The sequence below is a fragment of the Ipomoea nil genome, unplaced genomic scaffold (genome assembly GCF_001879475.1).
Source record: "Ipomoea nil cultivar Tokyo-kokei standard unplaced genomic scaffold, Asagao_1.1 scaffold3030, whole genome shotgun sequence".
In the NCBI taxonomy this organism is placed as follows: domain Eukaryota; kingdom Viridiplantae; phylum Streptophyta; class Magnoliopsida; order Solanales; family Convolvulaceae; genus Ipomoea; species Ipomoea nil.
In genome coordinates, this window is record NW_017619458.1 from 4,528,428 (window position 1) to 4,594,397 (window position 65,970).

At 39.1% G+C, this 65,970-nt stretch overlaps 3 protein-coding genes and 1 long non-coding RNA gene across 4 annotated transcripts; 1 reads left to right on the plus strand and 3 right to left on the minus strand.

Moving 5' to 3' along the window:
• Nucleotides 1–25,545: 25,545 nt before the first annotated feature.
• On the plus strand, nucleotides 25,546–26,403 carry LOC109163571. The gene is made up of 2 exons (XM_019312320.1): nucleotides 25,546–25,868; nucleotides 25,977–26,403. Exons 1-2 carry the CDS (start codon nucleotides 25,546–25,548, stop codon nucleotides 26,401–26,403), a joined length of 750 nt encoding a protein of 249 aa, XP_019167865.1.
• A 10,108-nt stretch (nucleotides 26,404–36,511) lies between these two features.
• LOC109163490 lies at nucleotides 36,512–43,490 on the minus strand. The gene is made up of 3 exons (XR_002051282.1): nucleotides 43,318–43,490; nucleotides 37,993–37,997; nucleotides 36,512–36,521 (listed from the first exon to the last, which is right to left on the minus strand). It is a non-coding gene; the product is annotated as an uncharacterized LOC109163490 (long non-coding RNA).
• An 8,275-nt stretch (nucleotides 43,491–51,765) lies between these two features.
• LOC109163572 (uncharacterized mitochondrial protein AtMg00810-like) lies at nucleotides 51,766–53,049 on the minus strand. Its single transcript, XM_019312321.1, has one exon. It carries the CDS (start codon nucleotides 53,047–53,049, stop codon nucleotides 51,766–51,768), a length of 1,284 nt encoding a protein of 427 aa, XP_019167866.1.
• A 1,327-nt stretch (nucleotides 53,050–54,376) lies between these two features.
• LOC109163573 lies at nucleotides 54,377–55,660 on the minus strand. Its single transcript, XM_019312322.1, has one exon. It carries the CDS (start codon nucleotides 55,658–55,660, stop codon nucleotides 54,377–54,379), a length of 1,284 nt encoding a protein of 427 aa, XP_019167867.1.
• Nucleotides 55,661–65,970: the final 10,310 nt, after the last annotated feature.

Sequence of the window (65,970 nt, forward strand, 5' to 3'; positions counted from 1 at the left end):
GTTATGACCGAAACGTAGCGAATAAACTACGGTCTTCGGATATTGACGAAGCATTACGACCAACCGAGGAGTTGCAAGGTTAAAAATTGTGCCACGCTCCATTAGTGCTCGAGCTCACCTGATTGAAGCTATGACCGAGAAGATCAAAATTCTTATTAACTTGTAAATTGTTAGCGTAGTTTTAAATTGTAAATTGTATAGGCTAGATTATAATTTGTATAAGTTATAGGCTTATACTTAGAAAATTGTAATAGTAGTATCTTTGTACCAAAAGCCCGGTCAGGTCGGCCCTGCCACCACCGGTGTAACACCCTGTGTTACGATCTTCAAATCCGAATTAATTATTAAATTAATCCCGCTAATTAAAATAATTAAGAGGGATTTAATCCAATTATAATTCTCCTAATTAACCCGGATGGTCCACAATGAATCGTGAACCTTTACCTGAACTACGAACCTTAAGCCCATAGGGAATAAGGAAAGCGGGCCTTATTATTCAGACTTTGAATAGGTTTCCTTTAAAAGTATAAATAGGGGATTAGAAAGCAGATAGAACCTTCCCTCTCCTCTCCCTCACTCGAAAATAATCTCAGGTGATCCAGCCAGGGAAATCCCCCACCATGAAGCCTAGGAAGATCTATTGGTAGAAGAATCTTAGAGAAGAACCTTAGTAGCCAGGGATTTCGATTAGGGCTAAAAGGTAACCCGTGTCTTACAAAACCTATTTTCCTTGCTATATCTTATTTATTGGATCCTTTGATAATTGTATGGATGATTCTGTGATTGAGTCTTAATAGAGCCCTTGCCTAGGATTTATATTGTGTTTATTTGATAATCTTGATGATCTTTGATGTTGTGGATTGATTATATGTGTAATCTTGTATTTTAATTATGTCTAGAGCTTGTCCCTAGGGTTTATATCGTGAATCTCGTTGTTGCGATGTTCTTGGTATATTTGGGTGGGTTTATGCATGATTGGGTATTGAGTCTAGCCTAGGACTTGTATTTAGGGCTTTGCATATAGATTTCTTGATGTTCTCGAGGTTCCGGATGCTCCTGAATCGTTATGTGATTAATGTTGAGCCTTGGCATGTTTAGGAATCGTGTTAGAACGTATTTGGTGTGATTCTTGATTTAATTCCGTTAATTGAATCCATGGTGTTGTCGTTATGTGTTTGAACGTGTCTGGACATGGTTTTGGGTTCCACGAGAGATCCCGAGACTGAGAAGTTGCCTGAGCATCAGTGGGGGGTAGGTGGGGGCACGGGTACCTGCCACCTACCCGCTGCCTGGGAACACTGTTCCAGCGGGCAGCCGACGGGCGGTGGTCTGCCCACCGGCCACCCGATGGAATAGTGGCTGGCAGCCGGCAGGTGGCTGGCGGGTGGTCCTCCACCCGCCACCCACCCGCTGGAGATTGTGGGTAGGCCGTGATGATTTTTCCCGTTTGATGTTTCCACGTGTTCTGTTGTGTCCTGTTGTACCCCGTTTGTCGTGTATGAGCCTCGTTTGATGTTTCGAATACCGTTCTAGGAATTTATGTGTAGTACGTGTCGTTGTTGTTATGTCTTGATTGTTATTGATTGATTATGTGTTGATTGATTGAATGATAATGAGTATCGTGGTCATTGCGCAATGGCCGGTGTGACAAATGATAATGATTTGAGATTGTGATTGGTGGAAATGAATTGTTGGCGGTTGGCACTACGAGTGCCGGTCATTTTACTAAAGGTACATGCCTAGGACTTGTCTTTAAGGCTTTGCATATAGATTTCTTGATGTTCTCAAGGTTCCGGATGCTCCTGAACCATTATGTGATTAATGTTGAGCCTTGACATGTTTAGGAATTGTGATAGAATGTATTTGGTGTGATTCTTGATTTAATTCCGTTTGAATCCGTGGTGTTGTCATTATGTGTTTGAACGTGTCTGGACATGGTTTTGGATTCCACGAGAGATCCCGGGACCGAGAAGTTGCCTGAGCATCAGTGGGGGTTAGGTGGGGGCACGGGTACCTGCCACCTACCCGCTGCCCGGGAACACTGTTCCAGCGGGCAGTTGGCGGGCGGTGGTCCACCCACCGGCCACCCGCTGGAGTAGTGGCTGGCCGGCGGCGGGTGGTCCTCTACTCTCCACCCACCCGCTGGAGATTGTGGGTAGGCCATGATGATTTTCCCCGTTTGATGTTTCCCCGTGTTCCGTTGTGTCCTGTTGTACCCCGTTTGTCGTGTATGAGTCTCGTTTGATGTTTCAAATACCGTTTTAGAAATTTATGTGTAGTACGTGTCGTTGTTGTTATGTCTTGATTGTTATTGATTGATTGAATGTTGATGAGTATCGTGGTCATTGTGCAATGGCCGGTATGACAAATGATAATGATGTTGAGATTGTGATTGGTGGAAATGAATTGTTGGCGGTTGGCACTACGAGTGCCAGGTCATTGTACTAAAGGTACAAGCCTAGTGGTTACTGTGCTAAAGGCACAAACCCACCCTCGACTAGCTTGTCGTTGAGCATGGGTCAGGTTATAAGTGCTGCGGTGCCATATCGGGGCTATATGCGCTGACCCCTTGATATTGGCACTAGAGGTGCGGATCATGCGAATGGCACTGCGGCGCTATCTTGATATGTTGGTGGCTGAAAGGTGGTTTGACGGTGGGGGCATGTAGTTGCCCGGAGGAATAAGGGAGGCGATAATAAGGGTGGCCTAGAGGTATAGGTTGGAACTGATATAAGGACAGAGCGGAGCTACAAGGTTGGAACTTGGTATAAGGTTGGAAGATGGATTGTGCGCCTTGATGTTTACCTGCTAATTGACTGTCTTGAATTCCTTTGTTGTCTCTATTTGCTATTTATATGTTTATCTGTCTATTATGTCTTGTATCGTGTTCTTAGGACGCATGTTAGTCTTTATGATTGTTCTCTAATATCGAGTCTGTCGTTGTGTCTTGAGTCTTGATCTTGGATTTAAATTAGAGTCTCGTAAGTATATATGTATTCCAGTTTCAAAATGATTTCTTATATCTACCTATATTGTACTTAACGCGTTGGAGTGGGTTACCAGCATTATTCGCTGACGGTTGTTACACCGTATGTTTTTCCAGGTACAGATCAGTAGCTTTGGAGCGCGTTATATGGACTCGTGGATTTAGCTTAGTATTAGTTAGATGGCCCGTGAGCCTTGAATTGTATTCTGGATATTAGTTATAGTTCACGCGTTGTTTGGTTAGCTTAGCCTGTGCATCTAGGTTATCAAACCTAGATGTGGCATAGCACCCTGACTATTATGTTTCGTTTATGCTCTGTTTGGGATTTAATATTAGATTCGCCTTTATTTTATAAGTTTTAAATATTTTAAAATTTAGGGGTGTTACAACCGACATTATTAAGCCCGCGTCCGTCCCGGCATGGTCGGTAGGCCAAGAAGCCCTACGAGGGTAGACATAATCCCGGGTCTGTCCTGGCATGGTCGGTAGGCCAAAAAGCTCTACGAGGGTAGGCATAAGCCCGAGTCCGTCCCGACATGGTCGGTAGGCCAAGAAGCCCTACGAGGGTAGGCATAAGCCCGAGTCCGTCCTGACATGGTTGGTTGGCTAAGAAGCCCTACGAGGGTAGGCATAAGCCCGGGTCCGGCCCGGCATGGTCGGTAGGCCAAAAGCCCTACGAACGAAGGCATAAGCCCGGGTCCGTCCTGACATGGTCGGTAGGCCAAGAAGCCCTACCAGTTAGGCATAAGTCCGGGTCCGTCCCGGCATGGTCGGTAGGCCAAGAAGCCCTACAAGTTAGGCATAAGCCCGGGTCCATCCCGGCATGGTCGGTAGGCCAAGAAGCCCTACAAGCGTAGGCATAAGCCCGAGAACCGGCTCGACACGGTCAGTAGGTCACTTCAACCAAGCGAAGTGCAATTTTTTAGAATTTGTAACTTATAGTTTATGTTGCTTGTAAGTTGTACCGCGATCAAGTGTGTAAATTGGTCGTGTGGTAAGCCCGGTCAGGTCGGCATTACCACCACCGACACTCTAAGTCCGGTTAGGTCGGCATCGCCACCACCTGCGCTCTATGCCCGGTTAAGTCGGTATCGCCACCACAGGCCCGGTTAGCCCGAGACTACATCTCGGCCTTAAGCCCTAGAAGGTAGGCATTTGGGCCCGCGAGGTCGGATCTCTCACCTCGGGCAAAACCAATCTCATGATTGGTAAATATTGATCACCCGATCATTTTTTTTAAAAAAAATCTGATCGCTTGATCGGTAGCATGTAAATCCTCTATCGTGTTAGAGGTCCGGTCTATTGATCGGTCAGTGTAGACTTCGCAAATTTCCAAAGTCCTACAAGTTAGGCAAATCGACCATCTACGCTATAAGATCCGGCTGTAACACCCCCTTTTTCTTAACCTTGATTAACAAACTAAACCATCATAGATAAACTAAGCAGCGGAAATAAACTTAATTAACATCTTAAAGGAGTGTCACCACCACAATCACCCTCCATGGTGATTGCACAGGCTAAGGGTAAAAACTAAAACATTTAAGTCAAACTAACAACCGATAAACTAGGGGAATGAAACCGCGGTGTCCAGCACCAACAAAAGGGATAGTCTACTACATCCATAAGAGAAAAGATAGTTTAGACTACAAGTTATCTAGCTAAACTAGTCTAACTCGTGCTCTCGTTTCTACGAACTGGGCCCACCTGAAAGGGGTTAACAAACAACAAGTAGCAAACAAAACCCGTTAGCACGAAGCTAAGTATAACGCCACTCAACCTTGTAAAGAGATACATTATATACTTTGGAAAACAAAAGTTTCCCATTCTTAGCTCAAACAAGTTTATTCACTTAAACATACTTTGGCATTAACTTCTAGATGCTTGCAACCTAGTACTCATATAGGCATACTTATCCAATAAACAACTCATCTTAATCTCATCTTAAGAACAATCTAAAGCTTCTCAAATATTCAATAATCTCATGCTTTCTCATATACTTCAAATAAGCAATCTTATGCTATCATATACTTATCATGCATTCTCGTGCAAGACATATAACTCATAAACAAGCTCATACTACTAATCATGCAATCTAGTGCAAGGCATATTACTCATAAGCTACTCATGCTATCATATATTACTCATGCAATCTCGTGCAAGACATATCTCATAAGCAATCTCATACTACTGATCATGCAATCTAGTGTAAGGTATATAACTCATAAGCAAACTAAGGCTATCATATATTACTCATGAAATCTCGTGCAAGATATATAACTCATAAGCAACTCATACTACTAATCATGCAATCTTGTGCAAGATATATAAGCAATCTTATGCTACTACTCATGCAATCTAGTGCAAGATATATATATATATATATATATATATATATATATATATATATATATAAGCAATCTCATGCTACTACTCATGCAATCTGGTGCAAGATATATAACTCATAAGATGACTATATCAAGTATAGATATACATACACACTCTTTCAAAAAGAATACTTTTTCTGTGGAGGTTCCTTGTTGTCATAAATGACTTGCTTTGCTTTCTTTTCTTTGAGTCTCGATGACTCGCTTTCTTTCTCTTGAGTCTCTTGACTCGCTTTCTTTCTTTCGAGTCTCTTTACTCGCTTTTTCTTTACTCGTGGGCGAGGCCGGGCTTCACCATAATGTGAATGAACCCATTGGGCACGGCGTCTAGCCGGCCAATCTCTCATCCCGCCCACAGAACCAATATCGTGGTTCCAATACTCATACTCTGTGGAATCAGGTATCAACTATCAGTGTGCACACCCCCTGACCAGGATTCCAAGCCTGGCGGGCAGTTTCCAACCTCGTAACGTGGGAATACACCGCGTTACATGATATTGGATCGCAATGTCCGTTGCTTTCTCTTTTACTCCGAAAGGACATAGTCCAAACGGGCCCTCCAAAAATACTGTTTTCCTCACAATAGATATATATAGATAGATAGATATCACTCATGTAACTCAAATCATGCAACACTTTTCTTATGCAAAGATTCACATAACTTCTCAGTTCGATCTCAAATGGCAAGACAATGACTCTCCAAAGGGGTAATGAGATTTTATAAAATAATACTTAGGCTCACGTTGGCCACTTATGCACTTTTAAAACATGGAATGCTCAAAGATGCCATTTACTGTAAAACATGCTTCTAACTTCCGTTCACTGTGAAACTCAACAATTTCGTAAATCATGCTTGAAACTCACAACTTAACAAATCTTCTCAATAACACTTAGCAATTAGTTGACATGCTATTGGAACTCAAAATACTCTAGGGAATTTATTGACTGCAAATTAACTTTCAAGATAGGCAAACTTGCACATTTCATGGTAATAATATCTTGGCAATAAACTTAGTAATTCCCAATATACACTTTAGGCATGCTCTTATACTAAGCTCGATAAATAATGCTCATGCTTTTCTACTAAACAAAGGGATAATAGCATGCTCAACAGGTAGAAAGTCTAAGTCTGATGCTTCACTTCTCTATTTACTGTAAACAACCTCTGCATTAACTTCTTCCACAAAAACTAGCACAAATAGCTCAAAACTTAACCAAATTCAACGAAATCAAAGCCAAAACGTGTGTCAAGACGGCCCCGAGGTACCGAGCCACAAGGGCCCGCGATACCTCGTCCGAAACGACACGTAGCTGAGCCACAAGGGCCTGGCCACTGCACAGAGAAAACTCAACGGGGCTAGGGCGGAGCTCAACTAGGCCTGCCGCATCAAACCGCCTAAAACGCGGATCTAGGCAACGGCCCTCTCCAGGGCCGTCCCCTAGGGCCGGTCTGCCACGGTGCTAGCTAACGATCTCCTTGGTGAGCCGTCGGCTAGGGCCGTTAGACTTACTGGTGCACACTGTCTGTGCACCAGAGGTTTTCTTCTCATCTGCAAAACATCTCAGGCAAATTCTAACTCATCCAAACCATCAACAACACATCATACCCTAACAATAAATCACTTAATAGCTTAAATATTTCAAATATCTAGCATTTCTACTCATTTCTACATCAACAAAAGACTTCACAGTGTAACACCCCCTAAAAACATGCTATTTTTAAGCCTTAAACATGCAGATAACTAATCCAAACAGCAAACACAGCGGAAGACTGAAAGATAGATAGATATAAATAAACTGGAATACGGGGTGCTATGCCACGTTCACCAAAGGGATGAACGCACAGGCAACATCTGCAATGTTTAAATCTAAACCAAATGTCTCATTGTTCTACATCTAAGCTGGCTCACAGGCCACAAAACGTAAGGGAGAAGCTATACTAGCAAGCACTAGACCGCGCACTCGTCTAGACATCACCTGAAAGAACACAATAAACATGGGACGACGCCCGGTCAGCGAATAATGCTAGTAACCCATCAATACATGTGAAATAACATACATAGGTAAGATATAAGTTTGTAAAGCCATTTTCGAAACGGAATACATACATATATATATATATATATATATATATATATATATATATATATATATATATATATATATATATATATATATATATAAGTGCAAAACCAAGAGTAATAGTCAACACAAGACTCAACACTCTCAACAAGAACACGGGAACACATCCCAAGACTACAAAGAACAACAATGACTCGCAAGAAGTTTCAAGGTATGGTCTATCATCACACAATAGACCAACACCCGACATGCATAACTCAAAGGAATAAGACACAACACACGGCAACACATGCCAAGGCAACACATGCCTTTGTGACTACACACGTCACAAGAAGAGAACTCACAACAATGGCTACACAAGCCCTCGTGACATCACCCATCACGAGTTGATATGCCTTCCTTATGCCCGGTTCCAACCTTATGGCTACCCCTAACCTTATATCTAGTTCCAACCTTTACCTCCAGGACCCTTGTACACCAAGTCCAACCTTATTCCCCCGGGGAACCGTTGTTCCCCCTCCAACAGTCCTCCAACAGAACCACCGATTTCATAGTACACGAGGATACCGATCACACATGGCAACACATGCCCTGGATAACACATGTTATCCCAGAAATAAACACGTGAACCTTACACAAAGGCCCCAGCTCCATAATCACGTCATGGCCACCACGAGGACCACAGCAATACCTTGGTGACTAGTGTCTCATACCACTAATCGTGCAATCTAGGTAAAGCCACACACACATCACACCTCAACAGGAATCAATCAACGGATCACAACGAAGATATGAAACCATACTCAATCAAGGAATGGGTCACAACCCAACAACAACAACGATGAATAACACAAGTTATCATCAACCAATAGAAAGGTACAAACAACACACACGTTAGCATTTAAACACCGAACTAGCATGCTTATCAAACGGGTAAACCAAACGTAGTTCCGAGGAACACACAAGACTCATCACGGTTCAACGAATCACAATGTTGAACACTTAGCACGATTCAAGACACCAAAACCCACATGGATTCATACCATATAGTTCTAGACATACGAAACATCAGGAAGACACTCAAATAGTTCCACAAAAGAACATCGGGAAGTCAAAAGACCAAATACCGAGTCAAAAGGATAACGGGGAACAAATCCCCCAACAACCACAATACGTACCCCGCGAGTGGGCCAACGAGTAGGCCCCTACCCGTGGTCCTGCCCGCGGGTACAAGCCCTTCCACAATATGTACCCCGCGGGTGGGCGGTGGGTTTGACCCCTACCCGCCGTTCCGCCCGCGGGTACACTCCTGTACCACAATAAATCCCTTCGCGGATTTTCATCTCCAAACTCAAATTCAAGTCCAAAACATGCCAAATCTCACCAAATACAACAAAATGACTTGAATCAAAGGAATGGCCAAGCAATGGCACACAAGAACCCTAAACACAAGCTCTAGATATGCATTTTCACAAGACAATGCATAAACACTCACATTTCATAGCAAAACACATGTAGAATCCAAGAAATATTCACATTGGTAAGCAAAATAGATTTTGTAGAGCATGGGTTACCTCTTGTAGACCAAAAACCTTCACTTAACACCACACCAAGCTCCTATCAAAGCTCACCTTCCAAACCCACTTCAAGAACACACCAAAAGATCATAAAGATCCTATCTTTAAGAAAAGACACATAAGAGAACACTAAAAACACAAGATGTACATGGATCTTACCCTCCTAGATGCCCAAATGTATGAAAGGTAGAATCTTGGAGACAACTCTTGAAGTCTTGACAAGGCTTCAACTTGGCTTGGAAGAAAAGCTACCCACCTTTTTAGAGAGAAGATGGAGCTAGGATTTTGGAAAGTGTAAGGATAGAAATGAGGTGTTCTCACTAGGTTAGGTTACAATACTAACACAAGGTGAAAGGTCAAGAATACCCTTACTAATCATGGAAAGGTGTAAGGAACAAGGGAACTCCTTACAAGGCTCAAGGTACAACTTTGACTATGGGGTTGACTAGTCAATTACTAGTCCCCGACTATTAAATTTCAGGAATTTAAGGAATTAAATTACAAATTGAAATAGGATTAATTACTTAATTAATCCCGTAACCGAATTTGGATTTCGGGGTGTCACATCACAGAGTCTTGAAAATAGTGCACAAGGGGAAAAACTATCTCTTATACTTAGGGTTTCAGGGTAAAAATGTAAAGATACAATTTTAGGGTTCACCTTGTATCATGGACCAAGGGCTAGAATTCAAGATTTAAAATAGTTTGGGGTTAACATGAATTTCCCAAAAAAATGATTCTTAGATAAACACTTCATTTAGGCTTCTCAGATTTCTTTCGGTTTCACTCAGATTGACTTTTGGGTCAAAAACTTGGTACGCACTGTACCTGAAAATCTAGGATTTTAGATTTAAAATAAATCCCGGTGTTGAATTTACTTAAAAGTGGCTCAAAATAATTTATTCAAACACCGATTTCATCGCAAAAATTTTTATAGAGTGAAAAATTGCTATTTTTGGAATTTCTTAAAACCGAATTTATAAAATTAAATTTTGGGTTGTCACATCCTACCCCCCTTAAAGGAAGTTTCGTCCCGAAACTTAGGACAAACGAATGATTAACTTGGTAAGAAAACTTTCAGAATGATACTAAGAGTATCAAGATTTGGTTTAAGGATTTCTTATAGAATACTTTGAAGGATTAGAAATCTCTGAGTTCCAAACAAGCACCCAAACAACTAAGGCGCTAAGCTTAAACTAATTACTAGAACTTACTAACTCAAAGTTTCCTAGTTACTCCTTTTATTCTTATCGTTCTTACCACTTCTTCAATCTCAACACTTTGAACTTCTACGCTTCTTGCGTGATTTTTTTTTTCTCTTTTAGAGTGTTTCACAAACACCTTTCTTCTTACTAAATAGTATCTTGCTATTCTTCTCTAAGGTTCGATACCCACAATTTGATCTAATACAGATCATAACATCTCTTGCTTAAAGTGTTACGCATTTCCTTACTGACAATTTACCTTCCTCACTCATCACTGGTACGATTCATGTATCAAGATTCAATTCTTATGACACTGTCATTAAAGTGATCACTTTCTCATTAATAACCCCAATCTTTATTATCTCAAAATCTCGTCTTTCTTAATATACATGATAACGCATCTTAGAGGTAGGTCACTACATTGGTCCACTTAGTGTGGTCTAACTCAATCTTAATTCTCTTTTACTATAGGTTAACCATGGTAACTTTCTTTCAATATGAACTGATGTATCCTTTTACCATTTCCTTACTAATTCTATGAACATAACTTAACCAATTAACAAGCACTTTATCCAAAGATTCTTGATAATACAAACTATCATTTACTTCACTCGTCAAGTGATTCATGATACTGTGTCGTGCCTCCATTAACGTAAGGTCTTAACTATCCTTGCTACTTTACCAATCATTGCTTAACTCTTAATAGCTTTGTTTACTTTCTCTACTTAAAAGTGGCTCAAAATAATTTATTCAAACACCGATTTCATTGCAAAAATTTTTATAGAGTGAAAAATGACTATTTTGGAATTTCTTAAAACCGAATTTATAAAATTAAATTTTGGGTTGTCACACCGGCGCATTGGCATCTTGAGCTCGATCGGGGTCACTACCCGATCGCAATCAAAGTTAAAAGGCAAACTCGGGAAGCTATTGTATCTACTCCCTCATGTTGACAATTCTCGCAACACAGGGAGTGGGGGGCTGCTGATAGGACTTGGCTTACGAAGATCACTAGAGCCCTTCCCGAGCAAAGTGACCTTCCCGGTCTCCCAATCGTTAGACCTTCGAGTCTCCTAGCGATAAGTTACCTTCTTGGTCTCAACATTCTCGCCCTCCTCCTTCCCGACATCTTCTTCGCTTTGGTCTCCTAGCACCAAAGTGCTTCCCAAGAAAAGTGACCTTCCCGGCCTCATCATCGTTTCCCGAGTAGACCGATCTTCCCAGTCTCGACATCACTTCCCGATCAAAAGAGTAGATCAACCTCCCTGGTCTCGTCATCGATTCCCGATCAAAACGACCTTCCCGGTCTCATTTTCGTTAGACATTTGGGTTTCCTGCTAGCGCCTAGCGCATCACGAGCAAAATGACCTCCCCGGTCACACTATCATTAGACCATCGGGTCTCAAAGTGTCCCTCCGCCTGGGACTTTCAATTCGTAAACCGAGCGCATCTCGCTATCGTTAGACCATCGGGTTTGCAAGTGTCCCTCTGCTTGGGACTTTCAATTCGTAAACCGAGCGCATCTTGCTATCGTTCGAACATCGGGTCTCCTAGTGTTAGATCGTAGAAAGTTCGATCCCTAAATCTCAAATTAATCCAACCTCCCGGTTGTAGCTAGCAATTTGGTCGCTAGATCGGTAAAAATCGGGCTCTTAAGTCGTGCCGCAAATCCAATCCCATGATTGGTAAAGTTAGATCTCCCGATTGCAATTAATCCGACCTCCCAATTGTACCCAGCAACCCGGTCGGTAGACAGGTAAAGAATACCTCTAGGTCGCAGCTAACCCGATCTCCCGATCTTAGTTAGCTTCCCGATCGCTAGATCGGTAGATTTCGACCTCTCAAATCGCGTTGCAAATCGGATCACTTGATCGGTAGAGCTTAACCGACCCCTTGTAGTCCGAAAGACTGTGTTTAGGGTTGTACTCTTTTTCCCTTAGCTAGAATTTTTTTCCACTAGGTTTTTTCCTAGTCTAAGGTTTTTTAACGAGGCAACCGGCGCATGTCACGGACCGTGCAGTGAGTTTTCCAGCCCGAACCCTTCCTCATTAACTCATCGTTAGGGCACGGACTGGGGGGGCTTCTTGATGTGGAATATACTCCGGGTTTAGGTTCCCCGTACACTCCGTGCTCCTGTTTGGGTCGGGGTCAAATGGTTCGGGTCCTGGTCCACGAGTCAAAGTCAAACCCGCCCACGCTTGGGCCTATGAAAGGGGCATTGACCCTCCATTTTAGGGGTTCCTCTTCTTTCCTCCCTACACTCCCTCTCCCTCAATGAGAACTCTCTCCCTTCTCTCTAAAATATGTACTAGACAACATATAAGAACACTCATGAATAAAAGGCCTTCTTGAGCTGCATTTATGTCTTCTTTCCTACTTTATACATACGGTATACACTCCGGGTAATTATCCACATCAATAATTTTTATACTGTAAATTCATAATTTCTATACTATAGATTCATAATTTCTATACTGTAGATTCATAATTTCTATATTGTAGATTCATAATATCAGTACATCGAAGACGAAACAATGCGATTGCGAAGAGAGAAACGTTGTTAACAACAAATGAAAAATAAAATTATGAATCTACAACATAAAAATTATGAATTTACCCCGTGTTCACCATGCGGTCGCATGGTGAACACGTTTCCACAACATAATTTGCTTCATAATAATGCTTAGTTAATAATTTAAGTTTTGAATCGAACAAGCTTGTAGCCCAATTCTTTGGTATGATTTAAGCATTATTTTAAGTCCATTAGTTGTTTGGCCCAATTCTTACCATAAAGATAAAAGAAATAAAACATTAACATTTATGTTGTTTCTTCACTACGTACAGAACATACGGCGTAGCAGCAACGTAAATACTTCGTCGACAATTGCAACATAGATTCTGGCGGCAAGATCGAACGATGTTCTAGGAAGACTTCGTTGGTCAGCAATGGCAACGGGTTGATGCACGGACTCCGGTGAATCAGACGTTGGAGGACAGTTTCATCCATTTAGGTCTATTTTGAGAGGTGGAAATTGATTTTTGAATGAATTGTTTTCCTCAATTTTATATTTTATATTTCTACAAAATTAAGTTTTCAGTTCATGGCCCTGTGAGGCTAATTCTTTAAACTTGGTCAAGTCTACATGAATCTAGGGGTGTCAAAATGGGCCGAAGCTCGAGGATTGGCCCGCACCCGCCCCACAATGGGGCAGGTTAGGACCGTAGAAAAACTGGCCCATGAAACTGCGGGCCTAACAGGCCTGGCCCCAGAGGGCCATAGCCCGCACAGGTTGCGGGCCCGCCCTCGGGCCAGGCCTTAAGTTGAGGGACGGACTGTGACACCCCGTAAATCCAAACACTAATCAAGGATTAATTGAAGAATTAATCCAAGTCTCTTTGCTAATCTATTCCTAAAAATCCTGAAATTTAATAGTCGAGGGACTAAATTTTAACTAGTCACTTAAGTCAAAGGGTTGTACCTTGTGCTTTTGAGTTGTGCCCTTGTTCCCTTATCTTTCCAACATTAGTAAGGGTAGGAATGTCTTTCTACCTAAGGTTTGTGATTCAAGCTAACCTAGCAATATTCTTTCATTTCATTCACCCTTCAATCTAAACACAAAAACCTCTAGCTTCTCTATAAAATGGTTTAGCTTCTTCTCCAAGCTAGAATTTGAGCATCCAAGTCTTGCAAGTTTGTCTCCCAAGATTCCTACTTTCTTCATCTTGAGCATAGGGGAGGGTAAGATCCCTGGTCTTTTGGTGTTTTTAACCTTCTTTTAGGTGTCTTTTTCTAAAGATAGGATCTTTGTTGTGTTTTGGTTTGTGTATGAAGTTGGTGTGGAAGAGGAGCTCTAGGAAAGACTTTCTAAAGGTGAAAAGAGGAAGTTATTAGGCTACAAAGGTAACCCATGCTTTACAAAACCTATTTTCTTACTTATATGATGATTCTTGGCTTCTACTTGTGATTCTTGTGTTGATTTGTGAGATTTGATGCATTGTCTTGTGGTGATGCATGCTTAGAGCTTGTTCTTAGGGTTCTTGAATGTCAGTGCTTGGCTATTTCTTGAGTTCAAGTCATATTGTTGTTGTGTGTGAGATTTTGGGTGTTTTGGACTTGAATTTGGACTTGTTGTTGAAAATCCCCGAAGGGATGTTTTGGAGTGCAGGTGTTACCCACGGGCGAAACGGCGGGTAGGGCCCTACTCGCCGCCCCACCCGCGGGGTACGTGGTTCTCGTGGGTGAGTACCCGCGGGCGGAACATGGTTGTCCACCCGTGGCCCCACCCGCAGGGTACACATTGGTGTTTTGCCGGGGATTTGTTCCCCGTGATTCTTTTGATTCGGTATTGATGTTTTGACCTCCCGATGTTGTTTTGTTGGGCTATTTGTGAGTCTTCTTGATGTTTCGTATGTCTAGAACGGTATGTTAGGAATCCACGTAGGATTTGGTGTCTTGAATCGTGCTAAGGGTCCAACCTTGTGATTCGTTGGGCTAATTGTGAGTCTTGAATGTTCTTTGGAACTACTTTCGGTTTACCCGTTTGATAAACATGCTAGTTTGATGTTGATATGCTAGTATGTGTGGTTTGTTCCTTTGTAATGAGATTGCCAACTTGTGTTGACAATCATTTGGTGTTGGATTGTAATCCTTTGTTGATTTAGTATGGGCTCATGTCTTTATTGTGATCTTTTGATTGATTCCTATGATATGTACGTATGTAAATCGTTGCACCTTCGTTGATACTTGATTAAGACTACTGTTGAGTCTTAGTCTTCTTGGTAATGATGATGATCTTGTGTGACTATGATTTGAATGTGGGTGGTTGTTACTTGAGCTTTTCTCACATGTAGGTGGTTGTGCGAATGAAATGAGTAGTACCCTTGTGTACTGAAATGTAGGTGGAATGTGGGTGGATGTAGGTGGGGGACGACGGTTCCCGGAGGCATAAGGTTGGACTCAGAAGTACAGGGGTTACTTGGAGGCAATGGTTGGAACTGAAATAAGACCGGGGGTAGCTATAAGGTTGGAACAGGGCATAAGGTTGGAACTATGATACTTGTGACATGTAGTTGCCACTGTGTGAATGTGTATTCCTTGCTTATGAGCATGTCTTGATGTATTCTAATTTGTGATCAGTAGAATGCATCCTGAGTTGTTTGTCTTTCCTGTTTGTTGTCTTGTTGTCGTTGTTCGGATGGTGATCCATTTCTTTTGAGAGTGTTGAATGAGTCATTGAGTTGATTTCTCTCCTTGGTTTTGAAATGATATATACTGTATTCCGTTTCAAAATGGTTTTGACTTATACTTATCTATATATGTTATTTAATGCGTATTGATGGGTTACCAGCAATATTCGCTGATCGGGTGGTATCCCTATGTTTATTCCCTTGTTCTATAGGTTTTGAGTAGATGTCTGAGAGCGCTAGACGTGGATCGCTAGATAGATTAGTTGTCCTGTGTAGACATTATGTTTTGTTGGCCTGTGAGCCTAGTTAGCAGCCTGTGTGCCTTGACACTTTATGATTTGTTTGAATTGATTAGTTTTCCCGCCTGTGCACCTATGTTTGAGATAGGTGTGGCATAACTCGTCCCGATTTTATATAGCTTCCGTTTGCCTTATGTCTTGATGATTAGATGTTTTCCTGTGTATTTAAGTTTTGAAAATGTGGTAAAAATCGGGGATGTTACACGGACGAAGCAAGTCAAGTAACACAGCCATTCCCGCCAAAGCTAACCTTAGTATGCCTGTGTCTTTGTCTAGTTCTCTCTACACTCTCTGTTCGTCTATCACCCACCACCGGCACCAGCCCACGACTGCCACGAGTTCATCACTATCGCCGCCGGCAGCCCAACCCCTGCAGTCCGTACACAAGCCTCTACGCGAGTCGCAATCTTCGTTTTCCTCTACTTCAGGTCGCTGCCTCCGGTAGTCCGGTCTCCTCTTCTGTTCTAGCCTGCCGCCCGGCGCCACTGTCACGCGATCTAGCCTCCAACCCTCCAGGTTTGATATTTTCATTTAAATATTTTATCGATAAATTTTGGAAAAGTTAATGTTGTTTAGTTGTTAATTCTAATTTGAAATATGATGTCTCGAACTTGGAATAGATTAAAGTAGAGTATGTCTTGCCAGTCTTGTAGTTTGTTATTTCAAACTTTCATTGTTTCATTTAAAAATTTTAGATTTTTAGACATAAACCTTGGTTTATGGACTGTTAGTGAACAATGGACAATAACTATATAACAGTGATTCAGTGAATAGTTTACTTGATATAAATATATTATTTATATTTTGTTAATAGTTTAAACAAATATATTATGTATATTTTGTTAATAGTTTAAACTTAATATATTTTGTTATTTTTAATTTTTAATGGAAGGGAGATGGATACATCTCAATAGCAAAGTTCTCCAAACACTAATATTAATGTTGGTTGTGAAGTTGATATGCCAGAGGACAGACCAGTTTCACCTGAACCTTCAGAACAAACTGAAAATTTAGAATCACAAAAAAGAGGTACGAAAAGACGTCTTACTTAAGATGTGCGGAATCATTTTGATATAATTCAAAATAGTGGTAAACAAAGGGCTAAATGCAAATATTGTCATAAAGATTATGTGATCGGGTCACACAAATATATATGGAACATCAACTTTATCCCGTTATTATCTTCTTGCAAAGTAAAGCCGGGATATAATGATGTGGGTTTTATGTTAATTGATCGTGAAGGAAAATATTTGTGTGCAAAAAAATTGATCATAATGTGGTTCGTGAGATGATAAGCATGAGCATCATTGAACATGATTTGCCGTATTGTTTTGTTGAATATAAGAAAATTAGAGATTTGCACAAGTATTTTAATTCTGATTACAAATTCATAAATCCGCAATCATAAAAATCCAACCGCCAACATACTAAAATATTGATATTAACTTCACAAATCCACAATCATAAAAATAGATGGATTCTGTCCCTCGGCATATCAACTTCACAACCAACATTGATATTAGTGTGGAAGAACTTTGCTGTTGAGAATCCATCTCCCTGCCATTACAAAAAAAAAAAAAAATCAATGTTGCAAAACACGCTAGGCGCCCCCTAGGCGCCGATTTTTTATTTTTTATTTTTATTTATTTTTATTTTTTTAATTAAAAATAAAATTAAAAATTAAAAATTTTTAAAATTTAGTAATAAAACATAAGGTTTCTATAGTTATTTCTTATAAATTATTTACGAAAGTGGTTGTAAAAGTTTTCAAAAGATTGTTTAAACCATCTAAATACATAAAAAACTAAAATTAAGAGCTAAAGAAGCATTTTTTTGAGAAATTAGTGGACCAAACCGCCTTCGGCATTTTGCGGTGGATAGATCTCGAAAAAATACACGATTTGAAAAAAAAAATTGTCCAAATCGGACAACCGAGTCAAAAGTTATGCCTTCCGAAACTTTTCCGACATTTAAAAAAAAAAAAAAAAAAAAAAAAAAACCGCCGAACCGCCGAACCGGCCGGTTAGGCGGTCTAGGCGGCCGGCCGCGGAGGAGGCCGCGGAGGCCGTTCCTCGCGGCGGCGCAATGGCGCCTAGCGCCTAGGCGCGATTTTTGCAACATTGAAAATAATTAAAAAAAAAATTAAAGAACTTTGTCTATTTAATTAATATTTGTTACAAGCTACTGAAGCCAGTAATAAAATCAAAATACTAAAATACTAAATGCATAATTGCAGAGACTAAAATATGCAGAATTGCTAATTGCTAGTCAATGCATCCTGCTTTTACTCTTATCATTTGCAGAATTGTTAATTGCTAGTCTATGCTCATTGCTCATTGCTAATTGCTAATTGCTAATTGTTAATTGCTAATTGCTTATCAATCAAAATCAAATTTGATATGCAGAATTGCAGAGACTAAAATACTAAATAGGCTCTTTCAAAAAAATACTAAATAGGCAACACTTATCATTTGCTAATTGCTAGTCAATGCATACTGCTATACTTCATACTATCCAAATCTCAATTTGTTGAACAATCTATGCACTGAAATAATTATCTAATATAAAAACATAATAAGTGTGAATTAAAGTTATACGCCTTAATTATGTCTGTTTTTTCCGTTAAATTTTTTTGTACATTATGCTATAAAATTTGTACATTAAAATATTTTGGACAAACATACCCCTACCGTTATAACTTCCGTTATCTTTTCCACTATTGTTACCATGCACATGCATCCACCATATATTTTCTTATCTTCTTCATTAATAATAATATATACACATTATATATTTGAGTTATATGTTAATTATTACCTAAAATATAAATATCAAATTTATAAAAATGATTTACATTATTATTATTATTATTATTATTATTATTATTATTATTATTATTATTATTATTATTATTATTATTATTATTTAGAATAATTTAAATATCTAAAATCTAAATAAATTTAAAATTTTAATATAATGTATTAATATTGGGCACCTATTTTTTGCGCATCACGCATAAAAAATACTAGTAAATATAATAACTACCACTTCAATTAAGCAACAAGGCTAAAATAATCATGAAATTCTAGAACAGTGAGCATATATACGATATAATCAGGGACGGAGCTACATTATGGGGTAGGGGGGTCCTGGACCCCTCACCCCATCCCCACCCTACCCCTGTCCTCACCTTAAATTTTTTAGTAAATATGTATGTATATATTGGTAGCAAAAAACATTCATTGAAAAGGTAGGCATAGATTGTGCCACACTCTTCAACAAAATTTCCTTACTAGCCTGCGATAGTAACTTCTTGTTTCAGGATCCAATTCTCTGCCTGATTTTATCCTCAATATACGAGAAAGCTGCTTTCTTATTTCTCCCAACAAAAGAGGGGAGCCCCAAATATTTTTCAAAATTAGGAGCCTGGACTACCCCTAATATTTGCGCCACTCCATCCCTGTCATCGTGACTTGTATTTTTATTGTAATATATGCTAGATTTGTGATAGTTCACCACTTGTCTAGATAAGTTCTCATACACAGACAAACAATTTTTAATCTCACTAGCATCCTGAGCATTGACCTTAAAAATATAAAAGGCTAGGGGGAGCACCTCTGGCGAGTCTACAACCATGAATAGAAACATTATTTTGAGGTTGTTGCAATAACAAGGAAAGCCCTTCTGCACAGATAATGAAAAGATATGTGGATAACGGATCACCCTGCCGCAGGCCACGGGTTGGCATCACAGGGCTACTGCGAGAGCCATTTACCAAGAAATTATAAGATACAGTTGTTACACATAGCATAATAAGTTCTACCCATCTATTATCAAAACCAAGAGCCAGGAGCATGTTACGAAGAAAAGACCACTCCATGCGGTTATAGGCTTTAGCCATATCCAATTTGAGAGCACCCCAACCAACAGCCCCATACTATTTTCTATTCAAAAAATGGCCAACCTCCGCAGCTAATAGGATATTATTTGTAATTAATCTGTCAGGTATAAAAGCACTCTATGAATCGCATATGATTTCCTCATGAGCGGTTTCATCCTATTAGTTATCATCTTTGTCATAACCCTATAAACCACATTACTCAAGGCAATATGTCTAAGATTAGATACTAACTCAGGGACATTTTTCTTATGGATCAAAACAACATCTGTATCATTCAAACTAGGAGGGAAGGAACGAGAATTCAGAGAATCGACTACAAATTTTGAAACATCCGCACCCACCACATCCCAAAAATGCAGATAGAACCCTGAATTCATCCCATCAGGCCCAGGTACTTTATCAGGGAACATTGAAAACAGTGCTGCTTTAACCTCATCCACCTCAAAAGGGCGAAGCAGGGATTCATTATGCGTCTGTGTGACTCGTGGGGTAACTCCGTCAAAGAAACTAACCCCATTCTCGGGGTGGTTGGTGCAGAAAATATTTTCAAAATAATCCAGAATCACATTCGTCATGGCATCCCCTTCCACCCAATCCCCACAATCATTCATAAGTTTAGAGAGGGTATTCTTTTTCTTACGATGAGAAGCATACCTGTGGAAAATTTTTGTATTCGCATCAGCATCCTTAAGCCAGTGTTGCTTGGCTCCCTGCCTCCAATAAACATCCTCTTGTGTTTCAAGCTAGCTCAGGTGTTCTTCCAGGCATTGATATTCAGCTAGGGAATCCAGATTCGTGCGCCCTCTTAACAGTAACTGCTCCTTCCGAAGATTCATAATCTGCTCACCAAACTTGTGGAACCGATCACCACCCCAACGCGACAAACGGTCTCCACATAATACAATGCAATCTGCAGTCCGCTACCTCTCCCTTCGTCCCACGACTTCTCCACCACACTCCTACACCCCTCATCATGCAACCAGGCCATCTCAAACCGAAAACCCCTCCTTCCCCGAGGATCCATAATCCCAAGGAAAAGAGTAGAATGACCAGAGGTGTGGGTCAAAAGATTGTGAACATTAGCTCCAACTACCCCTTCACGCCACCTTTCAGTGGCTAACACCTTATCCAACCGTTCCTCCATCTAAGCAACCATCCATTTCCCTTTTTCCCATGTGTACGGATAACCCTTCATTGGCATCTAAGACAAACCAAAATCCTCAATAGCATCCTCAAAGCCGCATAGGAGGCCATCAGGATGAGGATTTCCGCCCCGCTTCTCGTGTTGAAAGAAGAGATCGTTAAAATCCCCAATAACAACCCAAGGGAGAACATACCTTTGAGCTAGTGATTTAATTAACTCCCAGGACTCACCTCATCTTCTTCGTTCAGGAAAGCCATAAAAACTTGTCATTCGCCACTTTGCAAAACCAGGAACACTCACCTCCACGTCCACATGATTTTTACTGAAACTTAGCAATCTGGCCGTATTATTTGTCTTCCACAACAAGGCTAGACCACCACTCAAACCAGTACTGTCAACATAGAAAAGAACATCAAAACCAAGTTTAACACGGAAGCGCTCAGCATGAATCCTCCCCACCTTGGTTTCCAGTAAGAACACAAACTCGGGGTTCTTACAGGACACCATGGCCACAATCTCGCAAACTGTACGTGGATTGCCCAAGCCACGACAGTTCCAACTGAGGGTACTCATTGTGTTGGGCGGGTCTGTGACACAGGTCCCGCCGTAAACAAGTTTTTTGAAACATCAGACATAGCAACATCACTTCCCCCGCTCATAAGACGACGTCCACCTCCGGCAGCCGCCTCCCTTGGCCGTTTCGAGGCTGCCACCACTGCCACCTCCGCAACCCTCACTGTATCCGAACCCGTGACCCCACCTCTTCCCCCATTTACCATCGACTGCACTGTTTTGTTCCTCCCCTTCGGCTTGCCGCCTAATGGCACCAACCACGGCTCCCCCACCGGCCTACAACCTCAGTTTCCACCTGCCCGAAGTTCAGCACTGTATGGAAAATGCTCAACGGGTACCAATGTTCCTCTAGCCTTCAGATAGAACTTGTACGAGTGCCCCAACATCCTGCAGAAAAAGCAAAACGTATGGAGTGTCTCGTACCTAAAATTAACCTAGTATTTTGTCTAATCTCGCTTTAGCATCTTCATTCTTCGTTTTAGCCGTCGTGAAACCGGGATGGAGACACATATGCGGTAAAACGAAAGACACTGTGCACCCGAGAACCTGTCATCATGTTTAACAAACGTGCCAATGAAGTTGCTTATCTGTTCTTGAATAACCGCAGATGTATATCCCAATGGTAAATCGTGAAGCTGCACCCAGATATCCAGTGTGTCAAGCTCGACCTCCATCGGTAGGGAACCTCAACATGTTGGCGGAAAACTAGGGTTTGATTCTCAAATGACCACGACCCTTCATTCATAACATAGAGCATATCCGTTTCATTGAAGAAAACGAACATGAACCGGTTGGGTTGTACTTCAGATATCTGGACGCCCTGCACTGGTTGCCAGACCGACGTTAGGGTTTGCTGCATGTATTCAAGCTTCACCGTCCTTCCCGTCAAGAAGCGCCCGATCAGTATAGTACCCAGGTTTTGTCAGTGTCATCACCAGCCTCGCCGGCTGCCTTGGACACCCGCTTAAACACCCCCTCCTCCTCGTCTAAAGCCCAATCCGCCCAACGGGTCGAAAGCTGGCCAACTTCCTCCTCCTCCCTCGCTGTCGCCATGCACGTCGTTGAGAAAGAAACACCGTTGATCGGCCAGTAAGCCGTCAGAATAGTAGAAGAAAATCGAAGAAGATCCGGGGAAAATTGTTTACATTATTAATAAACAAAATATAAATTTTGTTCATCTCTATAGTTTTCAAATACGATGATTAAAATTTACTACTTTAAGCAATTGCGAAATATAATTTGAACTATAACTTGTAGTAATTTGCATTTATCAATTTTTTATTGTTGGGCAGGTGTTTTAATAATTCTTATTTTTCAAATATTAATTATGCAGATGGATGATTCTTCATCTTGTCATCAATAAAACACTTCAAGTGACACTCCAAGTGAGCCAACTGAACAATCGGTCAGGAAACGTTCAAATAGTGGACTTCCACCAAAATCAAAATCAATTTTTTTTAAATAGAATCGAAACGAAACCCGAAATAACACTGTGACACCCCGAAAATCCTATCCTTTAAATAGGATTAATTGAGTAATTTATCCTAAGTTATCCTTGTTAATTTCCTAATAAATTTCCTATATTGATAGACGGAGGACCTAAATTGACCAACTCCTTGGTCAATTGATTTAAGTCAAAAAGGTGTACCATTAGCTTTGATGTTTGTACCTAATTCTCTGGAGTCTTCCTAAGCCTTACTAGGAAAAGTAAGGGTAAGATGGTCGTTTCTCCTTACTTGGTCTTGAAGCCTTACCCTACCCAAACCTAAAGTTCATTCCCTCACTATAGCAAGACAACTTTTCTCTCCGTTCTCTATAAGAAACTTGGCTTCTTCCCGAAGCCAAGAAAGACATCACCCAATCTTGCAAAGATTCATCCCAAGATCCCACCTTTCTATCTTCCAAGCATAGGAAAGGGTAAGATCTAAAGTTATTTAGTGTTTTTGGTTAGCTTTAAGGTGTCTTTATCTAAATTTGGTGTTTTCTTGTGGTTTGGCTTGTGAAAGAAGGTTGTGAGGAAGAAGAGTTTCCAAGTAGGGCTTAGGAGGGTTGGAAGGAAGAAGGTTTTGGTCTACAAAGGTAACCCATGCTATACAAAACCTATTTTCTACTTGTTATTGATGTTTCTTGACTTCTATTGATGATTCTTGGTGTAAATGTGAGATTTGATGCATGATCTTGTGATAATGCATTTTTAGAGCTTGTATCTAGGTTTCTTGAATGCTATTCTTTGATTTATTCTTGGGTTCAAGTCATTTCCTTGTGGTATGTGAGATTTGGGGTGTTTTGGACTTGAACTTGGCCTTGTTGATGAATTTCCCCGAAGGGAAAAATTGGTGTCTCGGTTGTTCCCCGCGGGCGGAACGGCGGGCGGATGTCCACCCGCCGCCCCACCCGCGGGTGGTGGCTTTGTACCCGGCGGGTAGAGCCACGGGTAGGGACCCACCCGTGATTCCACCCGCGGGGTACAACCTCGGTGGACGGTTGGATGTTGTTTTTCCATGGTTCCATCCTTTGGTATGTGATGTTTTGACCCCCTTTTATTGGATTGTTGAGCTTTTGGGTGTCTCCATGATGTTTCGTATGTCTAGAATGATGTCCTAAGTATCTACGTTAGGATTTGGTGTCTTGAACCGTGCTTATGGTCCAACTTTGTGATTCGTTGGATTTATGTGTCTTTGAGATTCGTTGGAATCATTTTGGTTTACCCGTTTGATGTGCATGTTAGTTATGTTGTATTTGATGCTAGTATGTGTTGTTTGTCCATTCCTTTGAGGATTGGCAACTTGTGTTGCCAATCATGTTGATATTGGATTGAAGTCCATTGTTGTTGTTGAGTATTGTTTCATGTCTATCATTGAAACCTCTTGTTTGATTTCTATGATGTGATATTGTACATTTGTTGTACCCGTTGTTGATGCTTGATTAGGCTATTGATGTGCCTCAATCCTCTTGATGATGACTATGTATGATTGTGAATGAGATTGACTGTATTCTTATTTGAGCTTTGCTCTTGAGATCGGTGGTATGTTACTATGATATTCAATGGTACCCTGGAGTACTGAGAGATCGACGGTATTGATTGGCGGCAGATTGGTGGGAGACGACGGTCCCAGGAGGGATAAGGTTGGACTCAGAGGTACAGGGTGGCACTCGGAGGTACAGGTTGGAACTGAGATAAGGCCGGGGGTAGTCATAAGGGTGGTAGTAAGGTAAAAGGTTGGAACGTGAAACTCGTCATTATGTGATTTGTTGTGTTTATTGCTTATGAGTATGTCTATCGAGAACTCAACCATTAAGATGGTAGGTTGTGTCTATTGTTGAGTATGTTGCTTGTTGTTCTTGTTGATTTGTGTATTGTGGTTGATGGTCGGTCTTTTGTTGAGAGCGTGACGTTGTTTCCTTTGATGTTTCCCTCTCTTGGTTTTGAAATGATATATACCGTATTCCTTTGTTTCAAATGGTTTTGCTTATATCTATACATTATGTTATTTAACGCGTATTGGTGGGTTACCAGCATCTCTTGCTGACGGGTGTTATCCCTATGTTTTTCAGGTTATGAGTAACTTGGAGAGCGCGCTAGTGGATCTAGATTGCGTAGTTCTTGCCTTCCCTTTCGATTAGACTGTTGGCATGTGTGCCTTAGATTGTTGGCCTCTGTGCCTTAGACTGTTGATATGTTATGATGATTCTGTTAGACTTAGCATGTGCACCCGTAGATTTATGGGTGTGGCATAGCACTTTCCCGATTAAGAGTTTTGCTTCCGCTCGTTTATGATTAATGATTAGACTGTTTATCTCTTATTTAAGCTTTTAAATATTGGTAAAATCGGGGGTGTTACAGTTGGTATCAGAGCCTAGGTTTGAGCCTAGGATGTTAAGAGTTGAACTTTAAGAAGTTAAGTTAAGTTTGAGACTCTAAGTTGACCCCTAATTGGCTAAGTGTTAGGACTTAAGACTCTTAGGACGTGCGGTGAGATGTGAGTTTCCTTTATCGTTTGTTGTGTTTGCTTTGCTTACTCTTGCTTAGTCTTAGTTTTTTCTTGCCTTAAGCATTGGGTAAGGATGCAAGTCTCTTCGTTTCCTTGCCGTAACCGTGTTGTTTCTGTAGAATCTTGTGATGGCACCTCCTCGTTATCGTGCCCGGACCCCAGATACGCTTACGAATGAGTAGCTCGCCCAGAACCTTCAGCACCTCATGCAGACTATGCAGACGTTGAGCAACGCCCTTCTGCACAATAACAACAACCCTCCGCCACCGCCAGCTAGAAACCACGATGTTTGCCGGCAAGTCTCGAGTCACCGACCTCCCGTGTTCACCGGGGAAGAAGACCCTGTTCTGTTAGAAGAGTGGATCCGTGCCTTGGACAAAATCTTCGCAGTGGTTGGTTGTCCTGAAGACCGTCATGTGGAGTTAGCGACGCTCTACTTCAGCCACGAGGCGGACCTATGGTGGGTCCTTGAGGGTCTAGCATGTCTTGAGGAACCGACGTTTTATTGGTCAGCTTTGAAGGACAAGCTCCAACAGAGGTTCTATCCGGCGCATGTGAGAGCGACTATGTAAGAGGAGTTCCTCCACTTGAAGCAAGGGACTCTGTCCGTAGTGGAGTACCATAAGCGTTTTCTTGAGTTGGCCAGTTTCGCGCGCGTGTTGGTTCCCGCCGAGGTTGCCGAGGTGGACAAGTTTGTAGCGGGGCTGAACTATGAGGCAAGGAAGGCCTTGACGGTGAGCAAACCAAGGACTTTCAATGAGGCTTATTTGAGTGCCGCGGATTTGTATCGAGTTCAGCAGTTGCAAAGAGGGGAAAGAGGGTCTTTTGACTCGGTCAGGAGAAGGGGTGAAGTTAGCGGCCAACAGAGCTTCAAGAGACCGAGACAGAGCTTTAGGAGTGGACCATCCTCCCTACTGACTCAAGGATCGACCAAAGTGGACAACGGCGAGAAGGGAAAGCCTTTCGAATGCCGGAGATGTGGTAGGCACATCGGGAAGGACTGCCAAGGAAATCCGTTGCTTTGCTACAAGTGTGAGAAGAGAGGTCACAAAGCCTTCGAGTGCCACCTCTAGTCGGGTCAAGGAGCTCCATAGTCCAGTGCAAGGCATGCACCGTCGGGGTAAACAGGAAATGGATTCAATCGTGGCTCCGGGAATATCACCTCGGGATGAGCGAGACCGCAAGGCAAGTTGTACATGATGAGCCGATCGCAGGCCAAGGCTGAGGGTTTGACTGAGGATGAGGCTACAAGTACGGTTCTCAACCCAACCGTTTTGTCTTTGAAGTTGTACCTTTTTCGTTTCTCTTCCTTGCATCTTTCTTTTTGGGTAGAAATCAATTAGGGGATGTTAGATATAAACAGTTATAGAAGATGGAAAGGCATAGAATTAAATAGACTAGGAAGTGAAGAGTTGTAAAACAGTCCATTGTGGTAGTATATATATCTAAGTGTAGCAGTGAAGAAGAACACACAGAAAATAGAACAAACACATTACGTTGATGTCCCTTCTTTCTAGCAACATGGTATCAGAACCGGCGAGAGTGAAGTAGTGGGCCTTGATCGGAAGGAGGAGGCGACGCCAGGTCTCAAGCCGCGCCGCCATAAGAGTTTCCACACGCCACCGTCGTCCAGCTGCTCCGACGCCACGCGCCGGCGCGTGAGGCGTTCTCCAGCCACCATCGACGACGACGATTACTCCGGGGAACTCGCCGTGAGGAGTAGGCTCTGCCCAGGTATGTTGTGTGGAGTTTTAGTTTGTGGATGATTGCACTTAGGGTTTCCGAACCTAGGTTGAACGTGAATAAGCAGTTCATTGTTGCTTTAAGTTTTTGGGCTGTTGAATCACTGCTTCCAGAAGTCTTCAAATAGTGGTCTATCTATTAATTTGTAACAGCATCAACGTGAATAGGCAGTCATGGCAGAAGGAAGTAATAAGAATATTACTGTTGTATCTACTCCATCTAAATTAATTGATGTAGTGTTGGCTGCTGATGGGTCTAATTTTGTTGAATGGAAATTCTTGGTTAAAATTAATTTAGATGGAATGGGTAAAGGTGACCATTTAGATAAAGATTGCCCTGCAGATAATAAAGAATGGTAAATAGATGATAAAGCTTTATTATCACGGGTAATTAATTGTATTGATAGAAAGGTGATTTTATCAATGCAACATTGTACCACGGCTAAAGCAGTGTGGGAGTTAGTATCTGAATGGTTCAGTGGGACAAGTAATTTGAGAAAATTATATCAGTTGTCTCAAGATGTCTATAGACCTAATCAAAAAGGTCGAGATCTGAGAGACTACTATTATGATTTTAAAAGCTTAAGTGAAGCTTTATGCACTGCAATGCCTATTACAACTGATGTGAAAACAATGAAAGAACAACGTGATCAGTTAATTGCTTTTAGTTGGATTTCTGGGCTTGACAAAGAATATGAGATTCTTAGGTCACAATTATTGGGAAACAAGGAATTAGGGTCGTTGGACCAAGTATTTTCTCAGATACAAAATGCAGCAGTAACTGTTGACAATAATGAACCTGTTGAGAAGAGTGTTTTTATGTCACAAGGGAGCAATAGTGATGGAAGTGTGTTTGTATCTCAAGGAAATTATACTAATGAAGGGTATAATAGTCGAAGTGGAGGTGGTCGCCAACGAGGACGTGGTGGAAGAGGCCGTGGAGGAGGTCGTGGAGGACCAAGGGTATGTTTCAATTGTGGAGAACCGGGCCATTTCAAAAATCAATGTCCTAAATTACCCAGGCAACAAAGGTTTGCTAACACAACCTCCGGATCTGAAGGACATATGGTAATTATGACAGATGAGGAGTTAGCAGCGTTCAATCAACTGAAAATGTCTTCTCCTATGCAGTCTCCATCTCAGTTTCAATCTAGTCAACCGTCTTCTTCTGCAACCTTTGTCCAAACAGGTAATCCTGTTGCGTGTGTGTCTTCTTCGTCTACACAGTGGGTCATTGACTCTGGAGCTAGTGACCATATGACAGGTAATTCTAAGGTTTTTTCCACATATTCTCCATCTAATCCTGGGGTTATGGTTACTCTAGCAGATGGGTCATCCATTCCAGTTTTGGGAAGAGGTAGTGCTGGTGCAGCCTCATCATTACCCTTGTCATCTATATTATATCTTCCAAAGTTTCCCTTTAATTTGCTCTCTGTTAGCCAGATCACACGGTCTTTGAATTGTTCTGTCTCATTTTTTCCGGGTTATTGTTTCTTTCAAGATCTTTTGACGAAGAAGATTATTGGTAAGGGGAAGGAAGTCGGAGGACTGTATGTGTTAGAACAATCTATATCTCCATCCAAGGCCATGTTGAGTGATACCTCTCCTTTCCAGCTACATTGTTGATATGGTCACCCATCACTGTCAGTCCTAAAGAAACTCTTCCCTAGCTTAGAATCACTGTCTACTTTGCAGTGTGAGTCGTGTGAGTTTGCTAAGCATTGTCGGGTTTCCTACCCTCCTCGTGTCAATAAAAGAGTACGATCTTTATTTGAACTTGTTCATTCTGATGTCTGGGGTCCTTGTCATGTCACAGGGAAGAATGGGTTTATATATTTCGTAACCTTTGTGGACGACTTCTCTAGGTGTACATGGTTATATCTTATGAAATCTAGAGATGAGTTGCTTACAATTTTTTGTAGTTTTTGTGCTGAGATCAAAACCCAGTTTAATAAAACTATTAAGTGTGTGCGAAGTGACAATGCACAAGAATATTTCTCTAAACCCTTTTCCACTTATATGGGCCAACATGGGATAGTTCATCAATCCTCGTGTGCGTATACACCTCAGCAGAATGGAGTGGCAGAAAGGAAAAATCGTCATTTGTTAGAAATAGCTCGGGCAATTTTGTTTCAAATGAAAGTGTCTAAAGTCTTTTGGTCTGATGCTGTTCATACAGCATGTTTCCTGATCAATCGGATGCCTTCTTCAGTCTTTCAAGGTCAAATTCCTTATTCTTTAGTGTATCCGACTGAACCTCTTTTTCATCTCCCACCCAAAATATTTGGATGTACTTGTTTTGTCCAGGATGTCGTCCACAACGCCGAAAACTTGATCCAAAATCTCTTAAGTGTATATTCCTGGGATACTCGCGTACTCAGAAGGGTTATAGATGCTATTCACTTGACTTGGGGAGGTATTTAGTGTCAGCTGATGTTACTTTCTTTGAAAACATGGTGTTCACTGGGGGTGTTGGGTCGTTTGGGTATGGATCTACTCAAGACAATGACTTTCTTACATATACTGTTACCATACCGGTCGAGTCTGTTTCTAGACCTCCCATTACACAGGTGTATACTCGGCGGCCGAGAGATGAAGTGGCACCACCTGAACCACAAGTGAATACTTCTTCCTTACCAGAATCTTCGTCAAATGATCTGGATCTTCCCATTGCCCTTCGTAAAGGTAAACGACGTTGTCAAAATCCTATTTCATCTTTTGTGTCTTATGATCATTTACCATTATCATCTCGCACCTTTCTATCACGTTTAGATTCCGTGTCAGTTCCAAACACTTTGAGTCAGGCTTTAGCACATGATGGGTGGAGACATGCAATGGAGGATGAGATGACTGCTCTTGAGGAAAACCATACTTGGGATTTGGTACCCCTCCCGGTCGGTAAGACTGCAGTTGGTTGCAAGTGGGTTTATGTTGTGAAAATGAACCCTGATGGGTCTGTGGCCAGACTTAAAGCTAGTCTAGTAGCAAAGGGATATACACAGACTCATGGTGTTGATTATACAGAAACTTTCTCCCCGGTAGCTAAGATAGCTTCAGTTCGTATTTTTATTTCCTTAGCTGCATCTAACCACTGGCCTCTGTATCAGCTAGATGTCAAAAATGCCTTTTTATATGGTGATTTGGTTGAGGAAGTCTACATGGAGCAACCTCCTGGGTTTGTTGCTCAGGGGGAGTCTGGAAGGGTGTGTAAATTGAAAAAGCCTCTATATGGCCTGAAGCAATCTCCACGAGCTTGGTTTGGGAGGTTTAGTAGTGTGATTATGGAGTTTGGTATGCAAAGGAGTCAGTGTGATCATACTGTCTTTTTCAAGCATACTAATGTTGGGTGCATTCTCTTGATTGTTTATGTTGATGATATAGTAATCACAGGTAATGATGCAGTAGGTATTGAAGCTCTTAAATCTTTCCTCAAAGAAAAGTTTCATACGAAAGATTTGGGAGTGTTGAAGTATTTTTTAGGGATTGAAGTTGCTCGCTCTCGGAAAGGAATATTTCTCTCCCAAAGGAAATATGTGTTAGATCTGCTTGATGATACTGGGTTGTTGGGATCAAAACCATGTGAGACCCCTATGGAGCAGGGTGTGAGACTTGTGGCTGGTGAGGGGGAGGCCTTTGATTCTCCAGAAAGATATAGGAAGTTGGTGGGAAAGTTAAATTATCTCACCATTACGCGTCCTGATATTGCTTTTCCAGTCAGTGTGGTAAGTCAGTTCATGCAAGCACCCATGCGAACTCATTGGGAGGCAGCAGTTCGAATTGTAAAGTATCTCAAGAATGCACCAGGTAAAGGCATTCTATATGCTGATCATGGACATGCCAGAGTTGAGGCATTTTCGGATGCTGATTGGGCAGGTTCGTTAAGTGACAGGAAGTCCACAACAGTGTATTGTGTGTTCGTAGGAGGTAATTTGGTTTCTTGGAAAAGCAAGAAACAGACTGTTGTGGCTCGGTCCAGTGTAGAATCTGAGTATAGGGCGATGGCTCATGTGACGTGTGAAATAACTTGGGTGCACAATATGTTGAAGGAGGTTGGTGTGGAAGTGATGAAGCCCATACGTTTATGGTGTGATAATCAAGCAGCGATACATATTTCAAACAATCCAGTGTTCCATGAGCGTACCAAACATATTGAGGTAGATTGCCATTTTGTGCGTGGAAAGATTCAACAAGGCCTCATTTCCATGGCTCATGTTCGTAGCGGCGATCAACTAGCTGATGTGTTCACCAAAGGGCTTAGCAGGGACAGGGTTGAGTATATTTGTAACAAGCTGGGCATGATTAATATCTATGCTCTAGCTTGAGGGGGAGTGTTAGATATAAACAGTTATAGAAGATGGAAAGGCATAGAATTAAATAGACTAGGAAGTGGAGAGTTGTAAAACAGTCCATTGTGGTAGTATATATATCTAAGTGTAGTAGTGAAGAAGAACACACAGAAAATAGAACAAACACATTATGTTGATGTCCCTTTTTTCTAGCAACAGGGGAGTTAGTCGTTTCGTTTAAATTGTCAAACCTTAGTTTGAAAACTCAAGAGTTAAAAGATTTAATTTTTCAAAGTGTAATCTATAAAGCCTTTCTTCATCTAAAACCTAGACTTGGGTAAATTTTTAAGAATATCCTTAAGTTTAGAACCTAAAACCTTAATTTGTAGTTAACAAGTTTTGAACACAAGCTTCTAAGTTTCTAACCAAACACTTCAACCATCTATGCTAGTTGTGTTCCTTGTATTTTATTTCCCTTTAATTCCTTTTTACCTAATCCTTTCAACCTAAATTGAAATCCCCAAATTAAAATTCCTTTTTCCCAATTTTTTTTTCCAAAACCCTCCTCTCTCTTCTCTTCTTATCCTACCCGCACCAGCCAAAGAAACCCCCCTACTCGTCGCTGCTTCTCTACCCGCCGACCTGTCGCCGCCCGTCGCCACCAGCTACTGCCGCCACCGTTCGCCGCTGCATCGCTGGAAAAGTGCAGCTGAAAAGAAGAAAAAGGATAAGAAGAAGGAAAAGGGAGAAGCTTTGAGTCTACCTCACCTTGTACATCTTGCACTATGCCTAGAAGGTCAAAAATCAGTAAGAGAGTGGAATGGGTGGATGCCCATTACTCGGTTTTGGAAGGTAAAACCTTTGAACCCGAATCTTTTTTAAGCTCCTTGTTGGACATGCTTAATTTTCAAGAGTTGTGGAATGGATTTTGTTGATTAAGAATGAGACCTATCTGGATTTGGTGAAGGAATTTTATCGTCACATGAATGTGACTAAGGATGGAGGGAAGTTGGAAATCACCTCTAACCGTGTTAAAATTTCTTTGAATGAAAATCGATTGGCAAAACTCCTGAATTTAACGACCACTGGGGTCACGGAGTACTGTAGGGATGCTTGGGTTAGCACCGAAGATTTGGGGTACCAGGATTATTTGGAATATCTGTTTGGGCGAACCGATGGTTTTACCTAGGCCGGAAAGGAAGTGGCTCACCGGGGAACAAAAGATTTTGATAATGCTTGTTACGGACTGTCTGTTACCTAACAATAATAACAGCAATCTTTTGGGAAATTTGGAGTGTGCTTTTGCCTATTTATTGAAACATAAGGTGAAGTTCAACCTGCCAGTGCTCATTCTTTAACACATGGATTATTGTGTGGTCCATAACCGAAAGAGCCTACCATATGGTATGATTCTGCGTTGGATCCTTAAGAAGAAAGGGGTAAAAGTTGAAGGAACATTTGCCAAGGCTGTGGGTAAAAGGATGTTGGATGCTGCAAATCTGTGAAGTTGTAATCTGTTTCTGCTGGATGACAACGAGTACATAACCCTAGAAGAGGTAGCCAAGAAATCCCCATCTGAGAGGAAGCTTTTGTCTGAGCAGCTGGGAGTTCCCGACAAGAAGCTAAAGTAGACTGTCCAGGAGTTGGGAAGAAGTGAAGAAGAGGAAGAGGAGGTAAAGGAGAGCGATTCCGAGGATGAGGAGAACCGTCGAAGGAAAGAAACAAGGAAGAAAGCTAACGACTCCATGACATACGAGGAATGTGTGGAAGCTCTTCTTCGACAGCAAAATCAGATAATTGAGGAAGGTTTCGCATTCATGAAGGCACAATTTGTGATCGTGAACCAGAGGCAGACAGCGTTGGAGGCTAGTTCTAGCCGGGATGGAGATGAGGAAGATCTCGGATCTGAGGAAGAAGCTGAAGAGGACTCGGGGGACGACTCGTCCCAAGCCAAGGAGTGAGGTAATCTTTCTAGATTTTGCTTGCCTTATGCGTTATCTTTAGCGGTAGTTGTTGATAGTTGTGGGTGTAGGGTAGATTGTTTGTAGATGTGCTAAGTTTGGTTGTAAGTTAGTCCTTGGTTTTGTGAAGTGTGCCTTAGATTTGTGTAAAGTTGCTTGGTGAGAGCTTGTTGCCCAAAAGCCTCATTTATATCTTCTTCTATTCATGTCACATTTTGATTCACCATTATCCTTTTGTCAAACCTTGCCGTACCCAAGCTTCAGGGACGAAGCTTATTGTTAGGGGGAGAAGATGTGACACCCCGAAAATCCTATCCTTTAAATAGGATTAGTTGAGTAATTGATTCTAAGTTATCCTTGTTAATTTCCTAATCAATTTCCTAAATTGATAGACGGGGGACCTAAATTAACCAACTCCTTGGTCAATTGATTTAAGTAAAAAAGGAGTACCTTTAGCTTTGATGTTTGTACCTAATTCTTTGGAGTCTTCCTAAGGGTAAGATCGTCTTTTCTCCTTACTTGGTCTTGAAGCCTTACCCTATCCAAACCTAAAGTTCATTCCCTCACTATAGCAAGACAACTTTTCTCTCCATTCTCTCTTAGAAACTTGGCTTCTTCCCGAAGCCAAGAAAGACATCACCCAATCTTGCAAAGATTCATCCCAAGATCCCACCTTTCTATCTTCCAAGCATAGGAAATGGTAAGATCTAAAGTTATTTAGTGTTTTTGGTTAGCTTTAAGGTGTCTTTATCTAAGTTTGGTGTTTTCTTGTGGTTTGGCTTGTGAAAGAAGGTTGTGAGGAAGAAGAACTTCCAAGTAGGGCTTAGGAGGGTTGGAAGGAAGAAGGTTTTGGTCTACAAAGGTAACCCATGCTATACAAAACCTATTTTCTACTTGCTATTGATGTTTCTTGACTTCTATTGATGATTCTTGGTGTAAATGTGAGATGTGATGCATGATTAGAGCTTGTATCTAGGTTTCTTGAATCTTATTCTTTGATCTATCATTGGGTTAAAGTCATTTCCTTGTGGTATGTGAGATTTGGGGTGTTTTGGACTTGAACTTGGCCTTGTTGATGAATTTCCCCGAAGGGAAAAATTGGTGTCTCAGGTGTTCCCCGCGGGCGGATGTCCACCCGCCGCCCCACCCGTGGGTGGTGGCTTTGTACTCGGCGGGTAGAGCCACGGGTAGGGACCCACTCGTGGTTCCACCCTCGGGGTATAACCTCGGTGGACGGTTGGATGTTGTTTATCCGTGGTTCCATCCTTTGGTATGTGATGTTATGACCTCCTTTTATTGGATTGTTGAGCTTTTGGGTGTCTCCTTGATGTTTGGTATGTCTAGAACGATGTCCTAAGTATCTATGCTTATGTTCCAACTTTGTGATTCGTTGGATTTATGTGTGTCTTTGAGATTCGTTGAAATCATTTTGGTTTACCCGTTTGATGTGCATGCTAGTTATGTTGTCTTTGATGCTAGTATGTGTTGTTTGTCCACTCCTTTGAGGATTCACAACTTGTTTTGCCAATCATGTTGATATTGGATTGAAGTCCATTGTTGTTGTTGAGTATTGTTTCATGTCTATCATTGAAACCTCTTGATTGATTTCTATGATGTGATCTTGTACATTTGTTGTACCCGTTGTTGATGCTTGATTTGGCTATTGATGTGCCTCAATCCACTTGATGATGACTATGTATGATTGTGAATGATATTGGCGGTATTGTTATTTGAGCTTTGCTCTTGAGATCGGCGGTATGTTACTATGATGTTTAATGGTACCCTCGTGTACTGAGAGAACGGCGGTATTGATTGGCGGCAGATTGGTGGGGGACAACGGTCCTAGGAGTGATAAGGTTGGACTTAGAAGTACAGGGTGGCACTCGGAGGTATAGGTTGGAACTGAGATAAGGCCGGGAGTAGCCATAAGGGTGGTACTAAGGTAAAAGGTTGGAACGTGAAACTTGTCATTATGTGATTTGTTGTGTTTATTGCTTATGAGCATATCTATCAAGAACTCTACCATTAAGATGGTAGGTTGTGTCCATTGTTGAGTATGTTGCTTGTTTTCCTTGTTGATTTGTGTATTGTGGTTGATGATCGATCTTTTGTTGAGATAGTGACGTTGTGTCCTTTGATGTTTCCCACTCTTGATTTTGAAATGATATCTACCGTATTCCTTAGTCTCAAATGGTTTTGCTTATATCTATACATTATGTTATTTAACGCGTATTGGTAGGTTACCAGCATCTCTCGCTGACGGGTGTTATCCCTATGATTTTCAGGTTATGAGTAGCTTGGAGAGCGCGTTAGTGGATCTAGATAGCGTAGTTCTTGCCTTCCCTTTCGATTAGAATGTTGCCATGTGTGCCTTAGATTGTTGGCTTGTGTGCCTTAGACTGCTGATATGTTATGATGATTCTGTTAGACTTAGCCTGTGCACCCGTAGATTTAAGGGTGTGGCATAGCACTTTCCCGATTAAAAGTTTTGCTTCCGCTCGTTTATGATTAATGATTAGACTGTTTATCTCTTATTTATGCTTTTAAATATTGGTAAAATCGGGAGTGCTACAAACACCCACCCCTAGTATGGTACACTAGAGGAGGTCGAGCGCCTACAAATAGTAGTACTAGTTTGTTGGGTATGAGAAGTGGTGCAGTGCGTCTGGATAGTAGGGTGGTGGTGACAAACATCCAAGGCAATGCTACTAAAAATGAATGTTGACTATGATAAGATGGTGACAAATGAGGTTAATAAGGCAAGGTACAGAGCTGAGAATAGCGTTGATGTGGGCAAATTATATCGTGCAGAGGAGATGATCAACATATATACAAGGCGGGTATGAGAAAAATGAAGATAGTATAGCCGGTTACAACAAATTTTAGGCTAAGTATTTTTGTACAATATTAATTTTGTTGTTTTCACTTTTGATGAATAATATTAAGGTAGTATATTTACATTACCAATTAGAAATCTAGCTCCGCCAATATGTGCAACCAGCCAACCACTTAAAACACCCAGAACCAGTTTGGTTGACGTGAGTAGCCGTGCACTCTCGTGTGAAAAAACTAATCTGATCTGGCCAGCACTTCGACCCTTAATTGGGTCGACTTGATGCAAGCGGAGATTAGTCTGAGTATGGTACGAGTTTAAATGTGTCTTATAGTTATTGGGCCAGCAAAATTTTATTCGTGCATTGCACTCACACTGCACGGATAATTGGACAATTATTTGCTTGAATTCAAGCAAGGATAACATTAGAAAACCTAATTAATACAACCAATTTCATCAACTGCACTATATAATATTCGTTGTTATAATTTATGTGTATATGGACCATCTATTTTCAATCTCTCTCCTCTCCCCCGTCTCTTGTTCTCCACCATCTCTTCGATCTCTCATCTTGCCGAACATACCCTCTCTCCTCCATGCTATATAAAAAAACCCACTAAAGTTCACTGGAAAATAGACTGGACAGCTTCAGGCTAGGTAAGAGCCATGGATGTGGGTGATGTTCATGTTCCCTTGTTGATCGGTGAGTGCATAACAGTTGCAGATCGAGAAGAAATGCATTGGTAATTAAAGGAAACAGAAGCAAAACACAGCAGTGTTATTGGGCCAGCAATCCACCCCACTTGTGCTACACTCCATGCTAACGATAAAACTCCTGATCCTATCACCGCTGTGATAATATGTCCTAGAGCAGTCCATTTATTTCTTGAATTTTTCATGCAGATGTCATGCATGGGGATAAATAATTAACTCTTAGCTAGGTTTACGTGCGACGCCCACAAAAAGATATATAATAATGAAACTTATCAGTTTTCTTCATAGTTTCAACTTGTGATCAATTTAAGCTAGCTAGGTTGTGCTAGAGATCAGATCACCCCACTCTGATCAATTGATTTGAGGGTAATATATAGCTGTGACGGCTCAAGAGAATATGTTTGAAAGTGTTAATACCATAACAGGAGAGGTCACATACGGAGAAGTAAAGGATGAAGAAAAATCAGAAAGTGTTTCGGTTATTCGAGGTGATGATTACAGAGGAGATGAGCAACACATATACAAGGCGGGAAGGAGAAAAATGAAGATAGTATGGGCGATTACAACAGATTTTAGGCTAAGTATTTTTGTACAGTATTATTTTTGTTGTTTTCACTTTTGAAGAATAATATTAAGGTAGAATATTTACATTACTAAATTAGAAATCTGGCTCCGCCAATATATGCAACCAGCCAACCACTTAAAACACCTAGAACCACATTGGTTGACGTGAGTAGTTGTGCACTCTCGTCCTTTAAGAGATGTCGGGAGTTCGAGCCCCCTCTCGTATAAAAAAAAAAACTAATTTTGCCAGCATTTCGACCTTTAATTGGGCCGACCCGATGCAAAGGGAAATTATTAGTTTGAGTATGGTACGAGCTTAAATGTGTCTCATAGTTATTGGGCCAGTAAAATTTTATCCGTGATTCGCACGCGCATTGCACGGATAATTGGGCAATTATTTGCTTAAATTCAGGCAAGGATAACATTAGAAAACAATATCAATACAACTCATTTCATCCAACACTATATAATTAACTCTCTCATCTCTTTCGTCTCTTGTTCTCCACCATCTCTTCGATCTCCCAACATACCCTCTCTCCTCCATGCTATACAAAAAAACCACTAAAGCTCACTGAAAGAAATGCACGCAGTTCAAGATTTCTTACCTAAAATTGACTGGATAGCTTCAAGCTAGGTAAGAGCTTTGGATGTGGGTGATGTTCATGTTCCCCTATTGATCGGTGAGTTCGTAAAATTTGCAGATCGAGAAGAAATGCACATGTAATTAAGGGTAACAGAAGCAAAACACAACAGAGTTATTGGGCCAGCAATCCAACCCAATTGAGCTTCACTCCATGCTAACGATGGAACTCCTGATCCTATCACCGCTGGATAATATGTGCAAGAGCAGTCCATTTATTTCCTGATTTTTTCATGGAGATGCCATGCATGGGGATAAACGATTAACTCTTAGCTAGGTTTACGTGCGACGCCAACAAAAAGATATATATTAATAAAACTTACCAGTTTTCTTCATAGTTTCAGCTTGCGATCAATTGAATCTGGCTAGGTTTTGCTGGAGATCAGATCATCTACTCTGATCAATTGATTTGTGGGTAATATATAGGTGTGAGGGCTCAGGAGAATATGCTTGAAAGTGTTAATACCATAACAGGAGAGGTCACATACGGAGAAGTAAAGGATGAAGAAAGATCGGAAAGTGTTTATGTTATTCGATGTGATGAACTGATGATTACAGAGGAGATGAGCAACATTTATACAAGGCGGGAAGGAGAAAAATGAAGATAGTATAGGCGGTTTCAACAGATTTTAGGCTAAGTATTTTTGTACAGTATTATTTTTGTTGTTTTCTCTTTTTGAAGAATAATATTAAGGTAGTATATTTACATTACTAAATTAGAAATCTGTCTCCGCTAATATATCCAACGAGCCAACCACTTAAAACACCTAGATCTAATTTGGTTGACGTTAGTAGCCGTGCACTATCGTCCTTTAAGAGAGGTCGGGAGACCGAAGTTCGAGCCCCCTCCCGTATAAAAGAAAAACAAAAAAACAAATCTGTCCAGCATTAATTTCGACCTTTAATTGGGCTGAACCGATGCAAACGGGAATTATTAATTTGAATATGGTACGAGCTTAAATGTGTCTCATAGTTATTGGGCCAGCAAAATTTTATCCGTGCACTGCACGCGCATTGCACAGATAATTGGGCAATTATTTGCTTGAATCAAAGCAAGGATAACATCAGAAAACGTAATCAATACAACACATTTCATCAACAGCACTATATAATATTCGTTGTTATAATTTATATGTGTATATTGACCATCTATCTCCACCATCTCTTCGATCTCCCATCTTGCCGAACATACCCTTTCTCCTCCATGCTTTATAAAAAAAAAACCCCCCACTAAAGTTCACTGAAATAAATGCACGCAGTTCAAGATTTCTTACATAAAATTAACTAGACAGCTTCAAGCTAGGTAAGAGCCATGGATGTGGGTGATGTTCATGTTCCCCTGTTGATCGGTGAGTTCATAACAGTTGTAGATCGAGAAGAAATGCACTGGTAATCAAGGGTAACAAAAGCAAAACATTGCAGAGTTATTGGGCCAGCAATCCACCCCACTTGTGCTACACTCCATGCTAACGATAGAACTCCTGATCCTATTACCGCTGTGATAATATGTGCAAGAGCAGTCAATTTATTTCCTAAATTTTTCATGGAGATGCCATAGCTAGGTTTACGTGCAACGGCAATAAAAAAGATATATAATAATGAAACTTACCAGTTTTCTTCATAATTTCACCTTGTGATCAATTGAAGCTAGCTAGGTTTTGCTGGAGATCAGATCACCCCACTCTGATCAATTGATTTGAGGGCAATATATAGGTGTGTGGGCTCAAGAGAATATGTTTGAATAGGGGTGGAAATAGGCCGAGCCGAGTCGAGCTTTAGAAAATTAAGCCTGGGCCTGTTATGAAAATCTAAGGCCTGGGTCTGGGCACGAGCCTGTAAGTAGGCTTTTTGTTAGGCTCAAGCCTGAGCCTACAATTAGCATGGTCTGGCCTGAAGCCATTTTAAAAGCCTTTTTAATATGTAGGGCATTAAAAAGGCTTCAATGTAAGTTAAGCTTTGAGCCTATTCAAAACCTATATGTTAAGTCTTTTTAAAAACTTTAATAAGTATTTCTAAATAATTTAAGAAATATACCTAGCTAATACAAAATTCATATATAACTACATAAGTATATCACCACAATGCAAACATAATAGTATTAAAACATATATAAAATAAAATAAAACAAGTCACAACATCAACATGCTTGTTAACTTGTTTAGGAATGAATTGAATTGTATTGTTGATTGTCATCCTATATAATCTCATAAATAGTTAACAATCAACTCACATAATTAAGTCGTTACAATTCATTAAATATTTAACAGTAAGAACAATTAAACAATAAGAACAGTTATAATAGGATTAACAACAATGTTTATATCTGAATCAGAATTTAGAATGCGATTTTGGAGGTGGAGGGTTAGGGTTTGATAATTATATATACTTGGAATTAAATTGTAAATATAAAAATATATTAGATATAAAATAGAATATATACTAACTTAATATTACAAATAAATTATATATAAGTGTATAAATAGGCTAGGCCTGTAGGCCTGAAGACCGAGCTTGGTATAAATATGTCTGACCTGTTTAGTTTAATAGGGTTCAAAATGAGCCCAAGTCTGACCTTTTTACTAAACAAGGCAGGCCTATGTAGGTGTTAAATATGTCGGGCCCTAGGCCCCTACGAAGGGGCCTGGCCTATTCCCACCCCTAAGTTTGAAAGTGTTAATACCATAATAGGAGATGTCACATACAGAGAAGTAAAGGATGAAGAAAAATCGGAAAGTGCTTTTGTTATTCGATGTGATGATTACAGAGGAGATGAGCAACATATATACAAGGCGGGAAGGAGAAAAATGAAGATAGTATAGGCGGTTACAACAGATTGTAGTCTAAGTATTTTTGTACAATATTATTTTTGTTGTTTTCACTTTTGAAGAATAATATTAAGGTAGAATATTTACATTACTAAATTAGAAATCTAGCTCCGCCAATATATGCAACCAGCCAACCACTTAAAACACCTAGAACCAGTTTGGTTGACGTGAGTAGCCATGCACTCTCGTCCCTTAAGAGAGGTCGGGAGTTCGAGCCCCCTCTCGTATAAAAAACTAATATCTCCAGCATTTCGACCTTTAATTGGGCCGACCCGATGCAAACGGGAATTATTTGTCTGAGTATGGTATGAGCTTAAATGTGTCTCAAAGTTATTGGGGCAGCAATATTTTATCCGTGCATTGCATGCGCATTACACGGATAATTGGACAATTATTGGCTTGAATTCAAGCAAGGATAACATTAGAAAACATAATCAATACAACCCATTTCATCAACTGCACTATATAATATCAACTATCTATTTTCAATCTCTCTCCTCTCTTCCGTCTCTTGTTCTCCACCATCTCTTCGATCTCCCATCTTGCCGAACATACCCTCTCTCCTCCATGCTATACAAAAAACCCACTAAAGTTCACTGAAAGAAATGCATGTAGTTCAAGATTTCTTACTTAAAATTAACTGGATAGCTTCAAGCTAGGTAAGAGCCAGGGATGTGGGTGATGTTCATGTTCCCCTGTTGATCGGTGAGTTCATAACAGTTGCAGATCGAGAAGAAATGCTCTGGTAATTAAGGGTAACAGAAGCAAAACACAACAGAGTTATTTGGCCAGCAATTCACCCCACTTGTGCTACACTCCACGCTAACGATAGAACTCCTGATCCTATCACCGTTGTGATAATATGTGCAAGAGCAGTCCATTTATTTCATGAATTTTTCATAGAGATGCCATGCATAGGGATAAAAGATTAACTCTTAGATAGGTTTACTTGCGACGCCCACAAAAAGATATATAATAATGAAACTTACCAGTTTTCTTCATAGTTTCAGCTTGTGATCAATTGAAGCTAGCTAGTTGTGCTGGAGATCAGATCACCCCACTCTGATCAATTGATTTGTGGGTAATATATAGGTGTGAGGGCTCAAGAGAATGAGTTTGTTTGGTTATCAGCGGTTAGCGGTAGCGGATTGTGTTAGCAGTTATCAAATAGCGGATTGTATTAGCGGGTTTGACCAGCAAATTATATCAGCGATTTGTAAAAAGATGTTTGGTAAAATTAGCTTTTAAGGTTAGCGAATAACATGTAAAATGACCAAAAGGGTATACATATATAATAATAATAATAATAATAATAATAATAATAATAATAATATTATTATTATTATTATTATTATTATTATTATTATTATTATTATTATTATTATTATTATTATTATTATTATTATTATTATTATTATTATTATTATTATTATTATTATTATTACTAGTAATTCACCCACGCGATGCACGGGAAAAAATTATGTTATTATAAATATAAATAAAAAATAGAAAAACTAAAATATTTTAAATTATTTAATATAATACTCCCTCAGTCCCGAAAAGACTGTCTTCTTTACATTTTGCACGCATTTTAAGAAAATAATAAAAAGGTGTATCATTTTCCAATTTTATCCTTGCTCCTTTGGAGGATGTACTGTACACAACCACTTACTTTCCCAAATCCCAATGTATTTCTTCTCCATGACTCCATTTCTCAGATATCAATCCTTAAAACACTTCGTCTCTTTCATCTTCATCCAAAATATTGAGATTATATCAAGTTTTGCATTTCAACATGTATATCACCTTGAACCCAAAATTAATTCAATTTATGCAAACTTTTAAGAAAAGAGATGAGAAGAAAGGGATCTGGGTTTGAAAAAGAAAGGGATTTTCCTAATGGACCTACACTACACCTTCGTTGAGGTTGGAATCGACGGCAGCCTAACGAAAGCTCACTGTAAGCTACATTTTGGGGTTGAGAAAGGCAGTGGATTTGCAAAGGTTAGCTGAGATGTAGTCCAACGATTCATCTCTGAAAAATGTGTTTGAAAGATCTGAGAGAAATGACTTTCTATTTCTGCCAAATTCCTCCATTTAATCTCCTCTATTTTCACCATCGGTTTGCCTTCACGTAATTGAAACTTTTGATTTTGATTTATCCCCTGCTGTTGAGCGCGACTTTGACCATCTGTACGCATAAGCGAAGCCAAACCTCTCACAATTTATGGGAACATCGTGAATTCCTGTGGCAAACCCGTTGAAATAGCCCCAACATCAACTTCAGGAAGCATTCTGGACGATTCTGTAATTTTTTTAAATTCCGACGACCGGCCAGTCACCAAACCACCGCCGGAGGTGGAGAGTAATGAGTTTGAAGAATAATGGGATACAGTCATACACTCATACATGGTAAATTGACTAGGCTCGCTCCCATTTCTAGAAAAACCAAATGTATATTATATTAACATTTTGAAATGTAAGGGTAATTTTGGAAAATATAAAAAGTGATAGTGTTTATTTTTAGAAAGTGGACAATATTTTGGGACAGCTAAAAAAGGAAAGTAAGACAGATAAAATGGGACGGAGGGAGTAATATTTTTTAGCTTCCATTCGTCAAGTATTTATTTTTTTTATAGAATACAAAATTACAATTAAAATTATAATTATAATTTTATATGGTTAATATAATCTCTAATTATGTGCATATTCAAATAAACTTATAGAGAGAATTTACATAATTACATTGATTTATTCTTAATTGTATTTCATCTATATTATAATTTTCATAATACGAATAATAACTAAGATAATTACATTTAGAAAGCAAATTTCAAATTTTGTATGTGTAAATTTAAACTCTAATTGAACACATTTTTTATATGATTATATAATATATAGCTATTTTATTTTTCAAAAGTATATTTTTTATATGATTATATAATATATAGCTATTTTATTTTTTATATGTTGTGTTTTTTTTTTATCACAATACGAATAATAACTAAGATAATTATATTTGGAAAGCAAATTTCAAATTTTGTATGTGTAAATTTAAACTCTAATCGAACACATTTTTTATATGATTATATAATATATAGCTATTTAATTTTTCAAAAGTATATTTTTTATATGATTATATAATATATAGCTATTTTATTTTTTAAATGTTGTGCACTTTTTTTTTAATAATAAAGGATGTTGTGGCATTAATTGTAACATTAATTATTTCTCAAACCATATAGCTTTATTATATAAAGGATTATTATTATTATTGTTGTTGTTATTAATTAATAAATAATAATAATAATAATAATAATAATAATAATAATAATAATAATAATAACAATAATAATAATAATAAGAAAAAAAAAAAAGATACCACATCGAAAGTTTAGAAGAAAAGGGGCGTTGAGCTCCCATATAAAAGTGAACTCAACGCCCCTTCAGTTTTACTCTTGCCCATCGCACATCGGATGGGCAAGAGTAGAGAAGCCTAAGGCTTCTTTCTTTAAAGAAGCCTCAAGCTTCTTACAAAGCAGTTTAAATTTTTTTATTCTTTTTTTATAAAAAATGGAGGGTGTTTTGGGGAAAGATTTTTCCTTCCCCAAAACGCCAACCCCAAACGTTGCACCTAGTAGCGTTTGGGATTTCAGCGGTTTGGAGCAAACCACTGCTCCAAACTGCTGAGTTACCAAACATAGTTTTTGGCGTTTTGACGGAAGTCAAAATGCCAAAATGGAGGATCCGCCAAAAATTTGATGGATCCGTCATTAACCAAAAAAGGTCAATATGTTTGAAAGTGTTAATACCATAATAGGAGAGGTCACATACGGAAAAGTAAAGGATGAAGAAAAATGAAGATAGTATAGGCGGTTACAACAGATTTTAGGCTAAGTGTTTTTGTACAATATTATTTTTGTTGTTTTCACTTTTGAAGAATAATATTAAGGTAGTATATTTACATTACTAAATTAGAAATATGTCTCCGCCAATATATGCAACCAGCCAACCACTTAAAACACCTAGAACCAGTTTGGTTGACGTCAGTAGCCATGCACTATCGTTGGTTGACGTCAGTAGCCATGCACTATCGTCCCTTAAGAGAGGTCGGGAGACGGGAGTTCGAGCCCCCTCTCGTATAAAAAAAAAAAAACTAATCTAGCCAACATTTCGACCTTTAACTGGGCCGACCCGATGCAAACGGGAATTATTAGTCTGAATATGGTACGAGCTTAAATGTGTCTCATAATTATTGGGTCAGCAAAATTTTATCCGTGCATCGCACGCGCATTGCACGGATAATTAGGCAATTATTTGCTTGAATTCAAGCAAGGATAACATCAGAATACATAATCAATACAACCCATTTCATCACTGCACTATATAATATTCGTTATAATTTATATGTGTATATCGACCATCTATTTTCACTCTCTCTCCTCTCTTCCGTCTCTTGTTCTCCACCATCTCTTCGATCTCCCATCTTGCCGAACATACCCTTTCTCCTCTGTGCTATATATATAAAAAAAAAATTCACTAAAGTTCATTGAAAGAAATGCACGCAGTTCAAGATTTCTTTCCTAAAATTAACTGGACAGCTTCAAGCTAGGTAAGAGCCATGGATGTGGCTGATGTTCATGTTCCACTGTTGATCGGTGAGTTCATAACAGTTGCAGATCAAGAAGAAATACACTGGTAATTAAGGGTAACAGAAGCAAAACACAGCAGAGTTATTGGGCCAACAACCCACCCCACTTATGCTACAATTCATGCTAACGATAGAACTCCTGATCCTATCACCGCTGTGATAATATGTGCAAGAGCAGTCCATTTATTTCCTAAATTTTTCATGGAGATGCCATGCAAGGGGACAAAAGATTAACTCTTAGCTAGGTTTACGTGCGATGCCAACAAAAAGATATATAATAATGAAACTTATTACCAGTTTTCTTCATAGTTTTAGCTAGTGATCAATTGAAGCTAGCTAGGTTGTGCTGGAGATCATATCACCTCACTCTGATCATTTGATTTGTGGATAATATATAGGTGTGAGGCTCAAGAGAATATGTTTGAAAGTGTTAATACCATAACATGAGAGGTCACATACGAAGAAGTAAAGGATGAAGAAAGATTGGAAAGTGTCTATGTTATTCGATGTGATGAACTGATGATTACAGAGGAGATGAACAACATATATACAAGGCGGGAAGGAGAAAAATTAAGATAGTATTGGCGGTTACAAGAAATTTAAGCTAAGTATTTTTGTACAGTATTACTTTTGTTATTTTCACTTTTGAAGAATAATATTAAGGTAGTATATTTACATTACTAAATTAGAAATCTCAGCCTGCCAATATATGAAACCAGGCAACCATTCAAAACACCTAGAACCATTTTGGTTGACGTGAGTATGTAGCCGTGCACTCAGGTCCCTTAAGAGAGGTCGGGAGTTCGAGCCCACTTCTCGTATAAAAAAACCAATCTGGCCAGCATTTTGGTCTGAGTATTGTTCGAGCATAAATGCGTCTCATAGTTATTGGGTCGGCAAAATTTTATCCGTGCACCGCACGCGCATTGCACGGATAATTGGACAATTATTTGCTTGAATTCAAGGAAAGATTACATCAGAAAACAAAATCAATAAAACCCATTTCGTCAACTGCACTATATAATATTCGTTGTTATAATTTATATGTGTATATTGACCATCTATTTTCAATCTCTCTCCTCTCTCCCGTCTCTTGTTCTCCACCATCTCTTCGATCTCCCATCTTGCCGAACATACCCTCTCTCCTCCATGCTATACAAAAAACCCACTAAAGTTCACTGAAAGAAATGCATGTAGTTCAAGATTTCTTACCTAAAATTAACTGGATAGCTTCAAGCTAGGTAAGAGCCAGGGATGTGGGTGATGTTCATGTTCCCCTGTTGATCGGTGAGTTCATAACAGTTGCAGATCGAGAAGAAATGCTCTGGTAATTAAGGGTAACAGAAGCAAAACACAACAGAGTTATTTGGCTAGCAATTCACCCCACTTGTGCTACACTCCACGCTAACGATAGAACTCCTGATCCTATCACCGTTGTGATAATATGTGCAAGAGCAGTCCATTTATTTCATGAATTTTTCATAGCGATGCCATGCATAGGGATAAAAGATTAACTCTTAGCTAGGTTTACTTGCGACGCCCACAAAAAGATATATAATAATAAAACTTACCAGTTTTCTTCATAGTTTCAGCTTGTGATCAATTGAAGCTAGCTAGTTGTGCTGGAGATCAGATCACCCCACTCTGATCAATTGATTTTTGGTAATATATAGGTGTGAGGGCTCAAGAGAATATGTTTGGAAGTGTTGATACCATAACAGGAGAGGTCAAGAGAAATGTTTGAAAATGTTTGAGGGCTCAAGAGAAATGTTTGAAAATGATGGAAGAAAGATTGGAAAGTGTTTCTGTTATTCGATGTGATGATTACAGAGGAGATGAGCAACATATATACAAGGCGAGAAGGAGAAAAATGATGATAGCATAGGCGGTTACAACATATTTTAGGCTAAGTATTTTTGTACAGTATTATTTTTGTTGTTTTGACTTTTGAAGAATAATATTAAGGTACGTTGTATATTTACATTACTAAATTATAAATCTGCCTCCGCCAATATATTCAACCAGCCAACCACTTAAAACACCTAGAACCAGTTTGGTTGACGTGAGTAGCCAAGCACTCTCGTCCATTAAGAGTGGTCGGGAGTTCGAGCCCCTCTCGTATGAAAAAACTAATTTGGTCAGCACTAGACCCTTAATTGGGTCGACCCGATGCAAACGGGGATTAGTTTCAGTATGGTACAAGCTTAAATGTGTATCATACAGTTGACAATTTATATCATGCACCACCGCGCACATAGCAATGTGCGCCCAGGCACAAAACGCGCGCGTTTCTTGCTGACGTCAATCCGTCCGTCCGAACAGGCCAAATCCAATTATGTGTATTCAGTTAAAAGTTTATGTGTATTGTGTTATGAGTTTATGTGTATTTAATTAATAGTTTATGTGTGTTATGTTAACCAAACTCCATTATGTGTATTCAGTTAAATGTTTATGTGTATTGTGTTGAGTTTATGTGTATTTAGTTAAAAGTTTATGTGTATTCAGTTAATAGTTTATGTGTATTATGTTAAAAGTTTATGTGTATTCAGTTAAGAGTTTATGTGTATTATGTTAAAAGTTTATGTGTATTCTGTTAAGAGTTTATGTGTATTATGTTATAGTGTATGTGTATTATGTTAAGGGTTTGTGTATTATGTATTATGTTAGATTATGTATATTCTGATATGAGTTTATGTGTATTCTGTTATGAGTTTATGTGCATTCGAAACAGAAGTTTTTTTTTTTTAACAACTTAACAAAACGATGTCGTTTTGGGAGGCACGGGGCGCACAATGCTACGTGCGCCGTGGTGCACGGTATAACGATTGCATACAGTACAGTTAGGATCTGCTCAGAACACCTTGTGGTCTGACCCAAAAAAAAAAAAACACCCATTGCGAGACAAATACTAGTTACAATAAATGGGTTTCTTAGACATATTGATTCCTTTGTTCGTCAGGAAGGGCAAATTATATCGGGTGCACAATGCATTGTGTGCTAGCTATTTTGTATTTTATTTTTGAAAATTCTGTTTCTCGTGTCTGCTGTTAATTTCTTAAAAAAAAAAAATTCTTATATTTCGAACGTATATAATTTTATAATAGAATGTACATAATTGTATAACAGAATATACATAAACTTTGCCGCGTCAACTCCTCATACAACTTAACAAAATGACATCGTTTTAGGCAAGACGGGATGCATAATGCATTATGCGCCCTGGTGTACGATATAACAATTGGTGAGGAAGGGGAGAAAAATATATAGAGGTTCATTTGGTTGTATGGGCATCCTGAATGGGGAAGAAGAAGAGAAACATGGCAACTCCTCCAACACTTGTCTACTGTAAGTTGTTTGGCTTAGGTTGTTATGGGTGACTTCAACGACATCCTTCACGATGAAGAAAAATGCAGTAGAGTTCCCCACCCAAAATGGCTAATCCATGGGTTCAAAGAAGCAATAGAGAGTAGTGGGCTTAGGGACTTCCCCTTTGTAGGTTACCCATTTACTTGGGAAAAATCAAATTGGTTGGAAGAAAAGCTTGAATGGGTGTCAGTATCGAAAAACTAAGTGACCACATGCCTATTGTCCTCTATCCGCCTCTGTCATTCCAAAGATAGCCGGCCGGGGAAGAAATTCAAATTTGAGAACCTATGGTCGCGGGAAGATGAGTGTAGAGAAATTGTCTTTAACAGGTGGCGTTTATCACAAGGAAGTAGTACTCTGATTGAGAGATTTGATAAGTGTGCGGAAGCAATTTAGAAATGGGGGAAAGGATATGATTAAAAAGTGTAAATGGTGGATGGGGATGCTCCGGAACATGCATGATATAGTATTTAGAGGACAATTTCAAATGACTTGTTATAGCCACAGAGATATGCATGTATGGTTGGATCTTGAAATACACCCAATCCCCTATTTCAACCACCCTCTCACTTCTCTTCCTGTCTGCAAATTGCTTCATTCTATTTTGTGCTTGTAAGAGGTTTTCTTTGAGGGTATTCAGTACAGAAGACCTCTTTGCAGTCCATTATTTACTGTGAAATGTGAATTCAGAGTAATTAGCAGGATCATTGTCTATGATCACAACACTCAATTTCTCCTAAACCCATAAGTTGCATAGCCGTTGTAATCTTATGATCCAACAAAAACTTAAGGCTTGGTGATCAGTTTTGATGACAAAATGCCTTCCTTCCTAGCAGATATGGCCTCCATTTATCCACTGCATTGATAATGGATAAAAATTCTTTCTAATAAATGGACATACCTAGATGTTTTTCTCCAAAAGTTTTGTTGAAATAAGCCACTACATACTCTCCCTTCTTGCATCAGCACTGCTCTCATTCCTTTATGACTTGCATCTTCTATTCATTCATCAACAATGAACTGGTTTCGGAAATGAGGCAATATAATGCGAGTACAGGAGCGGTACACAGCCCTTTCTAGCTTCTCAAATGCTTCATCTGCTGCTTCATTCCAACAAATTAAAAACCATTCTTCTTCAATAGTGTTGTGAAAGGTATGTTGATTAACCCATAATCCTTGACAAATGTCATGAAATCCCCTCAAAGCTTACACAGACTGAGGTTTTGGAAGGTAATGCCAAGTGGCCTAGTATGCAGTTGTATAGGAGCAAATTAAACATGTCAATCCAATCTATTCTAAGGACTATGTCACAACTCACAACCACCAAGTTTTAGTATCCTGAAATTATGTTCGATCGATCAAACAATTCCTATTGTACTTGCCATTTGACGCCCCTTGTCACAACATCACAGTACAATTTATCTATTGGCCATTATCACCCCTACTTATTAAGGGAGTTGCCTTCTCTGCTTCTCTCCTCAATTAAATTTCACATATTATCTTCTTCAAAGCACTCATATCCTACAATGATATTAAAGGTTGGTGTTTTAATTTAATTTGCACATGTGGCCTGGCCTGGCTGCCAAGATTCAAAACACTTAAAGGATCTCCGATCCTAGCTGATCCTTAAGCTTGGCAATTTTAGATGGCTTGTTGGCGTTATTAGGTCTCACCCCATTATTTTGAAACTTCAATTCTGCATTTCTGGTGGCTTGGCAGTATAATTATATTTTTCCTAGGCTTAGGATAAAACTCATTGGTTCCCGTTCCTTAGCTTGCTGCTCAAACTATTTTGCAAACCAAATGGCTTCCTCTAATGTACGTTCTTTGCCTAGTTGTCATGGATGAGTTTACAAACATAATTATATAGGAAATATCCATCAATCAAATAGGGTTGTGCATGGATCATAAGGCTCCTTAACTCTTCATATTTATCTATAAATTCATCAACACTTCCCAACTGTTTTTAAATGTGGAAAATTCTTCTTCATCTATAGTCACACAACTGTTACCAAACTTCTACATACATACAACTTCAACAAAGTTTCCCCACTGAAATGCAACCCTTAATCCAATAAGGTATCCCTCAAACCATAGCCCAACCTTTCCAGACATATATATTTACCACTAACATATATATATTCAAAATTTCCTCTCTAGGCACATGTGACATAATGAAACCCAAAGCCTAGGCTGAACAAAGTTAGGGTGTGTTTGGTTCGCACATGGGAATCGGAATCGGAATGGGTATCAAATACTTGGTGATGGTAATGTGTTTTGGTGAAAGTATTTTGTATGTTTGGTAGTAGGGTGGAATGAGAATGATTTTCAATATTGTTGTTTGATTATGTATGACCTAAAAACCTAGAATGAAACCCTTATAAAATAAGGGAATAAGTTTTTCCATTAATGGGATATTCTAAACCAATAGTAGTGTTCTAAAAACCTGTCAACTAAACAATAACAATGATTTTCATACTTATTCCTTAATTCTAAACCTGTCAACCAAACACACCTAATTATGTTTATACCAAATGAGTGGGTAATCCTGCTGGTTTTGGTGTCTGTACGTGGTGAGCAACTGAGAAGCTTAGAAATTCTGTTGGTTGTTAGGTGTCTGGAACCACTGAGATAAGTAACCGATGGACTATTTTAAGGACATATATTTTCGCAATTCGGATTAAGCTTGAGGAAAATATGAATGTTTATTCATTTTGGCGGAGAAGATGATGATGATCGTTACAACCAAGGAAGGGGAAACTGTCACTCTTAAATAGTGTGGTGGCAGTTGTAACAACTAATGCAAGAGAAAGAAATTACAAAAATAACCTTGTCACATTTTCTTTCCTTCCTCTAATACCCCCCGTAAGGTGGAGTGTGCAAATTTTGAACACCCAACTTAGAAACAAAAGAACCAAACAGAGAGATGGGAAGAGCCTTGGTAAAACCATCTGCAACTTGGTTGAGAGTAGAAACAGGGAGCAGCTTGACAAGGCCTTGAGTAACCCTTTCGCGAACTACGTGGCAATCGATTTCGATATGCTTAGTCCTTTCGTGGAAGACATTGTTTTCAGCAATCGCAACAGCGGACTTGTTGTCGCAGTAGACAATGGCAGGCTCACTGGCAGCAACCTGCAAAGCTTGAAGTAGTGAAGTGAGCCATTGTAGCTCGCAAACAGTGGTAGCCAGTGCCCGGTATTCTGCCTCAGATGATGACTTTGAAACTATAGCTTGTTTCTTCGACTTCCAAGATACAAGAGATTGGCCAAGAAATATGCAATATCCTGTGACTGATCTGCGGGTATCATGGCATGAGGCCCAGTCTGAATCGGAGAAAGACTTGAGCAGAAGAGGGGTGGCAGTTGGATATAGAATGCCTTGTCCAGGAGATCCTTTAATATAACAAAGTATGCGATGTGCAGCAGCCATGTGGATGTCGGTTGGAGAGCTAACGAATTGACTGAGCCGATGAACAGCATATGTGATATCCGGTCTTGTGGCCGTAAGATACAACAATCTCCCAATCAAACGACGATAACTACCGGGATCATTTAGCGGTGTACCATCATGTTGTGATAAGTGAGAACCTGGGACCATTGGTGTGCTCACTGGTTTACAACTGATGAATCCGGCATCATTCAAAATGTCAAGGGCATACTTTCTTTGACACAAATTCAAACCAGCAGTGGTGACTTTGGCTTCAATACCCAAAAAATAGCCTAAAACACCCAAATCCTTAATCTTGAAAGCCTCATCCAGCGACTCTTTGATTTGTTGAATATTAGCTAATTCACTGCTTGCCACTAGGATGTCATCAACGTATATCAAAAGAGCAATATAGTCACGCCCTGTACCCTTCGTAAGCAGAGACGGATCAGCAGCTGCTTGCTTGAAACCATCACGCAAAAGGGCAGTTGTGAGTTTGGCGTTCCACTGCCGGCTTGCCTGCTTTAAGCCATACAATGATCTCAGCAGTCTACAAACTTGGTTCGGCTTCTCTCCTTGGAAACCCGGGGGGAGAACCATATAAACTTCTTCGTCTAAATCCCCATGTAGAAAGGCGTTGTTGATGTCTAATTGGTGAACATGCCAAGCCTTAGATGCAGCCACAGCTAGGAAGGTTCGAATAGTTGTCATCCTAGCTACCGGAGAAAAAGTTTCGATGTAGTCCACGCCTAGTTGTTGCGTGTAACCCTTAGCCACCAACCTGGCCTTATATCGTTCAATAGAACCATCCGCTTTGAGCTTGACTTTGTAGACCCATTTACAACCTATGGGAATCTTTCCAACCGGTAAGTCTGTTAGCTGCCATGTCTTATTATTTTGCAGAGCAGTACACCGGCTGTAACTCATTCGATGGCTGATCCACAGCAGAGTCTACTGGAGTGAGCTCATGACTGGCCCGTGAAGCTTGTGGCTGCTCATAGTTCAACATAGTCGATGTGGGGATGATTGGCAGAGAAGGATTGAAAGATTGAGGGAAGGTTTTGGCTGACTGTCCGGAGAAGGGAAATTCCTGCTCATAGAAAACCACATCTCGCGAGACAAAAACAGTGTTATCAAGTAAGTCATATAATATGTATCCCTTCGTATTAGCTGGTATACCAATGAATACACACTTTCTTCCTCTAGGATCCATCTTATTCCTTGAATGGGGTAAAGTTGAGGCAAAACACAAGCAACCAAAAACTCTTAGCATAGTGAAAGTAGGATCTTTACCATATAGTCTGCGGTAAGGACTATCTCCTTTAATCACAGGAGATGGGATACGGTTGATGATGTATACGGCGTGCATGACACACTGGCCCCAAAACTCTAGAGGCAGCTGGGCTTGGAAACGTAAGGTTCTGGCCACGTTGAGGATATGTTGATGTTTCCTTTCTACCACAGCGTTTTGCTGCGGAGTATTGACACACGAAGTTTGATGGACTATCCCCTTCTCACCATAGAAATCTGTCAAGTTGAACTCGGGCCCATTATCACCTCTAATTGTCTTAATTATAATCCCAAATTGTGTATAAGCATAGCTATGAAACTGTTTTATCAAGTTCCCAACTTCTGACTTTCTTTTCATCAAGTGTGTCCATGTAAACCGGGAATAATCATCTACCAATGTCAAGAAATAGCCTTCTCCCTTCATTGAATAAAACGGGAAGGGACCCCAAATATCTGCATGTATCAACTCAAAACTAGCATTTGAAAAAGAAATACTTATTGAGAATGGAGAACGCTTTTGTTTGGCAAAGTGGCACACATCACAAGCTTTATTCACTATGGGCAAATTTTGAGTTTCTTTAAGCAAATGCAACTTGTTTACAGGAAAATGTCCCAAATGCCTATGCCAAATCTCAGTTTTATTACATTGCATTACTAAACTTTTCTGAACAGCAGATTCCTTTGGTGCCTTCAACACATAGAGCCCTCTCTCTTGTTCAGCTAAACCAGTCATCACCCCATGTGGCTTCTAAATTATACACTGTTCAGAGGAGAATATTAGGCTATAAGATTTGTCTTGGAACAACTTACTTACTGAGATGATATTAAAATGGAATGTTGGAATATGCATAACATCCTTAAGTAATAGGCCATGTCCAAGTCTCACACTGCCTCTGCTTCTAACCGTAATTCTACTCCCATTCGGCAAGCTAACCTCATCCCCTTCAACATTATGATACTCATCAAAAAATTCAATAGAGCAGGCTATATGATCCGTGGCTCCGGAATCTAAAATCCAAGTTGGTGCACAAATTGAAAGAAAATTAATCTGAGAAATAGAATACTTGCCTTCCTCAGCCTCAGTGAATTTTGGAATCAAGGATACCGCAGCTGTGACACTAGAACTAGTAGACTGCTGCCCCATTTGGTTTTGCAAGGCTATCATCAGTTTCTGAAATTGATCACTGGAAACTCCCAGGTCTGTTGAATTACTCACCACTGGTGCAACATTCCGCTGCTTCATCTTAGTTTTGTATCCCGGAATCCACCCGGGGGGATAGCCGTGCTTCTTGTAGCACTTGTCAACGGTGTGCCCCGTCATTCCGCAAAAAACACACTTAGGTTTATTGCCTGCATTGCTTCCATACTTCTTAGCATTATAAGAGTTCATAGCAGCGACCATTTCCTCTGTAGATCTATGAGCATTCTGAACACTGTTTGCCTGAGTGATCTCCATATTGTTGCTACTCAGAATTGGTGCACTAATCTGCCTCTCAACCTTTTCTTCCATCACATATACCTTGTATACTTCCGGCAATGGATCCATGACAAGGACACTAGATTTTAGACCATTAAAATCGTCATTTAATCCTTGGAGAAACCGTATGACTTGATCGATCTCCCTTTCCTTTCTAATAACATCAATGAGGTCACAAGCACCTTTCGGTTCACATTTACAACTAGGAATAGGTCTTAAAGCATTCATTTGTTCCCACATAGTTCTACATTTGGTATAGTAATTGCTAACAGAGAGATTACGTTGCTTAGCTTCGTAAATCTCCATCTGTAAGGCGGAAATCCTCTGAGCGTCGCACTGTGCGAAACGCTTTCTCAGATCCTCCCAAATGTCTGCTGCACTCTCTATATGCATGATGGATTGAGCGATCGAGGCATGAACAGACCTAAATATCCACGAGCACACCATCAAATTGCAGCGCCTCCACGCTCCATAGCGGCTATTGTCTATGTTTGGTGCCGGAAGAGTTCCGTCAACGAGACACCACTTATTTTTGACTTCCAAAGCGATTTTCATCGAGATTGACTAGGAGGCGTAGTTGGAGCTCCCTGCTAGGAGCGGACTAACCAGAATCGCAGAAGGATTCTCGCTTGCACTGATGAAATATGGATTCTCCATATCTTCTACTGCGTAGCTCCTTTGCAGATGAAGACCCCTCTGTGGAGTTGCTGTTGAGGACGTGCGTGTTGGCGATCCAACTACAGGTGTAGCTGCATGTCCTCCTTGGCTGGACTCGCTGGTAACGGCGGCGGCATATGAGCTTGACCGTCGCTCTGATACCATTTCGCAATTCGGATTAAGCTTGAGGAAAATATGAATGTTTATTCATTTTGGCGGAGAAGATGATGATGATCGTTACAACCAAGGAAGGGGAAACTGCCACTCTTAAATAGTGTGGTGGCAGTTGTAACAACTAATGCAAGAGAATGAAATTACAAAAATAACCTTGTCACATTTTCTTTCCTTCCTCTAATATATATACTTCTACTCCACCTGAAATGAGCCGGCCGCCCAGTCCTTGACTGTACTGTGTTAGTTCCTCTATTATGGAGCTTCAAAATCAGTTACTTATTAGATAGTTTGATCGTGAAGAAGTTTATGAAGCAATATAATTTTCAACATGCTACTAGATAATCCCCAGATGGCCTAAACTCGGGTTTTTTTTCCCAACATTTTTGTAATATCATTGCTAATGACATTGTCATCTTTTGCAATTCTTTCTTGAACCTATTGCACTGTGTCGGCTTCTCTACAAAATTCTTGCCGAAGTGATAGCAAACCTCTTATTTTCTATCTCAGAGCGTCTTCTTAGTTGACCAAAACTTTTATAGTTTAAAGCGCACACAAAATATGTAAATAACTTTCTACCTTTTAAATTGCTAAGAAAATTCAAACTTTCTTGCTTACATAGAGGTTATTTTATAGTAAAAGTTCAAACTTTAAAATGTGAAAAAGTTAATTATTTGAGTTCTAATATATGTATTCCTAATTCTTACCCTCACTTTTACTCACTTATGTGGTGAGAACTGATAAGTTATTTTTTTCATGTGAACCTTAGTAGAAGTGACTATATCAAGATTTTGAGTGTGAGAGTAAAAAGTTGGGATTTGAGAATTGGAGTCTATGTAGTATTTTCCATGTTATCATGCTTAGTGACATTCTAACTGGGAAAGTTTAGGTCAAGAATGTGATTTCTTGAAAGGTGACAAAGTTATCATCATTTATATGTGATCAGATTCTTTTCTTGAGTTACGGAGGATATACAAAATTTATCCAATTATTTTTATCCTTTATTTTTCTTTATTGTTTGCATATGACAATAGTATATTAAAAAAAATTAAAAAACACTCCTCAAAAAAGTTAGACAAATCAAATTATTTACAACAACAATACGCGAACTACCTAATAATATATACCATCATGTATTCCAACAATAAAAACTCTTTCCACTATAAACATTTTCAAATGAACTTCACTTGATTGAGCTACTACTATCTTCGTACTATCCATATTCTAAAGCATGCTTAGACCATTTACCTCCCAGCTTCAAAAATGAGTTAAAGCTCTAGGTAAAATTTTCGTATTCATTCTTAACTAAACTCTAGTAATCCTATAATACAAGTATGAGACTTTGTGTTAGAGTCTAAATGATTTCAAAATCAATAATTCTCATTCTCTCATAATTTAAAAAGTTACACTCCAATTTACATACAGTATTCATTCAGCTCATTCTTCTAAGGCTGAACCCCAACCCTAAGGGCCCCCCACACCCCAACTCGAAGTATTTTTTCAGCTCATCTTTATACTAATGGGGGTGTAGCTCATATGGTAGAGCGCTCGCTTTGCATGCGAGAGGCACAGGGTTTGATTCCTTGCACCTCCATGGTTTTTATGAATGAGGTTTTAGACGGTGTTATATATATTAAATATAATATATTTAATATAATATATATATTAAATATAATATAATATATCTATAATATATATTAAATATAATATCTATATATTATATTTATATATTGAGAAGAGAGAGAGAGGAATAGAAGTAAATGTTTATTACTTCACTTGATGATTATGAATAAACAAAAGCCACATATTTATAGTGAAAGAGAAAAGCAACAATGCTAAAGTTTAGGAAGTAATTAGAGGCCATGATTCCATGTACTCCATTTCACGTAGTGCTATGCATGCATCCACGTTCACACACCTCCTTTTATTTTTTAACAAATTAACTGCTAACTACTTGGTTTAATATATTACTAATTATAATAATAGCATTATTATTATTATAACATTGCCTCCTTTAAACCAAGTTGGATATATTGGTCATCCCAATTTCCTTCTTCAATTTAAGAAATGTCTTCGTCTTCAAGTTGGATATACTGACTTGTATTTCGTTCTGTAAACCCACTTTACTCCAATTGGCTTCTTCCCAGGAGGTAAATCTGTTAACTCCCAGGTACCATTCTTTTCAATGGCACGTATCTCCTCATCCATCGCCTTAAGCCAATGAGTTTCTGTAGCAGCCTCCTCAAAAGTTAAAGGATCACAATCTGCAAAGAGAGCAAATTGAATAATCTCTTCATCAGACATGTCATTATCATGACCCAAAACATTCTCTTGCAAGCGAGCTGGTAAGTGGCGCTCGCGCTGAGATCGCCGAACTGACGACTCTGGCTGTGAAGGAGACTGGACATTATCTGGAATCGGTTGCTCTTCAACAATATTTTCAACAGCAGGAATAACAACTGAACTTTCATCTTTAGCTAACCAATCCCAAGCACCATATTCATCAAAAGTGACATCACGACTTATAACAAACTTTTTAGTTTCAGGATTGTATAGTTTATAAGCCTTTGAAGCGTCACTATAACCAATGAATATGCATTTCTCACCTTTATCATCCAACTTCTTTCTCAATGGATCTGGCACATGTGCATATGCCAAACATCCAAAAACCTTGAGATATTTGATAGAGGGTTTTCTCCCACTCCAAGCTTCTTCGGGTGTCTTATCCCGGACACTCTTAGTTGGACACCTATTCAACACATAGACAGCACAAGCAACAGCTTCTGCCCAAAAAGGTTTAGGCAGATCCTTGGATTTCAACATGCACCTTACCATATCCATGATAGACCTATTCTTCCTCTCAGCCACTCTATTTTGTTGTGGAGTGTATCTAGCTGTCATCTGATGTTGAATACCCTTCTTCTTCAGAAAATCATCACAGGCAATATATTCTGTACCTCTATCAGTTCTCAAGATTTTAATTTCATAACCACTCTGCTTTTCAACAAAAGCCTTAAATTGTTTGAAAACATCACATGCTTCAGACTTTTGCTTCAGAAAGTAAACCCATGTTTTTCTACTGAAATCATCAATGAAAGTAATAAAGTACTTACAACCTCCATGTGAGGGAACCTCCAACGAACATAGGTCTGAGTGAATAATCTCCAACTGTTTTGTAGCTCTCCTTGACTTGCCCACGGGAAAGGGATCTCTATGCTTCTTCCCAATCACACAAATCTCACAGATACGATCAGGGACATTCACAACAGGTAAATCAGAACCAAGTTCCTTTCTCGCAAGATAGTTTAACCCAGAGAAATGGAAATGCCCAAACCGCATATGCCATAACCAATTATCATCACAAACTTCAGAATTAAAGCAATCAAGGAGAGTATGCTTAATTTTCAAAGGAAATAGTCGATTTTGGGACATATTTACCTTTGCAATCAAAACTCCTTTAGCATCTTCAATGGTACAACACCCTTGAGCAATATGTATCTTATATCCTTTTTCTGACAACTGACCCAAACTCAACAAATTTTGGTGTAGTTCAGGAACATAGAACACATCGGATATAAAATTGTGAGTACCATCCTTCAACTGAATGGAGATTTTACCTTTTCCCAAAATTGGCACCTTTGACTTATTGCCAAACGTTACTTCAGACCGGACTGATTCATCTAGTTCGGAAAATAATTCTTTCTTCCCACACATATGGTTACTACACCCAGTATCCAAGAACCATATGTTCTTATCTGCAGAAAAACTATCGCTGGCTAAAAGTAAAGTTTCAGAACTCTCACCAGACTTTTCAGCAGTGTTTTCAGCAATGTTTGCTTGATTTCCACGATTGTTGTCCTCATTATACCAACAATCTGCAATCTTGTGCCCATACTTGCCACAATTGTAGCAATGAAATGGAAATTTACCTTGTTTGGTATTACCTCCACCTCTTCCTTGGTTGGAGTTACCACGTCCTCCTCCTTGGTTGAAGTTACCACGACCTCTTCCACCAGAACCTCCTCTTCCTCTTCCACGACCTCTACCAGATCCTCCACCTCTTTGATTAGTGCCAGTCACATTAAGGGTGACTTGACTCTTCAAAGCTTCTTCTGCTAGTGGTTCCGATTTTGACGCAATTCTGTCAATATGACTTTCTACCATACCTTTCAGCTCTGCAATTGATAAGAGCTCGGTTTTGTGTGACTCTGTTATTGAAGCCACCACATGGTCATACTTCATCGGCATAGTTCGAAGAACTTTTTCAACCACTGCACCATCTTCAATTGTATCTCCGTATAACCCCATCTTATTCACCATATCAATAAGACGAGCGAAATACATATCTACTGTTTCTGTAGAGGTCATCTCACAATTATCGTACAACCTTCTCAACGACTGCAACTTAGACTTCTGTGCCCGATCGACTCCTTTGTGTGACACCTTTAAGATGTCCCAAGCTTGTTTTGCTGTTTGAGCACGAGCTAATTGCCCAAAAATGGAATAATGAACACCTTGGTGAATCTGACCCAAGGCCAATTTATCTCGCCGTATAGCGGCTGCATCAGCTCCTTCGGGTAGACCGGGATCAACAAAGCTCCAAAGATTTTGAGCTTGCAAATGTGTGGACATCATAATTTGCCAATAATTGTAATCGAGTTTTCCGTCCAATTTGGGACCCGTCCATACAATATTGAAATTTGTAGCCATATTTCACTACGGAAAATATCTCGGGGTTGAAAGGTTGACTGGCTCTGATACCAAATGTTAGATATATTAAATATAATATATTTATTATAATATATATTAAATATAATATAATATATCTATAATATATATTAAATATAATATGTATATATATTATATTTATATATATTGAGGAGAGAGAGAGAGGAATAGAAGTAAATGTTTATTACTTCACTTGATGATTATGAATAAACAAAAGCCACATATTTATAGTGAAAGAGAAAAGCAACAATGCTAAAGTTTAGGAAGTAATTAGAGGCCATGATTCCATGTACTCCATTTCACGTAGTGCTATGCATGCATCCACGTTCACACACCTCCTTTTATTTTTTAACAAATTAACTGCTAACTACTTGGTTTAATATATTACTAATTATAATAATAGCATTATTATTATTATAACAGACGGGGATGTAGCTTAGATAGTAGAGCGCTCTCTTAGCTCATGATGCTGAAGGCCAACAAAGTCATGGGCGTGGGTTGCATCATTAGAGACAACAATGGCAAGCTTATTGTGGCCAGAGCTATGCAGCGGAAGGGGGAGTTCGGGAGGCTTTAAGCTAGCTCAAAGAGATGGGATACGATCATATCATAACGGAAATGGATGACTGCTTGTCTACTACGAGATCATTTCCAGCTCTCAAAATGAGTCAGTTTTTAATCTAGTGAATGATATTAAAGAAATATTTAGGTGCTTAAAATTTTCTTGTGTTAAACGGCCTGCGAACTGAGTCCCCCACGCCTTAGCTAGGGGTTCAATCTCCTTGGCTGATCGTAGGGACTGGTTCCATAACCCTCCCCCGCTGTATCATCTCGGATGTTCTTAACCAGGGCCGGCCCTGGGGCAAGGGTAGGCTGGGCCCTTGCCCAGGGCCCATCTTTAGAGGGGGGCCCAATGGCCATTAGATATATTAATATGTTAATATATTAGTATTTTTTTACGCACGATGCGTAAAAAAAATAGGTGCTCAATATTAGTATTTTATATTTAAATTCATTTAAATTTTAGATATTTAAATTATTATAAATAATAATAATGTAAAATATTTTTATAAATTTGATATTTATATTTTAGGAAATAACTAACATATAACTCCAATATATAATGTCTATATATTATTATTATTATTGAAGATAAAAAATATATATGGTGGATGCATGTGCATGGTAACAATAGTGGAAAAGATAACGGCAGTTATAACAATATGAATATGTTTGCCCAAAATATTGTAAAATACAACTTTTATATTAGCATAATGTATATATAAAAAAAATAATAAAAAAAAACTTAACAAAAAAAAACAGACATAAATAAAGGATATAACTTTCATTCACACTTATTATGTTTTTAGATTATATATTATATATATATATATATAATATATATTACTTAGTATATATTAAAAAAAAATTGGTTAATTGCTTTTGACTTGATGACTTCTGATCGAAGTCGAGAAAACAGAAGAACCGAAGAAGAGATGTTGCACACCCACGCCGCCTAGGAGGGTAAGAGTCGTCGCCTCGCCGGTCGCGCCTACGCCACACCAACCATTCAATTCCTCTTAATAGTAATAATGATGTTATTAAAAGCGCAGAAGTCAAATAACAATGGGCAATCGACATTCGACAATCGACAAATAACAAATCTTCTTTGCAAATCTACCCATTCTACCAATACCATTGGCACTTATTGACAATCGCAAGTCACTCTGGTCAGCCGATTTTTCGTACAAGGGCCCTTATTTAAATTTTGCCCTGGGCCTATAAAATGTTTGGACCAACCCTATTCTTAACTTGGATATTACTACTTAATGAAGCTTTGTTTTGTTCAAAAAAAAAAATACTATAAGTTAATTAGACTGACCAAGATCCTCTTGTTCCTGGAGATTGGTGAAATTGAATCTTACATCTTACGACTATTAACAAAATAAAGCAAATAAATTTATTTTGGATTAGTTGACAAGTTGAATCGTTATGTAAGCAACCAAATTCCTTTTATACACACATTATTTATCAATTAAGTAGATCATTATTCAATAGTCATTAATAAACTCTCTAAATCACTAACAACTAATCAAATGAAGCCACGCAAGGATGGTACATTTGTGTACATTTAATATCATTATCTAATATCAAATAAGACATTGGTTATTATATATCTAAATGAAATAAATAACTTATATACTGTTACTATTTTGTAATGTGGCATCATACTCATTGCTTCATATTGTATGAGTTGTGTCTAGGAATAGGAATGGGCAAGTGATAGACGAGTATCCTCACCATTTGACCAACTCTTATAATTTGAATCCAAAACTCTATACTGCCATAGTATCAATCATATTGGTCCACACAGCTGTATAGATCATACTATCAAATAATGTACATTCAGTACATAAATAATATATTTTTAGTATATTAAAAATGTACATTATATACAAAAAAAAAGTACATTATTTGAGTACTAAAAGTACATTATTTTATATAATGTATATTCAGTACACGAATAATATACTTTTAATATATTAAAAATGTGCTTTTTGTTATGCTTCACATAATTCTGTATAATTTGTTATTCCCTGCCTCGTTATATCATGGACCGCGGTGCATAATCGATTATGCACCGCGCATCAAAACGGTGCCGTTTCTTTAGGTAAAGAAATGGCGCGCTGTTACTGTTAACGGAGTGACACTACAGTGTATCTAAACCGACACTGCCTCACGTATTATTTTTATATTATCAAATGAAACTGCAGTTATATCAAAATGATACTGTAGTTGTGGTGAAATGAAACTGCAGTATATATAAAATGAAACTGGATAACATTTCACATATTTGAGTGTATATTGTACAATGAAGCTGTAATTATATCGAGATGATCATGTAGTTGTGTTTTAATGAAACTAAAGTGTATATAAAATAAAATTAAATAACATTTTCACATATTTGAGTGTATAAATATTGAATGAAACTGTAGTTATATCGAAATGAAACTATAGTTGTGTTGAAATGAAACTGCAGTGTATACAAAATGAAACTGAAGAACAGAGTTATTTTTTGCAGAACGGCGCGGCGCGAAACGAATTCCGTTTCTTTCCATTAAATAAAACGACGTCGTTTTGATGCGCGGTGCATAATCAATTATGCACCGTGATACCAATGTTGAAAAAATCGCTAGGCGCCCTCTAGACGCATGGAGACTGCCTAGGGCGCCTAGGAGGCCGAACACCTGAAATATGCGCGATTTTTGCAATACTGTGCGGTGGACGATATAATTTGCCCCTGGTAGGTGGATATTCTTAAAATTTGCACTCGCTCCACAAAGTGCAATTACCCAACACATATACCCATGAATTTCTATCTGAATAATTTTTTTTTCCCTATAAAATCAAGTTACACAACATTGCAATTCAACAATCCTAGCACCCCTCACTCTACTACGGTGATTAATATTTTCTTTATGCAAACTGTTTTTTATCATAAAATATTGAGTAAATACCCAAAATGGTCCCTCGACTATAGCTAAATTCAGAAATTGATCATCGACTTTTAATTTCAACCAATTAAGTCCTTAACTTTGCAATTTTGACACGATTTGGTCCTCCATTTATTTGACCGTTTGTTGACCGTGATCGACGATCTCCAGAAGAACCTTCAGCTCTCGTCGGAGCATGTGGAGGCCTCCAGGATGACGTTGCACCGGTTCGGAAACACGCCGTCTTCTTCGCTCTGGTTCGAACTCAACTACATTGAATCCAAAGGGAGGATGAAGAAAGGCGACCGGATTTGATAGATTGCTTTCGGCATTGGATTCAAATGGAATAGTGCGGTTTGAAAATGCAACCGGAACCTTAAAAAACTGACGATGGACCATGAAATTACATATATATCCTCAAAAATCACAGTAAATAAACGGTCAAATTTCCAGAGGACCAAATTGTGTTAAAATTACAAAGTTAAGGACTTAATTGGTTGAAATTGAAAGTCAAGGAACAATTTGTGAATTTAGCTATAGTCGAGGGACCATTTTAGGTATTTACTCTAAAATATTTCCCATCTATTGTGATTTTCATACGTTTGGGTATCCATGAATCGACTACAGTTAATTAAAAAAAATAGTTTCCGATTAGATAATATCACATCAGAGGCAGTGGATTAGAGGAAAAGTATAGGAAGGGTATTTAATATTCCTCATTTATCTGTTCCTCTCATGCTTTTTTTTTTTTTTTTTTTTTTTTTTTTTTTTTTTTTCTGGTTAGAAGAGAGAACTCTCTTGTGTATTCAATTATGACTTTCATAGACTTTTTAAAAATTTGTATGAACTTTAAAAGTTTAGAGGTATTCAATTAAAATTTTTAGGAAGTCTTTAAAACTCAGGCGGTATTCAATCAAGATTTTTAAAGAGTCTTTAAAAGTCTTTAAAAATTGGGTGATATTCGATTAAGACTTTTAAAGAGTCTTTAAAAGTCATGCAGTATTCAAAAAGTTATAAATTTTTGTAGACTTTGTAATTGAGTTAATACCCAAAATCGTCCTCGACTATAGTGGTTTTTCTCAATTTCGTCCTAAACGACTTTGGTGACCTAATATCGTCCCAGACTTTTGTGTTTCGCTCAATTTAGTCCCAGACTTTTGTGTTTTTGCTCAATTTAGTCCCTCATTTGTTATTCTGTCAATTTGGTGTTAAATAAATAGACAATTCAGTAATTTTAATATTGGCATCTCTTTACTCATAGACATATGAACTGCGAAATCCTTTTTTTTTTTACGAATTACTCCCAGAATTACTCCTAAAACTGCGAATATAAAATTTGATTTGCAGGTCCGGGAGTAATTCTGGGTGTAATTCGTACAAGAAAGAGGAATTTCGCACTTCACAAGTTGAAAGTAAAGAGAGATCAATATTGACATTACTGAATTGTCCCTTTATTTAACACCAATTTGACGGAATAACAAATGGAGGACTAAATTGTGCGAAACACAAAAGTCTGGGACGATATTAGGTCACCAAAGTCGTTTAGGACGAAATTGAGAGAAACCACTATAGTCGAGAACGATTTTGGGTATTAACTCCTTTGTAATTTTAGGACTTTTGTTGACTTTTTCCTTCTCAAATATAAATAGTTGAAATCCAACCATCAATCTCAAGATTTCAAAATTTTCTTTCTAAAGTCTGAATATTTTCTATCTCTATTTAAACTCTATTTTTTTTCTCCCTATTTAAACTTTATAAACCTTATATCTAAATTTAATAAATTATTTTTTCTTCATTATCCTGTATTTTCTTCAT

Excerpts from the sequence above, each read along its gene's own strand:
- LOC109163571 (XM_019312320.1), top strand. The coding sequence starts at position 25,546 with ATGCAGACGTTGAGCAACGCCCTTCTGCACAATAACAACAACCCTCCG. Across the intron at positions 25,869-25,976 it reads AAGGACAAGCTCCAACAGAG|TTTCGCGCGCGTGTTGGTTC; the intron begins GTTCTATCCGGC and ends TGAGTTGGCCAG.
- LOC109163572 (XM_019312321.1), bottom strand. The coding sequence starts at position 53,049 with ATGACAACTATTCGAACCTTCCTAGCTGTGGCTGCATCTAAGGCTTGG.
- LOC109163573 (XM_019312322.1), bottom strand. The coding sequence starts at position 55,660 with ATGAAAATCGCTTTGGAAGTCAAAAATAAGTGGTGTCTCGTTGACGGA.